At 41.4% G+C, this 72,089-nt stretch overlaps 1 protein-coding gene and 1 long non-coding RNA gene across 2 annotated transcripts; one reads left to right on the top strand and one right to left on the bottom strand.

Annotated features, from left to right (window-relative positions):
• Positions 1-27,198: 27,198 nt before the first annotated feature.
• On the bottom strand, positions 27,199-37,124 carry LOC142848917 (uncharacterized). The gene is made up of 3 exons (XR_012910489.1): positions 36,926-37,124; positions 28,677-28,882; positions 27,199-27,286 (listed from the first exon to the last, which is right to left on the bottom strand). It is a non-coding gene; the product is annotated as an uncharacterized LOC142848917 (long non-coding RNA).
• Positions 37,125-41,150: 4,026 nt separating this feature from the next.
• On the top strand, positions 41,151-47,519 carry Klf6 (KLF transcription factor 6). Its single transcript, XM_075970273.1, has 4 exons — positions 41,151-41,500; positions 44,375-44,948; positions 46,288-46,411; positions 46,905-47,519. Exons 1-4 carry the CDS (start codon positions 41,297-41,299, stop codon positions 46,954-46,956), a joined length of 954 nt encoding a protein of 317 aa, XP_075826388.1. The 5' UTR covers positions 41,151-41,296; the 3' UTR covers positions 46,957-47,519.
• Positions 47,520-72,089: the final 24,570 nt, after the last annotated feature.

Raw genomic sequence — 72,089 nt, 5'->3', positions numbered from 1 at the left:
GCACTGACTTTCAAAAGCACAGAAAAAACTTAAAAGTATTTCAGTTGCATTTTTTTCCAAAAGCCTATACTCAATTCAGGTTAAGCTAGACATAAGAGTAAATTTCGTACTCAAGCTTTAATACCCATGCAATTTTAAGCCTCTTCATAAAAGCAGGATGTATGATTAAGCTAACAATACAAGCATGCAGACTGCATATTCTGAAAAGGAAGAGACCAGATTTCACTCAGAATGAAAGCATGATTTCCTATGTTCCTGCTATGTCATGAGTCTAGAGAAACAGGTCCCTAACAGACAGTGTCCTTTATCCATAAAAAGGCAGTGTCCTTTATCCATAAAAACAATCTGCTGGATGTATTTTGTTAATACGATACACAATAGCTCTCAGAAAATGTTGACACAGATGCAGTAACAATAGAAAATGGGAACTTATCTTCCTCCCATTGTCCCAGTCTGCTGCCACGTTCCCAGACTGTTTTCCATGTGTTTCCCCGTTAAAGCTAAATCATGTCAGCATGAATATAACAGAATTATAATTAACTTCCCGAAAGAACGCTGATCTCAGACAGAAGGATTCCATTGCCAATACCGAGACGATCTTTGTGTGTAAATAGGGGGAAAATGCAACTCCATATTCCCCAATGCTGTTTTTCTTCCTGCACCTCTTAACCTAAAAACTCAGCAAAGGACATTAAAATCAGTCAATGTTCTATGTGCAGCGTACTATAAATAGCCAGTCATCAAGTCCGTATTCAGGATGCAAATAAGATCTCTAGAGATACCATGTGAATAGGAATGCCTTTTACACTCTGGCCACATTTTGCAGGAGATTTCTTTGTTAAGGACAAGGATGCTTCAGCTGTAAATATTCAGACACTCTTCTGCCTTTCCCAAAGTGATTAAAATCTAGTCTCTAACGGCGAAAAACGGATGTCCTGGTTTGCACATTCCTCCATCTCTGGATTTAGCTCACACACAAGTACCAGTCTTGTTTTTTAAAATCCTTCAGAGCTCAGTGCAAACTGTGGCATTTCCAATGACTGTGTTGCTTCCTCTTAGAGTGGCCTGGGGTCTGTTTTCTGGGACCATGTTGTCTAGCATGCTTATTCGAGTCAGCAAGAGACAACCAAATAGGTTTCATGGAGCTGATATTAGCTTAGTAATCATTGAGATTCTGGGGTACTATTTGGATAGGCAATTTGTTTTCTCTTTAAGATTCATTTATTTGTTTTAGGTGTATGTGTGCATGCTTGAGTGTATATAGATGTACCACATGCAAGTAAGAGCCCATGAAGGGCAGAAGTGGAGGCCAGAGGAGAGTATAGGGTCCCTAGAGCTGGAGTTACAGTCAGTTGTGAACTGTCCACTGTGGGTGCTAGGAACAGAACCCCAGACCCAGCAAGCACTCTTAACCACTGGGTCATGTCTTTAGCCCTGTAACAGTCCATCTGAGTGCCTGAAAATAATGAAATACATTTTACAATGACTTACCTTCTTCACAAGTTTGGTATTTCATCTCTTTTGTTTTAGCTTTTGCTTTTGGTTGCTTTGCTTTGTTTTGTTGTAGCTTTCCTTTCTGGTTTATATTTTATTAAATGATCACTGTGCTCCAGAAATTGTGATAAAATTTTACATATATAGTTTCTGTAAATTTATCTAACTTTTACTCAAAGAAAAGAAGCTCTGGGAAGTTACAAGATAAGACTTTCCTAATGCTACCCCATGTGCAGAGGCCTTAGGTTCAGAAATCACAGAATGTCTGCATGTGGTTGGTCCTTTTGGGGTGGCTGTAAGATAACACCTGAGGCTAAAAACTTTGTGAATAAAAGGGGGGTTAGCTCACTGTTCTGGAAATCCAGGAGAATAATCCTGTCATCAGCTTCTTGTGAGGACCTCTTGGTAGAAGGCACAACATGGCAGGAACACATGATGGAGAGAGGACAGAGTTCAAATATCACACACTTAAAGCTTACCTCATCCCTCCCTCCTAGCAACCAGCTCTCAAGAGAACAAAGCTAGTCCTTTCAGAACTGTGTCCATTCCTCTGAAAGGTGTTGTGCTCCATCATCTCATCGCCTCTTAAAGGCCCCATCGTCCTGGTGCCACTCTATTGGAGACTAAGCTTCATCCACACCTACCCCAAAGCGAGGTCGGGCAAAGTCCTCTTGGAGGATTGGCACGATGGCTTGCTCTTCTGCAGAAGCATACAGAACTGAGCTCAGAACCCCAGAACTCACACAAAAGCCCGGAGTGGCAGCCTGCGCCTGCAATTCTCTGCAGCTCTCAAGCAAGCTCGTAGAGCTGAATTCAAAAACTCCAGGTTCCGTAGCTCACCCTGCCTCCAAAATTAAGGTGGATAGTACTGAGGAAGATACACAATGTCAACCTTCAGCCTTCATATGCGTGCACACATACGCACATACACACAAACACACACACACAAACACACACACACACACACAAAACAATTGCTCCATGCACTCTTAGATGATGTCATGATGTCATTTCTTATTACTTCCTTGAAAGGTAATTCCAAGAGATAGTATAAAACTACATTTAAGATTTAAGAGCAATAAAAGTAGGCATGCATGGTCACTTAAATCTAGTTCTAACTAAAACAATGATTGCCTAGCAGACGTTCATAGCAAACAGAATTTCTTAGAACCACAAAGCATGTTAAAATTGTGAATTTCTTTAAGAGAAAAGTAAAATAGAGTGTCTTCCCCGTTTTTTTTCTTTTCTTTTCTTTTCTCCTTCCCCACAGTCAAGATTCATTTTGTGGAAGGCCTGGGTATGATATTCTTTCTAAAAGTTTAATGTCTCCAAGGAGCATTAACCAGCAGCCCAGTGGGTCTCACCATCTCCACCACTAAACACCTTTGATTTGGTTAAACTGCAATCACTCACTGATAGGCCTTCCACTTTAAATATTTACCAGGAAGGCTTCCTTTGTGTCTGAGCCTATTTTAGGCATTGGGCACCAAGAGATAAAAAATCAGGTCCTCTGCCTGATATTGTTGACTTCCTCACTCCCAATTTTGCAAGCCCAGGATTAGAGGTAAATCCAAGGATTGCGATGCCTCATCTGGGAACATGGAAGCTTTTAGGGTCTAAATCCCCAAATCCTAGGATGGAAAAAAATTGATACTACACCCTAAAGGAAAACCTGCCCTTGAACATTCAAGCATATAAAACATTGATTGACCCTAGTACTGCTATAGTAAATAGCATCTCCAACCATATCAGTTCACAAAAGCTTAGAATATTGTCCAGGAAGCTATGAGAAGTAGGAGTGCAACAGAACAGACCCTTCCAGAAACTTCTGTGTGTTCTGTACACTCAGGCGTCAAGACCAGATAGTGAAGTCTGACTTCTCAGGAAGCCTCCTCCCTGATTTTGCTTCAGTGAGTGGAGGCTTTTCTGTTTTGTTTGTCCATCTTTCAGATTCCTCAATGAGAAGTAGCAGCTTTGTATGCCTGGGATTCAGGGGTGAAAACATGACGTTCTTGAGTTGCTGGCTTTCTTTCCAAGCATATTCACCTTCTTTAGGCCTCTCCTGATTATAAAGCAATGCCTCTTCTCTCTTTCAAAACCTACACAGATCAATTCTTTAGACTCTATAATAAATAGAAACCAAAAGCTTGACAGCATGTCCTACGAATAGAATCTATTCATGAGATCCTAGTTGCATTTCTTAACGGTAGTGGTCAGAATTTGGTTTTCATTTCAGCTGAGCAGGCTACTATTGATGTCACTTAGCTTTACTTTCAATTCTTGTTATAATTTAAAGTAAAATGAATGTGTGGTTAAGTAAAATTCCCAAAGGTTCAGTAGCAAATCAAACAAAAAGAGGGTGGGATTTCCACACCCTGAATTTCCTAGAGTGTGCCTGCTGCTTTAACTGTTTCCCACAGCTCAAAGAACACCCTGTACAGCTTTGTTTAAAGCCTTTGTCATTTGTTTACTATTGACTTTGTGAATGTGCAAGAATTTCATTCACGCAATGACATACAGTTACAGCAAGTCTATCTGTGGAGGTTCTGAGCAGGAGTTATCCCATTGCTCTATCCACATGTACAGCAGAATTACTCCAACCCAGAATACCAGGGATGTCAACAGGCAAACACTTGATGTCGCCTCTTGCATTCCCAGTGCAGCTTTCTTTTTCTGCCTTCTCCTCTACCACATATATGCCCACAGGGACAACAGACATACATTTAGCCACATGTACATTGACTAACACATGAACACATAGATATATGTACACATATGTGCAGTCATACACAAATACATAGATGCACAGACACTTATAGTCCTATAAATAAAAATTCATACACAGACAGATTGCATGCATTTAGTTGACATGTGTGCAAACCAATATACACACACAGTTACACACTTATCCATACACTTGTGAACAAAAATATACCTACCTAATACATATATATCAACATACATGGATACACACATTCCCACATTTGTGACATAAACATAGTATGCATGCAGACATACACACAGATAATTGCAGACACATGCTCACCCAAAGATGCATGATCCCCTACGTATGCATCAACACTATCGCGCACACTTATCTGTATATGTCTATATGCAGAGACACAAATATATACACACACTCAACGACATAAAGTCAGGTGCATATATATACTCTTATATGCATATTCATGAGCAAAATGCACTCCCACATGCTCATATACATCAGAGGCAGATACATGTGCATATATTCACATGTGCATGTACTCAGAGATACACATAGACATATACATACAGAAAATTGCAAAGGCACACACAGATACACACAGGCACACATACACACTTGTAAACACAGGCACGTATGCACATTTTTTTTTTTATTTTTTTGAGGGCCATGTTTAGGCTGTTTCACTTCCTAAGAGTCCAGCTGAGGCTTCTTGATGTCTTTCCTCCCTGGAGATCCCTGCCAGATGCTGAGTCTGGTTTCTCAACAAGGTCACTGTGGCTATAGTTTTGCAACAGAAGGAACAGACTTAAGATAAGCCTGCTCAGGAATGAGGAACAGGGGGTCTGGAAAGAGATAAAGGAAGGAGCTGACCTACCTGACCTCTGGCCTCCCCCTCCCTCAGACTCACCACCTCTGATGCGCGGAGACTAGCCTTAGGTTTTGTGAGCAGCTGTGTGGTAAGTAAATAAAAGGCAAGGTGTGTGAGGGGAACAAGTCTGTGACCTGTGACCCTGAAGCATGACTACAGAACAGTCTTGGAGATCTAGGCTGAAGTTTCCATCCCGCCATGGTCTCCCCCCTAAAACTCCCTGAGCTGAGTCTGTCTCCTCATCCACTGTTCGACCCTCTTCCCCTTCCATCCACAAGTGTGTTTCCAACGGCTTGGGCTCCTCTGTTCACTGTCAGTGCCGGATTCCTTCTAACCCGTCAGCCTTTGCTTCTGTTTTTCTCATTTTTACTGAACCTTCACCTATGGAGAGCTTAGGTTGAATTTAAAGGTGTGTGTGTGTGTGTGTGTGTGTGTGTGTGTGTGTGTGTGTGCGCACGTATCTGTCTGTGTTTGTGAATGTATGATATGGTGTGTTTGGAGAAAGGTTGTTTATGACTTAAAAACAAACAGGCACCCTGTGTTTTCTAAAGAAAATCAAAGCGATGCTCTCCAACATTTGGAGAAAGCTGGGGTCACTTTTCAAATGTTTAAAAACAAAACCAAACCCAAACCCTCTTCTTCCACACGGGTGCTCACACCATTCTCTTTCTCCTCTGCCTGTTGTCACTAGAGCAGCGGCGGCGAGTTGAAAGCATGCTTAAATTTATTTTTTTCAGGGTCCTGGTGGGCAGAAGGTGTTGGCATGCAGCCTAGGGGCTTACCCTAATTTTTAACAGGTTTTGAGACACTGCAGTCTCCAGAGAAGTACTGTGTGGAGCCAAAACGGGCCAGGTCCAGAGCGAAGGCAAACTTACTGCAACAGCTAACCTTGGATTCTGTCCTTCAAAAGACTTGGAAAAGAGAATGTATTATAATATATATTATAATCAACCACTAGGACTCTCCAGTAGAAATTAGCTGGACTCTGAAATATAATGGTTTCATTGGTACTCTTTAGAACAGTGCTAAACTATTAGAGATTGACAAATCTTAATCGAATCTTCCAAAACTTAGATATTGAAATTGTCACTTCATATTACCAGACAGGTAGACTTCTGCCTTCATGTTCCATATTTCCCTCATTCACATTGATAGTCTGCATTGTAGCTTTAAGGCTGAAGGGGCTGGCAAAGCAGTAAATGTGGGAACCTCCATTAGTTTATTTATAACCTGCACCAAAGTTGGGAGTCAGCCACGGTGATCAACATTATGGCCACCAAGTTAACGAAGTGGTGGAAGCAGCTAAGACCCAGACTCAGTACTATGGTGTTACAGGTCCCTGTGGGTTACCTCCAGCCTGGGTTGTGTCACATAGGGTATCTGTTGCCTGAATGATACAGATTTTTAATGTCCTGCTTCTGAATATATATGTCTGTATTGCAGAACATTAACCGTGGCATACATAAGCACACCTCTGGACTTTATAACAAATGACGTCTTCAACACCAGGCTAACATTCGGTGAAAATCTGGGAGTTCAGCTCACTCTTAACTCCCTAATAATTTGCAAGGCTCTTCAGGTAAATCCATACACTGTGGGTATCATTGATTTGATGATTTTCTTATCATTAGATTTTCCCATTCTGCACCTTTAAGTTTCCCTTAAAGTGTTCCCCCTTCTACCCGAACTTAAGGAGTTTCCTCATTCTGCTCCACGGGCTGGTTTCTGTTGCCCCCTTCACGTGACATCTTCTCCGCATTCTTCTAATGCCTTGTTTAGGGCAAATTGGATTTTTCCAATGCAGCCTCGGGTTAAAGGTCTGCAGAAGTCAAACATTCAGTCTAAATTCCAAGGGTTTTCATAATCCTGCGCACACGGTCTGCAACTCTACCTCCCCCTCAAGCAACCCACGCCCCTCCTCCCTAAGGTTTCCTAATGATCTCATGGCCCAGGCATTTGGCCCCAGAGGTTTGGCCAAACCATTTCAGATAGGGAAATCAGGAGAGGAGTAGCTGAGGATCTCTGCTGGGAGGGAGTGGCGCTTGCCTGTGAATCTTAATTAGAGAGCTATCAGAGACAAGATAGTAAGAGGATCTAGCCGCAGACACAAAGGATGAAGTAAGAATAGTAGAAATATAGTATATTTTAATTAGTTTACAATTTACTAGTATCTATAGCTCATGCTCAACACTATTTTAACTGAAGTTTACTGTTATTGCCTTTTTGGTAAGTCATACTGGCCGCCATTTCTATTCGATTTCTGGTTTGAAAATAAAATATTCATCTTTCACCTAAACAAAAGCCATAAAATAAAATTATTAACTTGTTAATCAAAAAGTTTTCCTAAAGATTGGAGAGCATAGCGGGAATAAGGAGGATTTAAAGGGAACATTGCCTGCCAACTTTTATTTATTTTTTTTGAATCTAAGTGAGAGCAGTTGTTAACTGAACAACAATAAAAAAATCTAAATACAAAGGTGCAAATATCTCCAGATAAGAATACATAAATGCAAAGAAGATGACCAATTTAGATATTGTTTTTATATTTAATATTTAAATAATGGAAGAGTATTGCCGATCTCCAAAATCGCCAGAGAGTTTCATGGTCATATGAAGACCACTATGTGAAACACAATAAAGTGGTTTCAAAGATTCTTTTCTCAAATAACTAAATAAGCAATGAAATCTCCTTTTTTTTAGACAGTGACAGATAAGTAGAATATATTTTTTAAAATATTAGAAAAGAGTACATAGCAAACAAAACGTCCAGTTCTAGATACCGTACCTCACCAGTGAAGCGGCCTGAAGGAGGCAATCACATTTTTCTAAGCCTCTGACTTTCCTCACATCTTGCAGGTACGTGGTCTGTGTCAACATGCATGCTGTTCTGAGGAGTGTCCTCAAGATAAGAAGCCGGAGTAAATCTTGAAGAGAGGCCAGTAATAAAGCATTCTCTACTCTCTCCTAAAATCGCTGTGTCCTACTTAGAAAAATAAAATCTAAATTGAAACAATGAACCAAAGGTTTTCTTCCCCTCTTTGAGATAGGCGGGGTACCCATGGGAACGGCCACGGCTTGCAGACCAGAGGCAATTCTTGCTATCTATTAAGACTCTCCATTGTGACACAATCCCTCCTCCCGTTACAATGGGAGGGTTTGTGACCAGGACACCTTTCTTTTCATCTAGACCTTTCTTTTTGAAGATCACAGGGCTTTAGGTTTTGCTTAATCCCCCTGCACATTTGGCCAACTATCTAATCAGGGTAGCTATTAGCTTCCTACCTCACTTTGTAAAGAGGAGAAAAGAATAGCTGAATTTCTCAGAAACCAAGCTTGATTAGAATAATAATATGTAACAGTCCTCTTTAAACAGAGACCCACACAGAAGAAATGGAATTGTGACCCAGCGACAATTGTGTCCTCATATCCAGCCACCAAGAGAAGGATTCCAGATCACCTGACCTGTATGTAGGTGACCACCACAACAGGATATGCCTCTTACTTGAAAGTGCTGTTTCGTTTTTTTGGTCCCTTTGCTTCCCCTTAACGGTGGAAACACTAAGAGTCTTATAATTCATGTCAAACACTATGTTTAATGGACCGAATGTCAATATCAAGAAGCAAAGTTTTACTCAGAGGAGAGAAGTGAACAAGAAATTAAAGAATAAAGTTATAACAAAAGCATAGACTCCCAAGGAAGAAATTCACATAACGTCCGAGAAGACAGAGGGAGGGAGGAGAGAGGAAGGGAGGAGGGGGAGAGAGGGAGGGGAAGACAACAAGGTATTTTCAGAGACAGCAGTTTTAGCATTGTTTTGTTATTATTTATTTTTTTTTATTTTGACGCAGAGGAGAAGAGGATGAATGCTCACTCAAGGTCAGCTGTTCGAACCTCCTCGGAGCAGTCGGACGCACTTTCTGAACTCAAATAGGAGCCTTGAAAGCTGACAACCAGACGACACGTACAGATTCCACAGGAGCAGATGTCATCTTTAGGTGCTTTCAATGGAATTTGAAAGACAGCACAAAAGTTGCTGAAGACATCACAGAAAAACCACAGCTGTCTGTCTTCCAGAAAATCTTGGGGTAACACCATGAGCTAGAATAATACACTCATCATTTATTTGCATATAACTGTAGACTCATTGGTCATATTTCTAAATATACCACTGATCTGTAAGCCTTCTTTAGAAATATTTACATGTTTTACTGTGACCCTTCAAAAAGGAAGTCTGTTTACAAATTTATGACATTGACATCTGTATATCACAGGATCTAAATGGATTGCTGGGACGTGCCCCAAAAATACCTCATGAACGGGCGGTGGTGGCACACGCCTTTAATCCCAGCACTCGGGAGGCAGAGGCAGGCGGATCTCTGTGAGTTCGAGACCAGCCTGGTCTACAGAGCTAGTTCCAGGACAGGCTCCAAAACCACAGAGAAACCCTGTCTCGAAAAACCAAAAAAAAAAAAAAAAAAAAAAATACCTCATGAAAATTTTTTTATTTGTATTTATTTATAAGACATATAAGATAACAAAAATAAATAAATTTAAGAAAGATAGGATTGACTGATCTGAACTTCAACAGCAGAAGAGAAATAGGATTACATTTTAGGAGGTAGAGACATTCGGTCCTTGCATCCCAGAACTTTTGAAGGCTGTAGTCTGTTTGTTGTTGTTTCTTGGCTTTGTTTTGTTTTGTTTTTATCATAACAACTTCATTGCTTGAAAGCCTTTCTAGCTGACTACGACCTCCACCACAACTGGACCGCAGTCCTTCACAAAGGGAAAATTAGCAATGTCTGTTGCATTTAACTCACTCCAACACTGGGCTTCCCTGATGAATGATGTGGTAAAAACCTAACATGAGCCTGAGAATATTTATAGAATCTTGGCATGTCCTGGGAAGTACCTGAGTCATACACAAACACACAGAGACCCCCAGAGCTCTCTATGTAATTGAGCAAGATGTCTCTTGAAGGTGCATGCAACTACTAAAAGAGGTGATATGTCCTTACTGTAGGCTTCAGAGGCAGGAAAAGCACAGGCATGGGACCGATGGGGTTTGGAGATGGATTTGAAGGAGTGGATTACAAAAGGAATCACACTGTAGTGTGTGCCTCGCCTCCCAGCTCCTTATGGGACTGGCAATTCCTCCTGCATTATATTTGATATCTTCTCATTCAAACACCTCTTATCTAGTCTGATTGTTTGTCTTAACCCAAGCTCAGCAAATTATTTCTTTTGCTGCCAATTACTCTAGACTAAGCTGTATGGCCAAGTAACAAAATTCATTCCCCAGTCAAAATGTTATATTCAAACATACTGTGCTTATTTTTGGTGTTGTCCTTTGGCAAAAGAACTCTGTGCAGAAGTGCTGGGGCTCCAGGGTTCTCAAGCACTATAACACTTCCTCCAGTTCCCTTTGCTTCCTTACTTTTTTTTTTTTCAGAAAGTTGCTAATGCTCGGGGCTGAGATTTAGTGCTTGAAATGGTAGCTTCTGAAGCTGGACTGTGACCATCTGAACAAGTCAGATGTGGCAACGCCAGAAAAAAAAAAAACACAGCATCACGGGACCATCAGCAGAAAAAGTAACAAAGGTTAGGGGCTACTCTCGGTCAAAAGAAGTGCTTAAGGGTACTCAAGTTGTAAAGTCGCTCACTCAACTCAAATCAGCTTTGAATGCTTAGCATCACTATTTTCCAGCTGGTTACCTCTCCCACTGCGCTTAACCTCATTGATCACTATGATGTTGCTCTTACACACTTCACTACAAGGGAACTTGGATTTTCAAGGTGATATCATATAACAATAACTTAACTTGTCTTGGGGTCGTCGTCAGAGCAGTGGTAACCCCCACCCCCAGCTCACAGAAAAACTGAAAGGCCTTTCCCAGATGTAGGCTGCTATGATTAGTAACATGTCTCTGTGCGCTGTCACCAAGGCTGCAACAGCAGGAGATTCCCCAAACCGGAATCCAGTAGATTCGGACAACCTTGGGTTAGGGCAACAAGTTAACCAAAACAAAAGAAATTAACTCCACACTATCAGCCCTAAATTGGCTGGAAGATATGGCTGATTACATTCCATCATGTGCTCAGCTGCTAGAGCTATAGAACTCAACCTGGTGAATTCCTTGGGACTGTCTACCAATGGAACTTTGGAGTATGAAGTAACTATTGCCAAGGAATGGTCGTGAGCTGTAAATCATATTTACCCTAAAGACAAACTGATTTTTAAAAAGGAAGGAAGGAAGGAAGGAAGGAAGGAAGGAAGGAAGGAAGGAAGGAAGGAAGGAAGGAAGAAGCTACATTTCAAAAGAAACATTGGGATGGACTGGGATGTTTACAAGGGTTTATGTAAAGAAAGATGCACAATATTCTCTCTGCTCTAGAAGGCTTCTTTCTGTACTGGCGCAGTTTGGAGTAAGATGTGTCCTGTCTGAAATTTCAGGGAAGTGTGATCTGCAATGGTTATTTTCTTTTCTAACTGAAACGCCCATGAATTCCTATCTTCTAGGGAACAATGGAGGCTTTCTTTGGCCCGTGTTTACTGAAGGCATCCCTTAATCACTTTGAGGAATAGTTCCCTCTTTTTCTACAAACCTTGAGGTCACAGGCATGTGGGGGTAGGGATAAAAAAATCTCTTGTGTAGTAATAAGGCCCTAATTGGATTAGTGGTATCACACTGCAGACCTGAGCTTCATTTTGCTATGTGGATGCAGGGAGTTTCCAGAGTGGGAAGCAATACCATAATGTCTATGACCACCTCGCTGAAGACCAGGCTGTACATAATACAAAATAAATAAGTCAGTAAGTCAATCAGTCAATCGACCAATCAATCAATAATCTCTTCCCAGAGTTCAAAGTCTGCACTCTGGCTTACTTTAACTCTCCCACTCCCCTTCCTTCTCCTTTATGTCTTTCTTGAAAACAAGATTCTTCGGACAGAGACAGGGATTTTCTTCTCAAACAAAGCAAACTGATAAAATTACGCTGCCAGAGGACAAAGAACAGGTCTGCCTCACAACGCTTTCTTCTTCTTTCAACTGAGAAGGTGTGGTGACAAACTTGTCATTCCAACGCTTGGGAGACCGAGGCAGGATGATCAGATCAAAGCCAGTCTAAGCTACACAGCAAACTCGAGGTTACATAAAACCCTGTATCAAAAAACAAGAAGCGAAACACCTCTCAAGTCTGTTGAATGAAGAGGAGAAATGGGAGTCAAAGTCTCCCGTTGGTAGACATGTCTAATGGTATACCGCCTCAGAAAACAATATGAAAATTCAGCATCAGAACATGAAAGGTAGTATCACCATATGACACAGGTTTTCTGATGCTGCAGTAGCCTGAAGGTGAAAAGAACCTAGTGCCTGTTAATTGAGGAAAGCACACGCAGCGCTCAACGTAAACACCTGGTGGACTATGGCTCAGATTTTAAAAGGACAGAGATTCTAAAGTGCCCTGAGTAGACCTCAGAGAAACATGAGACGTGAAATGAACCCCTCCCAAAAATGGTGGGTCCTGCAGGAGTCTCTTCATATGAATTACTAAGGGAGGTCCAAGCACAAATATAGAAAGACAAACAGTCATTGCTCAGGACTGCATAGAGGGGAAACTTGCTGATTAATACGCAAGGATTCACTTCCTCAAGACGGCACCTCTTCTCTTTGACCTTAGTTGAATGTGACTGCTTCAGCCACCAGCTTATGCTGGATGTAACGCAACAGGACTTCTAAGTTAGCTATTAAAGGGCTGTCCAGACTGTATACAATGTGCCTAAGACTCTTTCGGAGCAGAGAGAGTTGCATGTGGTCAACCAAGCTGCCTGGACTGTAGATGCTGAAAGTCACCATTTGTGTTTCACTAGATAAATCCAGCTGAACTCTTTACTTGTGCTTCCTCGAGCAATTACATGAAGCGTCCGTGTGAGAACCGGACAAGCGAATCGACCCCATGTTCTCTCTCTCTTTCTCTCTCTCTGTCACACACGTACATACACATACACACACAACCATAAGGAAAATTTTGATTAATATCACAAAATTTGGGAAGGGAGTGTAAGATGTTACATAGTGTGTTCATACCTTCAGACTACTATAACAAAATACCCCAAACAAAGTAGTTTACTACCAACAAAATTTATTTCTCATAGTTTGAAGACTTAAAATACAGCATTTGATATTAACAAATTTGATGTATGGTAATAACTCACTTACTGATTCCTAAATGTCCTAAAGCATCTGTCACACAAAGCAGGGTGGGATAAGTTTCTATCTATGTGGATATAAGTACACACACACACACACACACACACACACACACACACACACGTGAGTATATGTATATATTTTGTGCATGTGATTGGAGTGCACATTCTATATGTACACATACAGGCCCCAAGACAACCATTTCCTAGGCACTATCCACCTTTATTTTGATACACTCTCTTTCACTAGTCCAGAGCTTTCCAAGTATACAAATTCGTTGACCTATCAGATCCAGGGATGTGCCTGTCTCTGCCTCTTGAGTGCCAGGGTTGTCAGCAAATGGCCCTTTACTCTTTTTGTTTTTTAAGCATGGATGTACAGATTGGAATTCAGGTCCTCATACTTTAAGACAAGCATGTCACCAGAAGAGCCATCTTCCCCACTGCTCAACAAGCCTATTTTGGAGAGCCACAAACATTGAGGCTATTGTTCACTTTATCTATACCTACAGTGACATAGAAATAGTCACTCAGAGAATAGAAGGGTAACAGCAAATAGAAGATTTCAATGCCAGTGGGAAAGGGGAGTTGACAACATCCAACTTCCTGGGTTTTCTGAAGAAAGCTGGGAATCTGAAAAGAAAAGCATTTAATATGTAAAGAAGCTGTTTCTGGGAATCAGTGCCTTAACCCTGGTGCTAATTCTATAAGCACACGTCACAAGGCATCATTGTCACAGTGATCTGCCTTAGGGGTGGCTCTCCTCCTTACCCCAGCCTGACAGTTGAGGGCTGCATCCTAATAAAGACAGGATAACATGGAGTCACTTAAGCTGTCGAAGTGTGTTAGCTGGCAGATGCTCACCTAGCTCACACAGATGTGCTCTGTCACCATGTGACTCACGCTCCACGGAAATGAGAATCAAGTGTTAAAAATTCAGAGTAGTAGAGTCTTTTGAATAGCTTCATATTTTTGTTCTCATCATTTTCTTCCCCCCCCCAAAAAAAAAATAAAAGCTGTCACACATGTGATTATCTCACAAGGGTAGAGAAAAAAAACTAGTTATCAGAGACTTCTTTTTCACAGCACATTCAAGTCTATAAATGATATGCTAGGAGCTAGGGATATAGCAGAGCTGAGAGACTACTAGCCTAACACTGTATCCGAAGGCCCTTGGGTCACTTCCCAGCTCCCTGTAGAACTAGGAAATAATGGCACATTCTTGCAATCCTGACACTCATGAAGTGGAAACAGGAGGATCAGAGGTTTGAAGTCACCCTCTATTACATAAAGAGATTAAACTTAGCCTGGATTGCATGAGACCCTGTCTCAAAACAAAAACAAAGTCTAACCACAAATTGCATTAGGAAATGTGATAGGGATTTGACCGCCTCCATAATATTAAAAATGATTTGTATTAGAAACTGTAGTGTTCTGTGTATTAGAATATATTTATATATCTGAGTGATCATACTTCTTAACTTTTTACTTCAATTTATCATTAGCATATAATTCTATAATAAATTGTATCAGTGACATTTTGGCACAAGCATACACTGGGCAGTGATCAAGTCACGATTAGTCTATCCATCACCAAAAACATTTATCACCTTTCTAAGGCTACAGAAGAGAAGGTTCTCTTCCAGGGCACCTTGACCAAACCTTAGATCATATATGTGCATCTGTAACTGGTTAATTTTAACACTAAGTTCATCTTCTCCTTTGCCACTTTATTCAGAGATGTTATAAGCACGCAGCCATCATCACTGTTTTTCTTATTTTGCCACAAAAAGTCAGAAGTTGTATGTATAGAGTCACTAAATAGAGGAAACTCACAATCATCAAATGTACTTTCCTCAGTATGTTCTTTAATTATTTTACACTATCAACTTCCAACACTCTCCATGCTACCAGAGGAGTTTTTAGAAACTCTGGGTCTCATTGAGTTTGGAGAGCCAGCTCCGGATGCCACTACACCCACTAGAGAAATTCCGCCTTACATTTCTGTTTCTCTAGAACCCCTCTTGATACTACAGTCTGTATTAGTCAGGGACATAGTTGAGAAAAAGGGATATATAAATAAAATGTCATTTAATAGGTGAGCTTTCTCGATATGGTCTGGGAATTCCAACCATGGCTGCCTTGCACTAGAAATGTCCGGAATCCCAGGGTAGTTCAATCTATGTGGCTTGCTGTCTCAGCATTCCCAGTCTGGCACTGAAGGCCTGGGAGATGCCTAGAGAGCCTCTGGTCTTCAGTTTGTGTTGAAAACCAAAAGAATCTGGTTCTAAGATCAGGAAATGAACAATCAGGAACAGGATATCAGCAGTTAGCAAGAGTGAAGGCGAGTAGGCAAAAAGCCAATGTTCTTTTTCCTTGGTCCATTTATCTAGGCTGGCACGAGAAAGTGCTGACTGCATACGTCTTTCAGTTTCAAATAATCTGGTCACGGAAGTCCCTCACAAGAGTGTCTAGAAATTACATTTTAGTGGATTCTAGATCAAGTCAAGTTGACAACTAAGAAGAATAGCCCTCACCATTGGTATGTCCCATAATCCAAAGGTGTATATATTTATGTATATATTTATTGTATGGGGTCTCATTGTGTAGTCCGGAATGTCATAGAACTCATGAGTGCCCCCCCCCAGTCTCCCAAGTGCTGGGATGATAGGTATGTTCACTCAGATCAATCTCAGTCTTCTTAGGATCTCTCCTACCCAAGTACTAACTAGGCCCGACCCTGCTTAGCTTCCGAGATCAGACAAGATCGGGGGTGTTCAGGGTGGTATGGCCGTAGACTCTTAGGCTCTCTCTATTTGCAACGGGGATATTAATTTTAACCTATATACATTTCTATACAATGGTTGCTTATATAATCTTAATATACAAATACACATTTATTTATCAAGATTAGATATAAACATATAGTATATTCTTAAAAGAAATGAGTTTAACTAGTTGCAAAACAAGTTGAAAGCTCAAGCTAGGTCTGTTGACCCGAAAAACTTACCGAAACTTTGTATCAAAACAAAATATACTGAAAGACCTGGGGCTGCATCTAAGTGATAGAGCACTTGCCTCCGTGAGTGAAATGAGGGAGGCATAGAGCTCAATAATCAGTATTAAAAAAAAAAAGTTAAGGTGGGGACCTAGGTTTCATGCACTGTAATCTTGACAGTGCCAAAGCAACCCCTTGATCAATACATCCTGTTGTCCAGTAGAGAAAGATACAATGTTCCTCTCTCCCCAGGAACTCCAACTCCACAGAAAAACAAGCAGCCCACCTGTCCTGTTTCCACTCACCTCCAGGTTGGGTGACTTAAGGTAACTTGTTTTTCCTTTGCTCATCTATATTTTGTAGGTTTTTTTTCTTTTTAGAGCAAGAATCATCACCTAATTTTCAATTAGATACAATGACATTTAGCATTACCCAGGACTCTTCACGAATTCCCTGTTCTGGATCCAGTACACATTCTGAGCTGTTAGCTTTGGGGTTGAAGGAACTTGGCAGAATACCACATCATTTGGGGCTAATTTGAGATCTGTCTGGTACTTGGTTACCATCTGTTAAAATAATCTAAACAATATAGGATTAGAAGCTGGATGAGAATCACTGAAGGGTGGCTTGAAGCAGTGAGAAAAACAAGTCAAGAATTTATAGACACTTTTATTTCTTAGTCAACAGATGTATTTGACTCATTTGTATTTTAAAATGTTGGCTTCTCTCTTCCTCTAAATTCTTTCACACAAAGATACAAGCGCTCTATGAATATCATCTCAGTAAAAATGTGCTCCTCCTATTAGCAATGTGAGCATGGAAGTCAATATGATGAGACTCTACCACAACAGAAGAGGTAGGATGTCAACCTGACAAACAGCCCATACTTAAAAAAATAAAAAAGAATAGTTAGCCTTAGGCAGCATAAGAAAACCATGTCATAATCCTTCAAAATATCCAAACATGTATTGTCAAATGAGAGAAATTTCTCAAGATTCCTATCTAAAGTTCTAGACTGTAATAACATCAGCCAGTTCTGTATACTGTTGTGTAAGAAAACACCCCAAAACAGAGTGGCCTAAGCGATGTTTTATTGTCTCACTGTTCCTTACATTCAGGAGGCCCAGAGCAGCTAAACTGGGTGGAATGTTACAGGAAGTCTTAGGAGGTTATGTAGAAGATGTTAGACGTAGTCCACAAAAGGACTGAAGCATCCACAGGCACTGTGACTCACTCCTGAACTGCGCAGCAGGGCTTCATGCCTCAGGGGGCTTGAGAGTCCCAAAAACACATCTGCTGGCTGGTGAGTCATCTTGAGTGACTGACCAGGAAGAAACCACGTTCCTCTACTGACCAGGTCTTACAATAGTATATCATCACATTATCATATTCCATTTGGTGGAAGTGAGTCCTGCAGAGTCCAGTTCACACACAGGTAAAGAGGTATTAGGATCCACAGTTAGGGAAAAGACAGTCAAAGAATGTACACTCCCTACATCTAAAAGAGGATTATGTCAAAAAAAGAGAGAAAAATCTCGCTTTCTTTAGTGAAGGGAATAAAGATTCAGCCCAGTTGTCTAAGCGACTCAAGTGTATTAAAAGGCTCCTTGGGACTGGAATTGAAGCACAGTTGGTAGAGTGCCTGTCTAGCATCCACAAAGTCCTGGGATGTGTCCCCAGAAAGCATGAAATGATTGCAAAAGTACCAACCTGGAATCCCAGCATCTAGGAGGCAGAGGCAGGAGAATTAGAAATTAAAGGTTATTCTCGGTGTCTTTGCTTGACTTCCTGGTGCTGTGATGAAATATCCTGACAAAATCCTCTAGGGGGGTGGGTTTATTTCAGTTCATAGTTGCAGATTACAGTCTGTCACCGCAGGAAAGTCACAACTGCAGTGGCCGGGGGCCAATGATAGGTCACACTGAGTCTGTAGCTAAGTAGGAGAAAGATGAAGGCTTGGGTTTAGTTTCCTCTCTCCTTTTCTTGCAGCCCAGAATTCAGGCCATGGAGTGGTGCCACCCATAGTGGGAGGGTCTTGTGACCTCAAAGCAATCAAGACAATTTACCACAGGCTTGCCTAAAGGCCCATTTCCCAGGTAATTCTAGATTCTGCCTCATTGGCAAGTAACACTACCTACCACAGTAGGATCTGCAGCTGAGAGAGGTGAGACTCTAGCTCAAACCTGAAAATAAAATGAAGTACTAATCAAAGAAAATAAACTGAGCTTCTGAGATTTTGGGAAGGTAAATGAACTTTAAACTGTTCCAGAAAGCACTGAACTAAGAGTCAGGTCATAATGTCAAACCTTCGTCATGGTGGCGTATATTATCTCCATTACAGGAAGTCCACATCTGCCATCTGGGGTTTCCATACTTTCCAGACAGCTCAGCAAGGATGGAGGGTAGCGCAGAAGATGAAAATATGCAAAGACCCATAAGAAAACAGTGGCTAAGTCCAAAGGCAAACTTGAACTCATTACATTGCTGCCATTCACCTTTCCTCCCTGCCATTGTTTTAGACGGCTGAGAGCCTACAAACACAATAATATAAACTGACCCCTCATGCAAAGCAGGCTTGTACAGTCCATGACATGAACTCTTGGAAGATCAGCCAGACAATAGACTCAAAAATATGCTCTCAATATGCGTGCTAAGCGATTCTTCAACACAGTTTATTCTCTTTAGCCACCTACACACAGACACAGGATTACTCCCAGGGGTTGCTTTGGTGTACAAAGGACGCAGCGGATGATAGTTGTCTCTGGGAACACTTATTGCAGAATGAGGATGGATGGTTAAGTGGAATGGAAAGGAGTTTAGCACATTGGGTTTTAAGAGCTACAATAAAAAAAAAAGCAAGGAACAGAGTCATTGTGCAATGACTACTATTATAGTAGCTGCTATTAAAGGAAGAAGAGAACTGAGCATGGAATTTAGGGTCCCCAAAGACAGGAAGCATATACAAGCTTCCCCATAAAAGACAAACCCATATTGGGCCCTACGCTGATAGGTTTAAGTGACCTAGAATTTAATTAATTGAACATGACCTAGAATTACCTGGGAAGAGAGTCATAATGAGGAATTGGCTATGACTGATCAGATTATCATACAGGTATGTCTATGGAGTAATGCCTTGGTTGTGAATTGAAAGACCTAGTTTATTGTGGCACCACTCCCTAAACAGGGGGCTCTGAACAGCTGAAGGGTAAAGGCAGCTTATTGAGCAAAAGTAACAAGCAGGCAGCATGGATGCATTCATTTCTCCCTGTTCTTGTCCATGAATATAATGTGACTAGCTACTTATGTACCTTCCTTGAATTCTTCTCAATGATGGACCACAATCTAGAATTACAAGTTAAATAAATACTTTATTTTCTTAAACAGCTTTTGATCAGGATATTTTATGCTAGCAATTGAAGTAAAACTAAGAAAGCCCTTTTGTCAATGAAGAGAACTTATGAGAATTAGAAAAAAAAAATATATATATATATATATATATATATATATATATGGAGAGAGAATCAGTTTCTGCAAGGGAATTTAACATAATATACAAAGCTACCTTGCATTTGAGGAATCTAAATATAATTTGCAAGATGGGATTTTACTAGGTCAGAGTTTGAGGGAGAAGTCATGTTATGACATCACAAACCTATTCAGATGTTGCCTAGCCCTCCTGAGGTGGTATGACACCTTGATTAAAAAAAATCCTGCGGACATGAGACATGTTACTAGCAGCGATATGTAGTATGTTTTAATGATATAGACATAGCAGCAATGGTCTGGATAATTTTATGGAAAACTTTCTTGACTGTAATCTATATTATGGTAAAACAATAATGCAGAGAAATCAGAATGTCACCAGCAGAGTCGCACACCAACTGCGCATATGTCCTTCAGGACCCAGGGTGGTAACATTACCTTAGTTTGCCCATCTAGGAGAGCCTGAGTCCTATTTCATTTATAGTAACAGCATTTATCAAAATACCATGCACGCTTATTCCTCTAAAACATCAGTGTCCTGCTCATGTTATTTCTCAGACTCCCCAAATTTTTATGACTTTTACTTACTCAGAAATGCTTAGTGTGTCCTTGAAAATAAATCAGAGAAACTTACTTTTTCTTTCCTATATAGCAAGAAAAATTAGTAGGCTTATACTACATGTTTCTCATTATCGTCATAATGAAGTAAATCTTGCATTTCAATATATATAGAATGTGTCTACTAAGAATGTCCAAATGGTTCAGCCTATGGCTTAAATTTGAATTATTCTTGAATGTACATTAAAGCAGATAACGCCAACATTCAGGGAAATTTTAAGGTACGTCTCTTCTGTGGACTTAAAGAGCATGCTGGAGAGTTAGGAATGTGGCTCATTGACAGAGCATTTGCGTGGCATGCACAAGGCTCTACTTTCTGTCTCCTTCTCTGAAAATAAATAGATAAAGAAACCACAGAAGAACCATTGCTTCTTGTGCAATGCATTTATTGGTCTCTGTGCTATATACTTCCCACTAAAACTTAGTCTAGTCAGTGTACATGTCGATACCTTCAACCTGGGCTAGAGACATAATTTAGGACAGAAGTGCATGGTAACCTTAGGAGTCTCCCGGAGAATTAGAGGTAGAATCGCCCCTGGAAAGAGTTAGATCACAGAGGACAAGATGGCCACAATGTTAGTAGAGGAGATGAAACAGGGATTAGGGAGCAATCCGTTTGGGCCATTAAATAAAAGCTGCAGGTTCATATAGCTAGGCACATCTTCAGACTTGACAAAGACAGGGGTTGGAGTGGGCATGGTAAGCTACTCACAGGCTAAGATCCCAAAACTTATCTCTTTCTCTTCAATATAGTTATCTGAAAAAATACATTTTTAAGATAAAATGGGTGTGTATGGGCATGACATGTTCCAAGAGCCTGCATGCACATGGCATAGCATAAATGTGTGTGGGGGGGGGGTAAGAGGTTAACAATAATCTTAGCTGTCTTTCTTTACCTAGTACAAGACAGAGTTTTGTTGTTGTTCTCTGCTGTGGATGACAGACTATTTGCCCTGTGAGCTTCTGAGGGTTCTCTGGTCTCTGTGTCCCAAAGATTTTCCTGATTCTTTACTGTAGAAGCACTGGGGTTTTGGGGATGAGAACTGGGGTTCCCATGCTTATACAGCATATGCTTTATCCAACAAGCTATCCCCAACTCGAATTTTTACTCTTTAAAAGAAAATGCATTTGTTTATTTGTTTGTTTAATGTATATGGGTGTTTTTCTTGCATGGTGTGTATACCATGTGAGCGCCTAGGGCCTGTGGAGGTCAGAGGCAGCATTGAATCCCCTGGTACTGGAGTTATGGATGGTTGTGAGAGATCATGCAGACAAGAAACTGAACCTGCATCCTCTTCAAGAGCAGTAAGTATGAAAAAGAGATAGTCATTGGCTGTTGAATGATGTAGTTTGCTCTACACCTAAAACACCATAATAGATATAAGCCCATACATTTTTACATTTGTATGCGTGTGTGTGCGTGTGCGTGTGTGTGTGTGTGTAACAAAGAGGGGAGTTCACCAGTACATTTTATGTCCCTTACATAATTAGCCCTTTGATAATAGTTTTTTACTATAGCCCCTGTGAAGTAGGTATCTGTCTAGATACTAACCCTAAAATAGCTTTAGTAATAATAATGGTAACAATGATGTCATGGGCTGTCCTTTGCATTGGACAGTATGGTGAGTTTTCTTAATTTAGGGTTTGCCTCTATGGCTTGTTTCTGGGTGTCAGTGCTTTCTTAAGGCTCTGGTATTCTTTAAAAAGGGTAGTTTTTTTGGAGTGTGTTGCTCTTGGCTATCCTTCCACAGTAGAATCTTCTCTTGAAATTGAAAATTCAGAGATGATCAATAAGTGTTAGAGGACCCTATGAGCCCTTCAAAATCAAATTGGAGTTCTCTCTGGGCTCTCATCAGGGTCTGAATTGATCATCATGGTTGTCAGCTGACAGTTTCTATGATGAGGCCAACCTCAAGGATCTGCTCTTAAAATGCTGTAATTCAGAAGTTTAGTTCAGTGCTCTCCCCAGAGCTGCGAGGAAGGCTATATGTGTTATGTACCAAGATGCACTTATCAATTAGCACTGACATATTATCAGCGGAGTGAGATTATCTCCTGTACATTTATTGACATATCTGTGTTTATACTATTAGAGAAAAGCCACTTTACATTAGTAAGAACTTAATTTACTCCATGAGCAAAGTTATGTAACTAGGTATAGGAAATGCGAAAGCAATTTGCAAGTATGAAATTACTTTAAGGAGCAAATGTAGAGAATGATGCTATTAAGATTATCATCAAAATTCAATTAAATGTTCACCAGCTTTTAGTTATGAAAAGGGGAGACATGCAAGCCTGAAATGCTAGCCAACTGTTAAATATTAATTAATGGAAGCAATGTTTCCTAATTTAGCCCTGAAAGTTGGTAAAGCATCTCAAATAAATGTTGACTGAAAGCAGATTTAAAAATTACCTAGAGTTTCATTTGGCAAGTTTTAGGAACTTGAACTCTCACACATATTTAGTGTTTAAACTTTTTTTTTCCTGCCATGTGCAAAGAGTTTCCTTTTATTTCCTCCTGTTGAAAGAGTTCCTTTCACCCATATATGGCTCTAAAAATACAAACCCTTTTAGAGTGGCTGTTGAAATTATTCACTCTTAGCCTAGAGCTAATTTTGGATTTTTGTCCCTAACAATACCGTCTGGGAAAGTTTCAAGTGAAAATAGGACTGTAGCACACATGTAAAAAACTTTCTGGTGTTTTCTAAGGGAAACCTCATATATCAGGGGTTGTTATTTTCTTTTTCTGTTTGGCCAAATGTTGCCTATCAGTGTTCACTTTTTAACTCCAAGTGTGGGTCCCGGAGAACTTTGAACACAGTTACTGATTTCAGCGTAGAGCCATATCTGTGCGATGACATCACCTTCCACTCCCTTGCTGGGAACTCACCGTTCTCTGAACTGAAAGTCTGGAGCTAGTGCCAAGGGTTGTCTCACCTGTGAGCACATTTCCCATAAGCCTGGTCAAACCTGCCTGGGCAGCTGATGGGTTTGGGTGGTTATGTCCACCTTTCTGGTTTTGACCTGTTCTAGACTGAGTCTTTGGTCTTCAGACTACGGCCAATGCGGCAGCAAATGACAGTCACACCTTTGGAAGGCTGCCCATCGTTCTCACTTGATTGACCTGTCTGCTGGCAGGGAGGAAAGTACTATCACTGCTTAGCAATAACCTGGAATGGCCAATAAAAGAGACTCTGACCCATGAGAGCCGGAAATTAGACAATTTATTCTGAGCTTGAGGACTCAGTCAAAGGTCCTTATGTTGGTCTCTCGTCTGCTCCATGATCCTAGGCTGAGCTTCCTAGGGACAGAGACACAGACGATTCTAGAACTTCTGTAGAGACCTCTGCAGTAAAGTGACAAACTATCTTTTTGTCTGGTTTACACTGTTGACTTAGTTTGATAAGCAAAGCAAAAAATGTAAAGAAAATGCAGCGTGGCTCTCCCTGTAACAGGATAGTAGGGCCTGCTGCCGCTTGACAGGGACGCTCACACTGGAGAACAATAGCTGATAAAAATAACATCAAACATTTCAAAGACATTAATCCTCACATTTGCATTGTGGTTTCCCCTTCTTGACAGAATTCTTCAGCAAGTAGGAGACACTCTTTCGTGGGATTCAAAAAATAAAAAATAAAAAGGAGAGGAAAAGAAGGAAAGAACTCAACCCACACAGAAAACAGATGGACACATGAAAAAAACCAATCACATGCCATACACATGATCACTCCCACACACAAGCATGCCTTATACACAAACACACATGTGTACAGGGACACACAGAAGCATCGACACAGGCATAGACAGCTGTCTATGGATGTTTACAACAAATACATAGGTAAGTAGTGACTTCACAGACACCCATAGACACATCCAGACATATAGACCAACATAGATACATCATACACAGCAACACACACATACATACAAATAAAAACATATAGACATAAGAGGATATATATATATAGTGTGTGTGTGTGTGTGTGTGTGTGTGTGTGTATGTATATACACTGAGAGCTCCATGAACATCTAAAGATGGATTTTTACTCTAATAATGCACACTATTAGACATCTGGGACTTTCTTTAATTTCACAAGTAAAAAGAAAAAGCATTTCCTACGATAGCATGCCGTTTTGTTTAAAAAGTGTTTTTAAGATTCTGAATGGAGGATGAGATCTTTTTCAAGATCTTTCAGTCTTTTATTTTCTCATTGGTGGTATCTTTCCCTTAGTAAAGCCGGACAAAGACAGTGGGAGAGCCACTGGCCTGACACGCCATGTGGAGCCTGCCCTCTTAGAGCAAGTCAACGCCAAAATAGACAGCAAAGGAAAACTAAATCCAGCTTGAACAATACTGGCCCTAAAATAGCCATGGGGTTTATGACCACAGCAGCAGGAAAGGCTGTTGATCATCTGCCAGGATCTTTTTCTTTTGGTTTGTCACTATTGAGTGACACAGAGGACATGAAGCCTCTGTCAAACATATGAGTTCAGAACCCCAAATCAGAGATACTAATAATAGTGCCTGGTGTAAGGCTGTCTCCTCTGAGAGACCTAACGAGCCCTTTGCCTCTGTGATCTTGAGGGGTTTCGAAGAGGTCTCTCCAGCAGACCTGCTCGTAGAAGCGCCCCACAAGGGTTTCTTCGTGTGCTTGCTCCTTCATCCTTCGCAATTCTGTCAGGTAGGCTGGAGCTCTCAGGTCACACATAAAGCAAAGGAGGCTCAGCAAGGAGCTGGCTCGCTTATCCACAGCACCATAGCTAGAAAGTTCCTTCCGGTTTTATGTGCGTATCTGTGTGCCGGGCAGGAGAAAAATTGTCACGTTTGACTGTCAGACACATTACTAAAAAATATAGATCCAATTGTCATTTTCAAGCTGATAGCGGAATCATGGGTGCAGAGGAGAAAGAGATCAATTGAGTCCAGGATGGCTGCAAAGTAGTTGAGAGAGGCAGAGTAGAATTGGAGTTGAGGGAAGAACACAGAGCAGTAACCAGAAGACAAGCAGAGGCCACGGGAAGTAGAGGCAAGGGAAGAGCTGCGTGAAACTCTTTGCAGTGGTCTACGCTGGCAGGGAGACATGCCATGAGTTCTAGGTTACCATGGATAAGCAGACTTAAGACTGAAGTTAATAGAGTTTTGAAGCTCAGGATTTAAAAAGTCTTTGGACTCCCTTATCTTAACGCACAGGCAACAATCAATGTATGGCAGAGGTCAGTTCTCTGGCTGCAGAACTCTGACCACCAAGCTGAGGGCCTGGAGGGCTAGGACAAAGTGAAGATAATTACAGGATTGAACTGGTTCTGTGTGAGGCAAAGCAGGAAATGAGTAGCCTGGCTGATACTCAGCCCATAAACTTTTGGTAAATCAAAGTATATTCATGGTAAAGTTTGTATTTTTTTTTCTATTCTTCATGGGACCCAGAGATACAAACTGTTTTTGATTGCTGGAGAGGGACCACACCATCTCTAAATGGACTGAAATCACGACACTAATTCAAACCTATTTCTCCATTCCAAGTAGAGGGAGCATGATTGGAACTGATCTGACTATGACAGATCATGGACACATGGTAGGCCATCTCCTGAGGAGGAACTTTTCCCAATAGGGCCATCTCTCTGCCCTAGGATCTTGAGGCTTCCAGTAGCATACAGAACATATCCAAGGGTGTTGAAAGTTACATAGCAACAAATTCTTCAGTGGTGTTTATGGAACTGAAGCCTAGCAACTCATGAAGGAGTCATAGGTACACAGGATCTCAGTGCATGAGACTGACAGTTACGGTTGTAACTGATTCAGAAGTGGTCACATGCTACTCACCCAGAATATAACCCTGGACTGAAAGTACAGGAAAGCAGCCATGCCTGTTTTATTCATATTTTATAACCTATGGCAAACATTTACTTAGCAATTCCACACTGCCTATCACCGTCTTAGACACTTATGTAGAACTTAGAGTCATGCTGAATGCAAATAAGATGTTAATTATTGCAACCCAACGATGCCTGTATCGTTAGATTGTGATGAATTTTTAAGATACACTGGAGGGAGAGATAGAGTCATAATACAATTCTCTATGAGGATTTTGAAAGACTGATCATTAAGATCCGTATGCTTCTGTGTTACAGGCAATAAGGTTTCTAAACTGGGAGAAAAGCATAAGTCTTTTGGTTTAAGGTTCCCTTTGCAGCAGGAAAGTCCCTCTTCTGTCTAATAGGATACTTTTTCATTCTGACTCTAGGGGAATATCCCTTGAGTCACCAGGATAGCTTCTTTCAGGTAAGACCTAGCAGATCCCTGAAATGCCTCCCCAGCTACTGAGAATCTAACCCAAGCCTGCTGAGGATGACATTAAACAGGTCTGATTAGAAGGCTAAATCCTGCCAGTTCCACTCTCTGCAGGGATGTTGTCTGAGCCCTGAACAACGTTTCCTGGATGGTAGAAACAGGGACGTGGTTTGGAATCTCCAACAGCTCAACAACAGCTTGGAAAAATAGTAGCGGTGAGAAGACAATAGATAGCCATCTTGGCTTGAAGACGATGACTCATGCCGATGAATCATTTACAGTCAGCTTGGTGGGTCTCAGGAGGACCACGTTCTCAGCTCGGAGAACTCTGTGCACCCTGAGCCTCTGACCAAGTCAACAATGCCAACTCCCTTTTGTGATTCTAGGAAAAGAATCTCAGAACCTTTCGATGAAGAAATCAGAGAGGAGTGTGGCTGCTGTGTGCAAGTGGGGTGGAAGCAGGAGAGGTTAAATAGTCACTCGGGCAAAACCAGGCAGCTTCCAGGCCTTTCCTGTCTCAATTCCGATGTTCTCCTGCACTGGGGCACAGAGCTCAGCACATGGGAAAACACTCTGCACTGGCGTGAACACCTTGGTGACCTGAGTAAATTATGAATTCCCAAGGCAGAATTAGTGTCATGAGTGTGACTGGGCAAACATTCGTCCTCCCTCCTATTAGTTATAGCATAAATAATACACAAGCAGCAGGCAGAGCCAAAGCTGTTCGCTGTAAGTTTCCTTTTTGGTATTAAAACGATGAGTGTATTTTCCTTAAGAACCTTCTAGCAACATGTACAAATAAAGCCACACACAGTGACAAACTGTGCTGCTTGGAGTTTAGCTGATGACATTCTTGTTATTGAAACAGGAAATGACTCAGCCTCAGGCAGACCAGAGAGGATCATATATTTTATTCTTTTTTTGTTGGCTCATTTAGAAAAGAAAGAAAGAAAGAAAGAGAGAGAGAGAGAGAGAGAGAGAGAGAGAGAGAGAGAGAGAGAGAGAGAGAAAGAAAGGTCATCACAAGACAACTATGTTCGTTTCCCAAATAATACATTTTCTTTGGAGAGGAAAAAAGAAAGCAATATGAAGGTTAATGTTTTCAGATTTTGAATTTACCCATTCTACCAAATAAGAAAGAATTTCTTGATAAGCTATTTTTAAAATATTGCAAAATATTTTAGGCTTTTCCCAAGTGTTAGGGTCAAATGACTCTTTTAAGCTACAGAAGATATGTTTAACATTTTTAAAGGGTGTGGGTTCTGGTGTTGGAGTCCAGCTATAAACCTCTCAGCACGGAATGCTAATGCCCCTGCAGTTAACTGAAACAGCTTCTTGGTTTAGATAAACTTAAAAAAAATGTAATTAAAATATATTACATCTCTCTTTTCATTTCCTCCCTTAAATCTTTTTGTGCTCCGCAAAGCCCTTTCGAATTAATAACCTCTTTTCCTTATTGTTGCTGTTGTTACATATATGTGTGTGCACAATGCGTAAATGCAATATTAAGTAAACTTTTCAGCAATTTACAAAGTTTGATTTACATCCTGCTTTTTGATTTTTTTTCTTTTTTAATTATAAACAGGGCTAATCTGAAGTTCATCTTTGTCTACTAAAACTTTGGGGCTGTGATAATTGCTAATCAAAATCAATTAAACAAACAAACAAAATAAGTGAACATAAATTAAGCACTTTATAAATTTCTATATACATCACTGAAATATTTCAGCTATTGAACACTAATAGTAGTAATAACTAAGATAATGGTTATAGAACAATGCTTTTAACTCTGAAATATTAACTACTCTGCATTCAATAATTGGCAGAGAGTAACTAATTCACCCACTCCGAGCTCAGATGACTCAAACAGAAAGGCTTTCCGGTCTGTGAATCTAGATGTGTGACATCTCTTGCCAATCATTGGCTTTCTTGGTCAGATCAATCTCCACCCAATACATCATTTGGGGGGGAGGGGCATGGTGACTGTTACCGTTGGATGCTGTCTTAGAACATGAAACCGCAGCATGTCATGGCTTTGGCCTCTTTGTACATACAGATAAAGCCGGCTTCTGAAGGCAGCAAATGGGGAAGACTCAAGCTCAGACTCAGACAGTTGGCTCCTGCCTTGTTCTTTGTGAATGCACCCACCTCCTTTTAACAGCCAGCTGAAGTGCAGTCTGCTCAGAGATTAGAAAGCTATGGGGAAGAAAAAAAAAGATTTTCCATCCCTATATCTCAGAATGAAGTTTCCATCTGTAATTGTTAGTTTTTAATTTTTAAATAGTGAACAACGAAACAGAATGTCTCATTATCTGTGAAGTGATTCAGGCGTTCACTGTGTACAGCTCTGTCACTAGAAACACAACAGTCATTTTTCTCTGGGGGGAGGGGCAGAACTTAGAAAGACAGTTCCTTTTTTTTCTTCTTCCTTTCAGCTAACTCCGTATTGCCAGCTATCTGCTGTGTCCATGCTCCGCATAGATCTAATTTAGGTATTTAAAAAAAAATGCTCTAGACATATTCCTGGATTGCCAGCTATGCAAACATGTGGTTGCAACACTCCCTTTTAAATCTGAAGCTGATTATTTCTATATATGTGTAAAGATTTTCCTAACGTGTGGTTTGTGATGCCTGTGAGACTATTCAGGAAAACCACAGTGCCTAACGTGTCCTCCGTGTTATTTTCCCTAGGACACGAAAAGGCCTTTGCAATTTTCGATTTTTGAGATGACAGCTTTTCAGAGCCCTGTGCTTTCTTGTGCTCTGCCATGAAATGTTTTACCTTAGTGATTTAAGAAAGGATCTCTCTACTCCTCCACCTGGTGAGGCTTTCTGACTCTTGAGACTGACTTGTGATATCTTACCACAGACACTGAAGTCATTGTGGTGAGGTGCGCAGTTCCGCAGAGGCTCAGTCACACCTTAACATTTTCACGCTGCCATGACAACAGGCTAGTTTTGAGAAGTATCCTTTTGGGTTGAAGGCATCAGACAGTTCTAGGTTTTAACTCCTAATGAGACCAAGCATTTGAACAAGATAACCTTTGTAAGCAGTGAAAAATATCACACCAACAAGAGGATTTTTCTCTCAATTGCACAGTATCTGAGCGATTTTAACAAAAATATTTCTTAGTTTGTCAGTTCCTAAAAGTAATGCCTAGAAGCAGTATTAGGACATAGCCTGTGTTTATGAACCTGCTAATCACAAAAACATAAGGCCTTATTTGGAAAGTAAATCCGAAGACTTTCCTTCAGTCCATAATTTGCCTTTACTCAGCTACAAATTCCAGCATCCCACAGAACACATTGCAATAGCCAGCAGTCCCCGCAATGTGTGTATGTCTCCATTTGTGTGTCTCTGTGTGCATGTCTAAACTTGCGAATGTGTCTTTGTGTGCATCCCTACTCCCATCCAAAGCTTTTCATGCTGAGAAACCAAGAACTCATCGAGGGAAATTTGTATCTGTGATCAGGTGGGATAAACAAGTTCTAGATTCAATGGAGATCTGGGGGAACTGCAGCAAGTAGAACCACGCAACAAGAGTTCCAGTCAACTGGGACCAGTGCAAAGAGGGACACATCAATATTCCTATGTCTGTTAGTTGTTTGAAAGACAAGAGATTATCTGGTATATTTATAACAAAGAAGACACAGAAATGTAAAACAAAAAAAAAAACCAAAAACCAAAAAAAACCCAGTACCCAGCCTTTAACAACTGCCCCTGCTTTCTTTCTCCCATGCCCCTTACTGCCACTTGTCATCAAAGTAGGAAAAACATATCTCAGAGATCTTCCAGTAGGATAATTCAGCATTTATCACTGTCCTTTTTTATCTTTTGCGTTTTCCTCCAATCTCTACCCTCCCCCACCTGTGTTTCTCCCTCTCATCCTTAGATCATACTCTTCTCTTTCTGTCTCTTTGTGTCTCTGTCTCTGCCTGCCTCTCTCTCTTTCTGTCTCTCTCTCCTTCCCCCCTCTCTCAGTGTGTGTGTGTATGCATGCATGTGCTGTGTGTGAGTGTGTCATGTCAGTGTGCAGGTGCAGCAGCCAGAGGAAGGTACTAGATGATTTCTTCTATTATCTTTTCACCTTGTCACCTTGATACAACGTCTCTTATTGAACTGAAAAGCTCCTTTTTGGGTCTAAGTTGGCTGGCCAGTAAGTGTTCCGGATCCACCTGTCTTCACCTACTGATGCTAAGGTCATAGGCACAAGCAGTCATACTTGGCTTTAATATATGTGCAAGAGATTCAAAGTAAAATCCTGGTGCTTGCAGAGAAAGCTCTTAGCCACGGAGCTATCTCTGTAGCCTGTCCTGTCCCCCTACCCTACAAAAGATTCGTATTTGGTAGAATGATAATGATTAGCTAAGTCATCTTATTATCCCATTTAATCCTCATGAATTCCTATCAGGTAAGTAAGTCTCTATCAGAAATTCAGAAATGTGAAAAACTGGGTCTGTGTTGAGGGAGGTGGTTAAATCAGAGACCAGTCCCCCAAACCACGTTTATTTCCTTTTAATGACACCAAATGACAATAAATAATGACACCAGTTTAAAATCTTGTGTTTAAGCTCCATATACAAATGGTGAAGACAGGCGTGTGCTCAATGCCGGACCACATATACTAGCCTTGAATTCTTTAACAATAAATAGGAAACGATAAAGTCACTCCGTCTGCTCCTGTGAAACTCCTTCTGGGAAATGAGCCTAAATCTTTCATCTCAGTCATGCCAAGGAATCCTGGGACAATGAAGCAGAGCCAAAACTCACTATCAGATTAACTCCTGGAATGCAAACTTTGCCTCTGATTTGGAAATGACCAGGCAACTTCAGACCGACTGCATTTTTATGCCATGGAGGACAGAGGACTGCAAAGGTGTCCTGTTTGTGCTCAGTGACAAGGGAGCAGCAGGAACATTTAGTAAAAACAGAACAGACTGAAGTGTACATTTCATCAGTGTAGACAAAGGGCCCAGCTTGTGGTTGGTCCATTCACCCAAACTTACACAGGAAGTGAATCTTGGAGGATATTCTAGGAAGAATACGTCAGTCCTTCTGGGAAGGTGAATCTTCTACAGGAGTCCCTGTGTGGATTGGAATGTTTTGTGCACTTTATTAGATCAGCAAAATGGCAAACAAGAGTAGGGTAGAAATACATAGGAGACAAGGGGACTTTGAAGTTCTTTGAACTCTCCAGGAGATCTTGACAGGGGATATCTCTTACTTCAGACCCATGGACAACTGCAACACATTAAAACAAAAGATTCTTCCAAATGCACACTTTTGACATATTTTAGAGAATTTATTTTTTCTAAGAAGTCTCATTGATGTCTTCATGACCTCTTTAAAGCTTGTAGCTGAAGTTGCTATCAATCAATCAATGTAACATACCGATTGTATGTACATACTTGATGGGTATGAAATCCATAACAATCTTTTAAAGTAAAGGGCAAAAGAGGAACTTTTTATCACTTGGTGTTACATCCTGCACATACTTCCTGCCAGATAATAACATGCTTCGATTTTATCTGACACCTCACATTTTGTTTTACACAAATGTCACCTCAATGAAGAGAACTTTTATATTGCTCTGTCTAAGGTGGTTTTCTTCAAGATCTCTGCCCATCATTCCCCATCCTGTGACCCTTGACATGTCCTCATCTAAGACAGTGTTGGCTTGCCCACACCACTCCTCACATATATGTAGCTTTGGTCATTGTTATTTCCCAAAGATACAAGTAGATATTTATCTTACAATAAAAAATATGCTTTTCTTTAAACATTCCTGATGATTTTGAATAAGAGGAATGGACATATTTACAGGTAGAAATGTGTTGCTAGATAGACGGTGCAAACTTCTGAGTCATTTGATTTTATGCTTATATGTTGTAGAAATGAGAAACTTGATCTTTTGAACTGAGCAAGGTTGACTAGCTCTTTTATTCAGGTGCAAACATTTTTGTTCCAAGAAAAGGATCACAAAAATTTGGTTCATGTATGTTCATGAGGAATCATTAATGTAACATCATTGGGTCCAGGAAGTTCATTTCAGGTCCCTCTTAAAATACTAACCATAGTTAAAAGTAATTCTTTTCATTCTGTCTACTTCTTGTTATTTCTCTCATATTCCATCTTGTCATCTTCTGTTTGGTGTTTCTTTCTTTCACCTTAAACAGACCTTCTTATCCCAACAACAATAAAACAGATGTCCAAGAAGAAAATCTGTCTATCATTTGCACAATAAAACTAAAACCACAAACAAATACATTTCTGGGGGCTTTGAATTTATTTCTAAGTGAAACTCATTTTATCGTATTTAATCTGAAAGACAAGAATGGTGATTTTTGTGTCACTCTTCTCTAAATTCCATTACAATAAAAACACATCATTCCAGAAGGAAGACATAACAGGGATAAAAAAATAAGGACTCTTCAACAAACACCAGCTTTCAGCAAGTTCTAGAAAACAGAATATGAACTATAATGGATCACACAAGATGAGCAGGCAGGGAGGGAAGTCTGTCACCTGGATGCCCCTGGAAGTGAACACCCTGGGGACAGCAAAATAGTTCAGTTACTAAAGGTGCTTATAGACAAACAACACATGCTGAATTGCACACCTGAGGATCAGCTCCTGCAAGTTGTCCTTTGACCTCAAAGGACAAGTGCTGTTGCATATATGTGCTCTTCCTCCACTAAATAGATACTATAAAACTTCAAAAACATAAATTCTGTGTGGAAGAAAGGAAGGGGAGCAAATGAAGTAAAATCACAAATGGATTGAAAAATGCAGTTTTATCCTACCTGAGTCTTAATGACAGACAAAACTCTGAAGTCTTGTATTAACCTACAAATGAACTCACTGTCCACGTGTACACACAGTCATTTATGGTTTCATTCATTCAAGAAGAACGAATACAGAAGCTAGAAGAGCCCAGGCATAATTGAAAACATAGATTCTGATAAGAATATATGGGACAGACAACAGATGTATGCAACACCTACCCAGCAGCACAGTACAGTACAATGTGATACAAGTCTTTACATGTTCTAGGCATTGTCAGAATATATACATATGTTTGCTTATCTTCTGTTTATTTTTAAAATTTTAAAGTTATGTGTATGAGCGTGTGCCTAAGTGTGAGTGTGTGCACATAAGGGAAGATGCCAACAGACACTGAAAGAGAGAGGATCAGTTACCCTGGAGCTGGAGTCAGATACATTTATAGAATGCCTGTAACGTGAGTACCGAGAATGTAAGTGGTCCACTGCAGAAGCAATAGTGCTCTCAATCACTGAACCATCTCTTCTCAAGTCCTGATTTTTTTTAAAGTATATTGAGCATGTGTACCTGTTTAACACCCAGAGACAATTTGCTCTATCTATTTTATAGAATTTAATTTCTTTGGAAAATTCCCAGTGTTTGCTAACTTTTTAGAAGGCATTATTGATACTTCATTTTTTAAAACATATAAAACATGTTAAAACAAGACTAAAAGTACTTACCAGCAAACAGAGCTATAACTTAGTCATTTACAAGTATATGCCAATGTGTAGCAATACTCTTATTGCTACCTCTTAAAATCACCATGCCTGGCAAATGTTGAATTCTTTCTCAAAAATGTGTGTGTGTCGGGGAGGCATACATGCTTATTGTCTTTGTGTGTTTACATATATATGAAAATTAAAAGTCAACTTTTAACGCCTTCCTCAAGCACACTCAATGTTATTATTTGAGACAGGGTCTCTTGCCAAATCTGGAGCTCACCTGTTATGTTAGACTAGTTGGTCAGCAAGCCCCAATGAGCCTCCTATTCAACCTCCCTAAAGGTGAGATTACAGGCATGAGTCACAGCAGTTAGTCTTTATACATGTATGCTTAGGATTTGAACTCAGGTCCTCGCGTTTGCACAGCAAGCACTTACTGACTAAGGCATCTTCCCAGTCCTTCTTTCTGAATGTCAAAGCATGTCCCCTTTAAACACAGCAGTTCTCGCTTCATCAGCCAGGATTCAGCCTATGTTCATTATTCTGCGGGGGCAAGTGGGCATTTGTAGGAAGTTAAATGCACAGGCTTTCAGTGTGCCAGTCATCTGATGGGGACACTGGCTACTCTCAGTGCAAACGAATCTCCATCCAGACACAGAACATGCTGAACCCTTGGAGAGGTCCCTCGGGCCCCTTCCAAGTCAGTTGGCAGCCTGACCACCATAAGGAGCAGGCCCGGTAGTTCAGTTCACCAAATATGAGCTGTGTCTCTTGTAGACTTGGGCTTTGAGTTTTGTAGGAAGTAATCAGGCATGAAAAGCTCCCTTTTCTGATGTTTCTGAAACACTCTCAGAACCCTTTCAGAACATGGTTGCTTGTGTTTGCTGGAATAGTCAGCCTATCTTATGGGACATGGAATTACCATGACTCCTCTTTATTTTTGTATTAAAAATATGAGCAATATTATCCTCTTTGGGGACATATTCATTCAATTCTTTTGGTTAAGTTTTTGAAAGATGAAAACACAGAATGAGAAACTAAGCGCATGTTCCATTTGACCTAAAATGGCCAGACCTTTTCCAAAGAGACTGTAGCGTATTTTTTGTACCCTCAGCAAGAGCACTAGAAAGGGCTGGCCACTCACAAGACACTTTCTCCAACTTTGGTGTTGGTGTTAGTCTTCTTTAAACCAATTCGGTTGATTTTGCTTCATAATTCCCTGGTCAGGAAAGCTGTTGACCATTTTTTAAATATACTTCATTGAAGTATATTTGCAAATGTTTTGACTACTTTTTATATATAATCTATTTTTGACTGGCACATGTCATGTGTATATCTTGGACACTTGTTCAACTTTAAATGCACATTTTAAGAATAGTTTCCTCTCGGTAGACTATTCTCTATTTATTTACTATTGTCTTCAGATAAAGTTTCAATTTTTGATGAAATTTAAATCCATTAAAATTAATTTTCTTGGTGTTCTTGCTTTCTGTTTCCACCCAAGGAGGTGCTGCTCATGCTCCAAATCATTGATTATTTCCATTTGCCATCCGTTTTGGGAAGATTCTGATTTAATTACTTTCCTTTAATTCTGTAATGTATCTGCAATGTGCCTATGGCCTGAGGTAGGCCGTGTCTCTTTTTTCCCCCCTTTTCTCTCTCTCTCACTTCTCTTACTGTTTGCTTTCGCAGCCTGGTACGTGTTTTCAGGAGTCCAGCCATAACTGCTTGGTGGCTTTCCTCCCGTGTCGGACTTCTGGAGTCCCACTCTTAACAACCGAGGAAAATCACAAAGCAAAGTTGTTCCCACCCTGATAACAAGACAAAGTCAGGTAGTTTGTAACTTTTCTTTAACTTGCTCCAGCACGCCGGTCAGAAAGCCCTTACATGACTTGAATCGGGCAGGGAAGGTGGCTTTGATAAAGTTAGGAGAAGTTAGCCACTACAGACAGAAACAGTGTATACCGTAAGAACTCCTTAATGGCTGTGTTTGGGCTAGCAGGGATAAACAGGATTCCATTCTGACATTCCGGCTCTTCTCCACCTGCCACCACCAGGTGCTCAAAGGAGGGGAAGGGTAAGAAAGGTGGCAGACCAAAGGGCTCCAGCCCCAAGCCCACATGCACAGAGATGACCTAAAGCCAGATGGACGCTCCTGCCCCTAGGAGTCTGCTCCCTTTTCTGCTCCCCACCCTGTCTCCAGCCATGGTAGGAATGCAGGAGTTGGGCAATGTGAGCTAGACATACCCTAGAAAAGGAGCGCAAACAAACCCAGGCGCCCACAACCCTCTAATAAACATAGGCAGCCACAGGCTCTTGTGAAGTGAGCAGTTTTAATGTTTCATCTCATTATTGTTTTTACAAATAGGGCTACTAAAACAAATATTATGTTTACATATGTATACAAATACATACACACATACAGACAATTGTATGTAGACAGATATACAAACAAGTAATCACAAACACATACAGACACGCAGACATACACAGATATACACAGACATACACACATTTGCATATATAAAGATATAAACACACAAACACTAGACATAAATGCACGCACGCTCCCCTGCTAATCCTGGAGCCCTTCCAGTCCTTGTACGCAGCACACTCATATGGCGACAAAGCTGAACATTGACTAAAAACCACCAGGAAGACACTTTCCTTCATTAGCTGTCTCAGTACTAACAGTTATTTTCAAGAGTGAAAGTTTAAATTTCAACAAATAAAACATTTGCAAGGCCTTACCTATCACATCATGTAGTAACTGAACTTCAGTTTTTCAGTTTCAATGGAAAATTCATTGCTTTTTGAGAGAGAAATGCATGAAGAAGAGGCAACTCATCCTTTTGAACAGAACTGTCTGCACGCGAAATCGTAGATGAAGATGAACATCTGAACTCAAAGCACCTATCAGGCAACAACTCACTCGTACTTTTCAAAAAGTGGCATTTTACAGAGTAACTCGAGGAAACAATGAAAGGAAATGTGAATTCGTTTTCTGTGGGGGAGGTGATACATTGTTAAAGACGCCCAAACAAACAAAACAGGCTCTTTGGCTGTGCGTGAGAATATTCTTTGCCCATATAATTAGAAGGCGGTATTGCAATTACTGTTGACTAGATTTGTCAGACTCCGTTTGAATTCTCTAGAAAAACCAGAAGGTCAAAACCTAGTTACCATCTCCTGATCTCCAAGCTGAAAGCCCTGTCTAATTACAAACTTCACTTTAAACCATTGGTTTCGCCGCTAAACGCAACGAAGGGAACTCCATGGCGAGAAATGAAGGAGTGTGGCTTGAAAGCATAGGAGACAGAAGTAGAAAAGGAGGTGGAGACGGTGGGCGTGTGAGGAAATAGCCCAGAGTGCCAGGGAGGCTGAGCCCCTAGCATTCGGGAACAGGCCCCCCACACAGACTGGTTTGTGGGAGACATGGGCAGATGAGGGTGGCTGAGAAGAGGTTCACCCTCCAGTAGTCCATCACTTATGAGGATGGGGGTGAGAGGGGAGAGCAGAGCTCTTCAGCTGTGACATAATAAGCTCCTACTAGAGGAACTGCACAGCCCCGGGCCCAAATTGGCTTCTTATCTGCCATTGGATCGGCAGAGTGCGTTTCTTTTTACTGCTTCATCTGCCGTAAGTATCAAGAGCAAAGTTGACAATGGAGCACGTGAAGTCGCCTTCGACTTAGAGCATTTACAGACTGAGGGTTAATACCACATGAATTTGGACATGCTGACTTTTTTTTTTCCACCACACCCCCACTCCAGCCCCCTACTCAGTGCTCCCGAGATTGGTATGCATGACAGTAGACCACGGCAAGGGTCCCCACTCATGCTACCAGAACCTTCTCTCAATAGAAACAAAAGTTGCTGAAAGTCAGGATCCCCCCACTTAATCCCAAACCCTATAGCTAGCAATCAGTTTTCATGCCTAGCCAAAAGAGAAGGAACTCACTTCTGATGACCACCTTTTCTTTAGTACATACCAGGAAGTTCAGCTATTGGGGGAAGGGACAGGAAGGCTTAGAAGGCCCAGAGCTCTCATGCTTAGTGGCCATGAAATCAGATCTGAGTTCATACCCTCCTGCCCCTAAGAGCCTCCTCTCTTCCCTGCTTTCCACCTTGCCTCCAGCCACAGCAGGAATGCAGGAATTGGGAGATGTGTACACTAGAAAAGAAGCACAAAACTAGGCACTGGGGATCCCCTAATAGATACAGACAGTCACAGTTAAGAAGCCCCTGTTCAGTGTTTGGGGAGCGCACTCTCGGCACTATGATTGCCCGGTAAGCCCTCTACCACTGCGGTATCCTCAACCCTTTTCTTACTTTTCTTTTTTAACGTTGTTTAAGGTTTTTGAAATGGCCTCATCAAGATTCCCAGACCACCCTTGAATTCACACTGTGGAGCAGGCAAGCCCTGCTCTAGTAATCCTTTTGTCTCCGTCTCTCAAACAGCTGATATTCTACGGATATTTCCATCAGGTCAGACTGATTTTTTTTCTCTTCAGATATAGTGACCAAACCTACAGCACAAATATGGAGAGTTTCAAGTCATGCTTTTCTTCCCTTCCCTACTTCCCCATCTGAAGGTCTCTGACCTCTGTCACTCTGTTCATCTTTTTAAAAAAATCAAACAGTATCTGTATTATTCCGATCTCATGGATAGTCCGTCTTACATACAAAGCCGAGACAATTTTTCCCATCAGTACATGCTCAGGAGTGCAAATGCCTTTCATTCACAACATCTTTGGAGCCCTGCCCCTTCCCCAGCTATGATACGGACTTTTGCCTGCTTTGTAAACGTACGTGCGTCTGGCCCGGCACAGGATGGGAATGATATGTCCTGATGGCCTCATGGGAGAAGCAGGAAGTCACAGAGTTTACTCTACTTGGAATTCAGTCTCTGAATGCACTACTTTACTTTTACACTAATTAATGTTTCTGAAAGTCACAGTTTTGATTGTATCTCCATTATGCCCAATTAAATTCACTCTTGCAAAAATAAACTATGAAAATATTCTATTTAACCGGTCATGCTTGTAAGAGACAGGGAGAAATTTTTACATTCTATAGGAATGTAAGGGAATGTGTTAAAATGATGACTAATTCTCTACCCAACAAGGGAAGTTTCAGTATCTTCATGAGGACACCCCTAAGGAATTACAGTCTCCTCCAGGCTTTACTGAGGCCTTCACTTTGTCAGTGTCTGGTACTTTCCCCTAATCCTTTACCGTGTGTACTGTCACGTTGCCTTTCATTCATAGATTTGATCTGATTCTTGCTTCCTTTGTTAATTCCAAAGGCACCCACTTGCTGCTAGGTATAAAGCTCTAGCCCCGTATAAGGACTTGGCTGGGAAGTTAGTTCAACCTATGCACATGTGTCCTAAAGCCATTTCCATTTCCTTCCTGGAAACAAAATATAAGCACATAACACAGAGAGGGACAGGCTGTCACTAGGGTAAACGGGAGGAATGAAGGTCAGTGGTCACCTTCATGTTGTTCATACAATAGGCATTTTTTGGAAAAGATGACTTTTCCCAATTTAGCAATCGTAAGTATGGCCGTCTAAGCCCCTTCAAGCAAGCATCTGTTCTAGACTTCTAAAATTAAATATAAAAATGTAAAAAATCTTCTAAAATTATTTACATATTTTACAACGTTTAAAAGGGTATTATTCATTAAATAGTACTTTTTAAGTTGTCATAATTAGTTTTTTACTCAAAAATTTTAGTTGCTCAGTCTTCAATTTTTTTTTAATGAACATCATGGTGTGCTTTAGGAGACAATTTATTTGAAAAAAATTAATGTCAGCTTCAGCCTCATTTAAATTGTTTACACATCCGCGGGAAAGTCTGTTAACCATGGTGAGGCATCTTGGAGACTGCCTTCTACAAGATAAACAGATTTCTACCCCATTAGCAGTAGAATCTGCATCTTCTTAGAGTGAGAGTTGTGTGTCAAGCAAAAGGGCATTTTTAAGCTGGAGATGCCCAGCTCTCCACCTTGGGGTGGTGCCAGATCATCTATGTGAGCTTGCTAAAACACTACCGGGCTGTTTGGATGCTAAGAGCAGCGCTCGCAACTTCCAATAGGTAAAATTCATTCCAGAAAATCTGAGTGTATGTATCTAACCCACGGGTCAGGTAGAGCAATTTCAGGGTGCTCCGGCGTTTTCCCCTCTACCTGAGTAGGAAGTGGGAGTACTTTGGAGAACGTGTGGGTCTCAGGCTCCCTTCATCCTCCGTCCCAGGGATTCGGACAGAAATTAACATACAGTGACTCTAGGGCACCAAGTGCCACTGCGGTTGGGACCTTTGCTACACAGGGATCCGCGGGTCTGTTTGTGCCCACTCCGGGTCATCTCAGCATCTCTGAGTACGGAGAGGATTCGAGACAAAGAGAGAAATCAGTGGACGAAGGAGAATGGAGGCTCAGGGAAAGATCCGGGGATACGGATACAAGAGAACAAGGGACCGAGAAAAGTGGAAGGAGGGGACCGGGCGGATATCAGCTTCCTTGTTTTGCTGGGTCCCGGTCCGGGTGATGGGAACAGAAGGTAGAACCGGGCGGCCGGGCGGCGGGGACAGGTGCTGGATTGCCCCGGCTAGGTTCCCCTAGCTCCGGCCACAGATTTGCGGCGCTCTGCCGTACACCTCCCAGCACCGACTCCTTCGGCGCGCCGTAGCCTCGCCATATATACCCTGCTAAAAATAGCTTGCGAGACGTCTTTCCAATCAGCGCAGGCCGAGTTCGAATTGCACCAATAGAGAGATCTGTAATGGAGAGGCTCGGTCACGCCAGGCGGGGCCGCTCTGTGTCCGCACCGGCGATTGGTACGAGCTGACATCATCGTCGCGCAGCCCCCGGGACAGGCGCGGCCGGATTGGGTATCACTGGGGGCGGAGCTCCAAGCTGGTCACGTGGGGGGAGGAGGAGTGGGGGGAGCCAAGCGGGGGAGGAGGGGGGAGGCTGGCAGCGGAGCTTTGAATAGGGAAGTTTTGCAGGGGTTACGCTTGCAGTCAGTCCGCTGTTTGCAAATATTGCGTGGGCTCGGCGCGCTGCGGGCTGCGGGAGGGTCCGGACCCGGCGTCCGATTGCAGCGCCATCCAGTTTGCATGAAACTTTCACCTGCGCTCCCGGGGACAGTTTCTGCTCCGACTGCTGATCGCTCTCCTCCCTGTTTTCCCGACAGCGGGGACTGTCTTTTCCAACCCGACATGGATGTGCTCCCAATGTGTAGCATCTTCCAGGAACTACAGATTGTGCACGAAACGGGCTACTTCTCGGCTCTGCCGTCCCTGGAGGAATATTGGCAACAGGTAAATACGGATTTTTTTTTTTCACGTGCCCGGTGCGCCGAGGAGGGAGTCTCGCGGAGGCGCAGGCAAGATGGTGTGTGCTTGGAAGTGCATCTTTTTAATGATGATTAGCGTTTGCCTAATTAAAAAATAAAATAATGATCTTAAGATGTCCTTCTGCTGCCTGGAATGATGAAGGCACTCTAAAGCGAGCCTTCGGCAGCTAGGACTAGAGTTGTCATTTGTGTGGAGGCGAGCTCCTGTTCCCGGAACGGTTTTTTTCTTTTATTTCTTTATTTTTTTTTCTTTTTTGCTAATTCCAAGCTTCCGAGAAGCATCCACCTGAGGGGAGGGAACCCCAAATTCCACTGCCCGATCCAAACCGGAGCCGCTGGCACAAGTTTGGGGCTTGTACCAGCTCCAAACTCCACAGCTGGACTTTGTCATATGAACGAGCTTGCCTTTACTGCCAAAAGATTTGATTTAAGAATTTTGTTTTTGTTTTGATGTTTGAACATTCAGTTTTTTTAATCTAATATTTTGCCTGCGGAACACAGCAGCAGCTTTTTTTTTTTAATCCTTTTTTTTTAAACTCAAGGCCATTTTCAGTTTCTTTTCCTTCTGGATAATTTCTTAGCATTCGGCAATGTCTGCCTTGTTTTTCTTACCTGCTTTTCTTGTTGACTGCGCGGCGGGTGTGTGTGTGGCGGGGGGAGCTGTTTGCACACAAGTGACTTGTCATATGACAATGAGTCCATTCCTAGTTGCTTCGGGTCTTACTTTGGGGAAGAAAAAAAAATCTCGATTTCCGGCATTTTAATGGAACTAGAATTTGGGGCAACGGAAATATAAGGAACGTCCCCCCACCCCACCCCCCGATTCTAAGTCTTAGAATTCCCTTAGTGGCGAGACTCTCTCAAACACTTTTACCATTGTCTTTAAAACGATGGCTCGGTGAATGTCTGTCTACCCTTCTCTACTGGCTTTTTTTTTTCCTCCAAGTGAATTAGCAGATGAAATATATTCTGTGGTTTTCACAACCTCCCGGGCTTTAAAACGCACGAAAAAGCGAAGTGTTGGCTGAAACCTCTTCGTGCCGGCTTAATTGTTCACAATCCTCTCCTGCCTTCCTCTTCCCCTCCCCATTTTTCCTCCTCAAAGAAGCTGCTCCCTGGGACGTGATTGAAATTGATCTTAGTAGTTTCCTTTAGGCATTTGGGATTTGGGCAACCAGCCAGACTTGGCTCCTGGTCCCCTTCAGAGCCTTTTAAACTCCCAGAGAGCTGCGATCAGGTCCCCACTGCTCATCAGTATAATGGAGATTTTAAATTAGCCCGTTGATTAAAGTTTAACAAGATCTTCATAAATGTGCTCGCCTTTTCTTTGGGAACATCAATAATATGTATGGCGACCTCAATTCAGAATACTGTATACACTGTAACAGACATCTAGTTTTTGGGGGAAGAGAAAACCAGCACCCCCCCCCCCCTTTTCCTTGGCTGCTCCTGCTTGTGGCGTGAAGCGTCTACACGAGGGATTAGGATATGTGTATGCTGTGATAGAAGGCACATTGTTAAGTAAGCATTAGCCCTTTTGCTGGTAGCCTGTGCTCAAGATGGTCTGTACCCTCATAACAATTTGTTGCAGTTTGGTGTCGAAATTTCTATCTGTAGAATGGACTAGTCAGTGGCACAGACAACCTTATATGGGCATGCAGGCAAACCTAGTGAAAAATCAGGGCCGACATAATTTAATCCTAAAATGTTTCCTACCATTTTTCTTTTCCAGTGGCTAGAAAGTTTGAAATGGTGGGGAGAGGGGATGCTGATCTCTGCAGTTGTGTAGCTCCTTGAAAGGTTGGTTGCGGGGCTGGGGAAGGGGCACCCTGTCCATGGCACACTGCATGTATATTTGAGCCGGGTCCTTATTTGGCAGCTGGTCAGAATTTCAAAAGGAAGTCTCCTTTGGCATTGCGTGAAAGAAATAGGAGTGATGACTCATACTGTTGTACTCTTGGCCAGGAGATAAAGTCCTTGTTCATTGTGGGACTCCCAGAAGGGCCAGGGAGTAATTTCCCCTTTCCATCCTCTACAATAGCAGATGGCCATTCTGGAAGAATTCCTCCACTTGTGTTGTTGAGGTTTCTTGTTTCCCTCTGACCACTGTGAAGAAATCATTAAAGTTTGGTGGTATCCACAGCACTGTACTTGGGAACTAACATTAAAAAAATATAAATGTGTATGTGTGTGTGTTTTAGCTACACAGGAAATGGGAGGTTTCTCTTCCAATCTATTGATGTCCCTGAATACAGACAGATATCTGCTGTCTGCTCTCTGACTACAGCCAGCTCTATGTTGTCATCTGTGTCCCCAAGAAGGTCTTCAGACCACACTGTGTGCCGTGCAATCTTTCTGCCCTGTTGTGTGAATACTTGTGGATGGCTGGGGCTTTCATTGATGCTCCTGGTTTTAGAGAATGTCAGCCGGTCTGGTTAAACCTGTTAGGTTGGTGGGAGGGGGTGTGATGTGTGTAAGGCTGAGTTTCTTTGTGTGGTTTACCGGGATCCTCATTAGAAATGTCAACACTTGTAACTATAACAACCAAACAGGCCTAGTGATCATCATCACTCCTTGTGGCCATTGGTCCAACACTGAAGAAACCAAGAGAGGTTTTACCTCTGCCTTTCCTTCGTGTTCCTAGAAGCAGCTTTCCTCTAGCGTTCATGAGGAAATAGATTCCCATTTCAGAAGACTTTATGACCCATAGTACATGGCACAGAAATAATTTATTTGTCCTTTGTTGCATGTTTTCTTTCTTTTTTTTTTCTATGTGCTCTCAGTTCCACTTTCAGTAGTCGTAACAATCACGTGTCCTTTTGTGGTTCCTTTTGCACAGACCTGCCTGGAGTTGGAACGCTATCTTCAGAGTGAGCCCTGCTATGTGTCAGCCTCTGAGATAAAATTTGACAGCCAGGAAGATCTGTGGACCAAAATCATTCTAGCTCGGGAGAAGAAGGAGGACTCAGAACTGAAGATTTCTTCCAGTCCCCCAGAAGACTCTCTGATCAGCCCCAGCTTTAATTATAACTTAGAGACCAACAGCCTGAACTCTGACGTCAGCAGCGAGTCTTCAGACAGTTCTGAGGAACTTTCACCCACGACCAAATTTACCTCTGATCCCATCGGTGAAGTCTTAGTCAGTTCAGGAAACCTGAGCTCCTCCGTCATTTCCACACCTCCTTCTTCTCCAGAAGTGAACAGGGAATCTTCTCAACTATGGGGCTGTGGACCAGGAGACCTACCCTCACCAGGGAAGGTTCGCAGTGGGACTTCAGGGAAGTCTGGTGACAAGGGTAGTGGCGACGCCTCCCCGGATGGCAGGAGGAGGGTACATCGATGCCACTTTAACGGCTGCAGGAAAGTTTACACTAAAAGCTCCCACTTGAAAGCACATCAGCGTACTCACACAGGTCAGTCCCCTCATGGGGCCTGGGAGGTCAGCCGCTGGTGGGCGCCAGTGAATTCTACCAGCCCTGGGAGGGAGCCAGGGCTCCTCAGGATGTGGTCACAAACAAGGAAATCCTCACTTCCTAAATTCCTGTCACCAAGGAAGTGGGTCTTTTTGGAGTTCAGAGTAGAATCTTAAAAGACTGGACATTTGAATCAGATGAATGGTTCATGCTTTCAGATTAAACAAGAGGCCAGATCACATTCTCCATCGCCACCCAAACCTTCACCCACTTGGTGCTCATTTCCCCATTGTACATGCATCGTGCTATGTTGGGTTGCTCCTCAGTCTTTGTCATGTAAGTCCAGGGTCAGGACAGAGGGTCCTGGGGCAGCAGAGAGATTGCTAGTGTTGACATGGATATTGTAAGGCCTGGTTGCAAGCTACTAATCTTGGCCGGTGGACATTTGTTGTGAATGTTCTGTCCCAGAGTCACTTTAATCAAGGACATTTTTAACTAATACCTCCACTTAAATGGAAGTTCTGTTTGTTTGAAACTACCAGGATATAAATGATATACTGGGTATAAGTGAGAGAGGGGAAGGATAGAGGAAAGCTCCGCATTGTGAATTCTTACCGTATGGAGATGGTAGTCAAATTCTGGAGAGATGAAGTCAGGGTCCTGAAAAGGCCCATGCTCGGAGAGGACATGAGTGTTTGCAAAAAAAAAAAAAAAGAGAGACAGGTTTTGACTCAGGTTGACTTTAGCAATTTTTTTTTTTTTTACTCATAGGTAACGTTTATTCAATTCATACTTAGAATTTAGCTAGGGAGTGATGTCAGTTTGGTTGTTTGCCATTTAGAAACTGATCTGAAAGTCTGAAAGAGATTTCTCAGAAACTCGTGATTTCACTTTTGCAGAAATGTAGAAGGTCCCAGCATTCCACAGGGGAATGAGTAAGGAACCAGGAAGTGCTGGGGTGGGGGATGTCTCCATGGAGAAAGCAATAAATCTCAACCCTCAGCAAGGCTGTGGGTCCTGTGGACTGACACCTCACCCAGCAAGTATGTCAGCAGTCTGAGTAATTGTCATTGTTGTGAGTTAGCGTTGACTTTGGTAGCATGACTTTGTCAAACCTGAATTCCCTGGAACAATAACCTGAGTGAAGGAAACTTCAAGCTAGGTTAGGAAGGAACCTATGCTTGTGACCTTTAGCTTGCCAATGGTGCTATCCTTGTGTTAAAGCACATGGCAAGGTCTTTAGGCTACAGGGATCCAGTGGTCTATATTCTTGGGTCTTCTCCTTGCCCGCATCAAGTCAGTGAAATCACGATGCCCTTGTCATGTGCTCTCTTCCCAGGAGAAAAGCCTTACAGATGCTCATGGGAAGGTTGTGAGTGGCGTTTTGCAAGAAGTGATGAATTAACCAGACACTTCCGGAAGCATACCGGTGCCAAGCCTTTTAAATGCTCTCACTGTGACAGGTAGGCCAGTGAGGGCTTCCTGGAGAAAACGTGTGGGATCATGGGAAACAACCGGGGCAGAGAAGGCATGTGGCATAGAGTTTGGAAAGAAGGCCTACAGTTTCTTGTTATTTGTTGGCCTTTCTTTTTACATCTGGGACTTTTTCAAAAAATCTCTGACACATTGACTGTCTCTCTTGGGAAGCAGTGTGCCAGGTTTGTAAAAGAAAAAAAAAGTCTAGGGGAAGGTTTTCAAAATGGGCTCCAACCGTTTTCAAATTCAAAAGCTGAGAGATGACTTACTTCAGTTTAGGCTCTGCCATGGGACTTCTGGGACTTCTAGCTGTTTCTCAATGACCTCTTGAATTTGTATTCATCTCCCTTAGGGTTCCCCATGCCTAAAAGTTTTGGCAAGGGCTCAGAGGAGTTGCTCAGGGAAGTGTGGTATCTGGTGGCTCACACAATCCAGGAGGCCCAACCTAATGTCTTCTTCGTTTCTGATTTACCCTTGCAGGTGTTTCTCCAGGTCTGACCACCTGGCCCTGCACATGAAGAGGCACCTCTGAGGGAGCAGAGGATGAATCCTGTAGGCTAAAAGAGGCTTCCAGGCTGAGAGGCGGCCATGGAAGGAGGGATGCCTGTTCCAGCCAAAGCATGCCATTTTGCTTCCTGCCCAGTTACCTCCAGGGGCCTCTCTTTGGAAGGTCTTTTGAGGGCTACAAAAGTCGTGTCAGAAGCGGCATAGCACCCACGCACGGTGCATGGTGTTTGGGTGACCCTGGACTCGCCTCGCCACTGGTTCCTAACCTTCTGAGAGGCTCCCGAGCCTTCTGCCGTGAGCATGCGCACTGAGAATGTTAATGGGTGGGATGACTGTATGTTGAGGATCTATTACTGACTGTATGGTGAGGCAGACTTTTTTTTTTCCCCCTTGTGGTAGCAAATAACTGCAAGAGACAGAAAAAAAGCAGTTTGAATGTTTTGTGTGTGAGGAGTATACCAAGGAATGAGTTTACCACCAATCATTTCCTGAAGGGTGTCTGCACCTTAAAAAATAAATAAATAAATAAATAAAAACAAAAATAAAAAAAATTTAAAAAGTAAAAAAAAAAGAAAAAAAAAGGAAAAACTTGGAGGGTGGGAGTGGGAACTCAGGACCCTATAGTGGTGAGTGTGAAGGGCAAGGGTAGCACCTTTGCCCTTGCCTGTGTGAAAGGGCCTTCTGGTGTCTGGTGCAGCTCTGGAATGTGCAGTGTGTCAAGTAGCTTGTTGTACTGGCTACACGGAGCTCATTTGTAACCCATTGTATAAGCTGTATTTACAAATAACAGTGGTCATTTCCCCTTAAAATACAAAAAAGTCGTGCATGGTCTGGGGGAGCTATATATGTTTCCATGTTTAAATTGGGTCTCCAATCTTGATTCCAACTAATAAGCAGCTATATCAGATTCAGTTTGTTTAAAAATAATGATTCCTTAAGCCATTTAGGCCTGGCAAGATACGACCCCCGGATCCTTCTGTTTTGTAACACTCCCTGTACAACCTGGTATTGTGCAGTGTAGGGTCGTATTTTCAGTGACTCAGAGTTTGAATTTCCTTTTTGGAGAATCTTAAGGTGCCCTTTGAAGAAATTGGACATGTGTCAAATGTCTAAATGCCTGGGCCTGGAAATTACTGGTCTAATGTCACATTAGGCTAAGAACATACACTTTTTTTCTCAGTCGGGTGGATCAAACCACTAAGCTTAGAAACCGTTTTTCTCATGCAGCTATGTCTCTCTTATTTATGCCTTGAGGACTAATTCTGGTTTTCTAGCTGTTAATGCACTGTTGACCTTCATAATGGTGCCTTATGCAACTGGCCCTTCTGTGGGGTCAAATACAGGGGAATGGGTGATGCATGCTTAATTAAGGCTCTTTTTTCACCTGGCATTGTACTGTATCCATGTATAATACGGAAAACAGAAAAAAAAAAACAAAAACAAAACAAAACGAAAAACAACAACAAAAAACCACCTCTTTAAGATCCTCCACAATGACAAATAGGTGAAAACTCCTTGGACATGTCAACATGTGTTCCTTTCCAACAACTTGACTGTCAGTGTTAACATGGGAAAAAAAATAGACATGATAATTGAAAACTAATTCTGCTACCATGAGACTCTTTTAGAGACCTTGCACAATTGTACAGATCACACACACCGGCTGTATTTATTATGTAACACTTTCACACATATTAAAGATACAGAAGTATAAAAAAAATGTCAATATTTTGCTCAAAAGGCACAAGTTTTGAGTACCTGTCTAGCTCTCTGTTGGTAATACTGAAAGTGTACTGCTTTTTTTCTTTTTTTGAAAAAAAAGTGGATGAAATTTCTTGTGTATGTATATTTGTGTGTACAGTATGTGTATGTATGTGTGTATATATATATTATATATAGATAATATATAAATATTTTTTTAAGAAGAAACTAGAATGTTTAGCTAGAAAATTCTACAGCCTGTGAAGAAGTATTTCAAAATGGCCATAAAGGAGGTTAAAAAAAATTTGAAAACTATAACCTAACTTTTATAGAGGCTTTATGTTTAATTTAATGATTTGCTGAAGACATTTTCGACGTTGAGTCTATTCCACACTGTTGATTTTGCTAGTCATTATCGGCAAGCCTGGAATAGGGTACCTTTGGCCGTTCGGAAGGGACATAAACAAAGTGCTGGCCAGCCAGCTGGACTCAGACACACAAAGGTTTGGATTTTACTTTCAGCCTTACTAGAAGATCTCACCTAAGAGCAAGCTGATCACAGGGATTGTTTTTTAGAATACTTTTTATGCAGATGAAACTATTTTTTCCAGCATGTAGATTCTCCCAGCTTTTTCAAGGAGTACTTTCCCGGAATTGGCATATTGCAGCGTAGACAGCTGATATTTCTGATATTTCATCCAGCTGCTGGCTTTTTGGGTGTGGATCTTTATATATATATATATATATATATATATATATATATATATATATATGGATATGAGAATGAGTCTGACTGGGCTGGTATTTTGTTTGATCTTCCTGGAAATGAGCAACGATTAAAGCTCACGTTAACTGTTTTTTGTTTGTTTTGTTTTTTTTGTATCTGGCCTGATGAATACATTTCTCTACAGAACTGATTTCATTTTGCTTAAGGGGAAAATGCACTTTTGTTTGGCAATTCAAAATCCAAGCACTTGATATGCTGGGTTTTGGAAAACTCCTTTTTTGGCCCTGCTGTGTGCTTATCCATAACAATTCCATTAAGTAAGAAGGTAAACAGAAGAGAAAGAAAACTTGTGCTGGCTCGTCTCACTTATGAAACATCATGGATGTTGTTTGACTGGGTGGGGCTGGGTGCCGTGTATGTCAATGCCTGTAATTTTCATAATAAGCAAGTACATTCTGTTCAGGTGATAACTGAGCCTCAATCAAGCAGAACTTTTGCTTGAAATTAAAAAAAAATTTCTATTAGTGAAATTTCTTTATTTCTTTTTTTTTGAAGCACCCTGTTATCTAAAAAATCTTTGTAAGATTTTTGTAAAATTTTGTTTTACAAGATTTTATTTGAAATTGTTTTTTGCGAGATTGTTATATTTCTGTATGAATGTATTTTTTATTCGAATAACATAAAAAGAATTCTTATCAGCATCTGGAGCCTGGTTGTTTTTCTGGGGTGCAGTGGGGGGAAGGGGGCTGTTAACAAATTCCTGTTGTGTTACTCAGCCTGGCTTCCTCCCCGGGAAATCACCATTGTGCAATTCTCAGGGCCCTTTGCCTAGCTCAGTCCCTGCCTTTCTTGTCTTTCCACTTAGCACAGCTGTCCCTGGAGCTAGAGGGAAGCTTTTGACATTGCTCACCCCACCCCTCAAATGTACTGAATTTGTTCCAAACCCTGGCAAAAACAGCCCCAGGCTTTTGGGGGCACAATAGGAAGAAACTTGTTGCATTTTTTTTCCCTTCCTGTCACTCAACCCAAGGAGAATATTACAGTGCAGAGGCCTCTGCGCCGTGACTAACTGCTGGCTCGTTTTCACTTCAGAAATCCAGCAAATTTTGTTCACTTAGCTGGGAGAACTAGGCTTGTCTTTTTGGATGGAGCTGGCCTTACACCTGTGAGACTCCTGCCTGGAAAGGATAGGAGAGGTCAGATGACAAAGGGAAGTCAGGCCAGAAAGCCATCCCCATGGACACAACTGAAACCACTTTTTTTCTGCTCCCAGAGTTCCCTGGTTAGTTCCCTGAAGTAAGGCAGAAAGTCAAGATTGCCTTCTCACGTGATTTTATGACCTATGAAAAAGGCCTGTAAAACACATTAGATATAGGGTGATTTAAGTAAGATACAACAAACAACTTACTGTTTCAGACAAATGCCTTCAGTAGCTTGAGATGTTGGCCCCAGCTTCATTGTGCGGATCAGTGTGAGATGCATCTTGGAACTATTTTCAGATTCTGTAAGCCAATCAGTAGTCACAGTACAGTGAGTCTCTGTGCGGCCAGCTTCAATGCTTTGTCCTCAATTCCACAGAAAGCGTGGTCTCCATTTTAGGTGTGGTATAGTCATTTACGTCACAGTAGGGCTTCACTGTGCTAAATGTGTGATGTTCATGGGAATTGCCTTTCATTTTATAATGGGGCTGGAATTTAAATGTGTACCCAGTTTAGGAGTTGTTTGGGAGTTGATTTTTTTTTCTGCAATTGCAAAAATATTGGCAAGTTAGACGGGATTTGCGGTGGGGCAGGGCATAAAGAGCTGGGGACATTTTTTTTTTTTGCCAGAATTCATGGGTGTGTGGCATTCTGAAGCACATATCAGGGTGACTAACAGTCCGATCACTTTGACTGTACAGTCTAAATAAAGGCTCAATAATGCCTTCCCTCTCGGCTCCTATTAAAACTGGACCACGTCGTCATGCAAAGTCTGTGCTGAACAGCTAAATTATGTTCAAATAAGGCTGTTAGAACTGCTGAGCAGGGAACCGGCCACAGACTTAGGATATTTATGGAAGTATAAAGCATTATTTTCAGTCTGCTAAGCCAATTTTTTGAAACCTAGCTGAAAGGAAGGGAGCACTTTTGCTCTCCTGAGCGGTGCACGTTGGAGACAATTTGCTCAGCGACAAGGGGCCTCCCTTTGCTCCTTGCTAAAATAGTTCAGGTTAGGTCACATGAATCTAGCCATTCTGTGGTCTATGAGTGTAGGGTGGACTTCAAATTACATGTTCACTATCCTCAGAGTTCTTGGCTCAGACCTAGGAAAGTTTCCCTTCTGCTACAGGAGAAAGTATTGTCGAAGAAAATTGCTTTGAAAATGGAAAACAGAATGTTCTCAAACTGCCCATTGCTCCTTTAATTAAAGTTAAGTTGTTCAGGCATTTGATGCTCGACAACATATAATTTTATTTAATTAAAAAAAGACTTCTTTGAGAAGTGCTATTGTAGCCATAAAGGAACCGCACATCACTTCAGTTCCCATTATTTCTCAATTCCTTATCTAATAGGACCTCTATTAGATACGGACAGCAGAAGTGACTAAAGTCTCTTACTTATATATTATATTGCCATAAAGAATAGAGCTTCTATATACAACTCCTTTCTTATGGGTTATGTCATCTAGAGTTATTTCTTAATATTTGTTTATTATTACTTATTTACTTGTGTGTTTATATTAATATATGCTTTCTATCTTATGGTTTCTATGCAAATTTACACATCCGTGTGTGTGTGTGTGTGTGTGTGTGTGTGTGTGTGTGTGTGTGTGTGTGTAGTTTAGAGAGGGTATCCAATTTCCTCCTCCATTATAGCCCCCCTATGCCTTGGAGGCAGGGACTTTTCTGACTAGGTTGGAAGGCCAGACCTGGGGTTGGAGATAGTTCCATGGATGCTGAGATCTGAATTCTTGTCTTCATGACTGTGAAACTGGTGCTCTTAATGCCTGAGCCCTCCACCCAGCCCCTAAGTTTTTATTTTTTAACAACTCCCTTTGCAAGCTGAATTATTATCATTTCAAAATTTGATGATGACAACGATGATGGCATTTCCCACCTTCTTATGCCTTAGTCAGGAATCAGGATTTATAATTATACATGCATTGCCTATGCATGTATATACCTGTATATATGTGGCACTCCATACAGTAGGTAGTGATATGCCCATTTCACTGTTGAGGAAAACTGAGGCTTCAAGATAGTATGTCACTTGACTATCTAAGGTGCTGTGTTCCAGAAACACCAATCTCACTGTTCTGGTCCAGCTGCCTTGGATGCCAAAGACCACATTTTTGAGCATCAGTCCACCCTGTTCCCTGTCTTTCCCAACCTCTCCTGAGAGTCTTCTGTTCAGGTTACAAGATTCACCTAAAAGTGCTGGTACATTTATGAAATAGAGACGAGCGTCTTCACGATTGAGAGTCACTAAAGCTTTAATTCTTGCAACCTTAAATAAACAGAAGTCACCGTTTCAAATTGCTTTCGAGATATGAGACAGATGGCATGTATTTATTTTTAATGCTGAAGAATAGAGAGAGCACCATCAGGGATGTGACATCCTATACTCATTGGCAGGAATCACCTAATGCACACAGTGAAGGTACAGAGAGAAGAAAATGAGGCTCGCACATCATGCAAACGAGGCGATCCAGCAAAGTGTATTTAAAACTAGATTTATTTTATGACAGGGGCTTTCCATTTCACTCTAACTAATTTTAATGAGGATTCTCCAAATGTCTGTGAATGAAAACAGACAAAAAGGAGAACAAATTTTGGTCCCTTGTGTCCTTTCAGTAGTCCCTTTGAGCTAAACAGTCATCAAGGAATCTTCATTGAAAGACAGATTGAATCATAATCCATAATGTCAATAGGAGACCCTTGCAAACTCCAGCTCAATCCCTATATACCTTATTTAGTCCATGCAAGGAGCAAACTGTCACATAAACTTTGGAATTGTTCCTTAAATTAAGACCTCCCGAGTAAAATGTGCCACACACAATTAACCTCAAAAGAAGTCTCTGAAATCCACAAATGATAAATGGAAACACATTATACTACCAAAGATTGCTTCTCCAAAATGTACCCTTTGTCATGACAAAGCACGTTTGTAACAGTCATGAGTCAACTAAGCTGAGCTCTGTTCCGTGGATTTCTTAAGTTTCACATTACCACACTTCTTGGTGGTGTGCAAGACTTGGTTCCAGTTGGGTAGGATAGTTAATGGCACGTACTGGCATTACCACTTAACGCCCTCAAACCAGGCACCTTACCCAAATGTCATTTTTTTTGTTTGTGTTGGCGAGGAGAGAAAACAGGATGGTTGTGCCAACGATGGCACGCAGTGTGGCAAATCTCTTGTAGCCACGAGTTTGAAAAATTCAGATCTGCTCTCCCTTTCTTTAAATGAATGTATAGAACAATCCACAGTAGGATAGCTTACGTATTGATGAGTCCAAAGGCTCTCTCATGAGTTTGTGTAAATTTCCATTTCACAAATCTAATGCCTCATAGTAAGATTGCTTTTGGGCAAAATCCTTCCTTGAAAAAAATACGTTTTTATTAATTCTTTGAGAATTTCATACAAGGTATTTTGATCGTAAACCCCTTCCTCCAACTCCTTTCAGATTCTCCCACTCAATTTTAGGTTCTCTCTCTCTCTCTCTCTCTCTCTCTCTCTCTCTCTGTCTCTCTCTCATATAACTAGTTTATTTATTGGAAATTAAAGAGAATAATTTATGGAAGATATTATTGATAGCTAACTGAATATTGATCCCTAATGTTCCATATTTAAATATTTATTTGTCACCATATGTAGACATAACTCAGAGAGTAGGTTGCAGGAGCAAAAAGTCCTATTTTCTCAAGTACTCCTGACAATATGACAATATTCCTTAAACATTCGGAGAAATTAACAAACAGTTGAATGTACAATTACTGTACTATGCTTTGACACCTGAACTTGGTCTCAGAAGTTATGGCTCATCTTCTGGACTTCTCTAACGTATAGGAACTTCCTGTTCCAGCCAGGTTCAAGTGTGGTAGAAGTAAGGAACCATGGAACTTTCTTTACCTTCCAAAGAGATTCACAGTGTTTTAAAAAGGAGCCCTGTTCATAGCTTCTGATAGTAATGATAATCATGAACCAGACACTGAGCTTCCAGCACATAGGTAATGAAGGACACTGCTTTAAAGACTTGTGTGTTTTCATTGTCAAGGTGGGCAGAACCCAATAGTCAGACTGTACAAGGAAGTGTAAAAGGCGGCACCTAAGCACCTCACAGTCCCTTCTTTAGTTGAGAATTACCTTGGAGACTTGGAACAGTAAGACAACCAGAGAGCCACTGTTCATGAAGGGAATTGTAGATATATCTGCCAAGAATGGGCACTTGTCTCAAGACTGTCATAATCACTGTTCCTGTACTGAACCTATAAGAAAACACTTCACTCACTTCTAGACCTATGTTGTTTTTAACCCCTTTCCAGCCGGTTTTTCTCATCTCTAAAACAGATACAGCGCAAGGCCATTCAGACACTTGGGGTCTTAGAGATAAGGTAGATAGAGAGCTATGTCCAGAATATGACGAAGAGTTGACAATTGAACATCATTACTGCTATAGTATAGGAGATACCTATTTCCTAGGAAGGAGAACAATTTTCATTCTTCCCACTAAATTTCATTATACATGAATATCCTCCTCCCCCGACCCCCAAGTATCGACAATAGACGTCATTTACTCAAAGTTACTTTTGACAAGCGTAATTTCCTTCTACATTCGTGGACAAGCATAGACTGTTATATTATTTCTTAATGACCTCCAAAGTAGTTCCTTTTGAAAAGTCTTACCGCACTGCTGAAATCTTTCAGGAAGGAAGTGCTACAAGTCTCTGAGTAAAATGCTTTCGGGTCGAAAGCCAGGAACATAAGGTTCAATTGCAGAAGGGAATTGGCCAATAGATCTCAGAAGGAGCTAAATTCACTATTGTTTTGACAAAGGACAAAGGGCCCAGAAGTCCCCATTGTTCCTACCATTTTCATAAGCACCTGCGAGCAGGGAAGAAGGGAACAGTTTTGACTCAGGTGACTCAAGCAGATGCTGTGTCAAGGTCAACCAGAATTATTGCATTATTTATTACATTCTTTCCAGCGAAATGAATAATCAGTGCCAGCTTCTCATACACTGCCTTGTATGCTGTGTGGGAGATGCCAATTTCATTTGGCATGGATCCTGTCCAATTACAACTGGCATGCTTGCACTTCTATACACTTGCTTCATTTCTTTTATTTCACTCTGTATTAATTGACTGGTTTTGTTTCCTTGCTTGTTGGTTATTTTTACTGACCATCTTCCTATGAGTATCACTCCCATGGTTGTCCAGCCAGAGCCCGTGCCTTTGTTACCCTTGGTTCACAGAAAATATCATAATTTTTTTGTATATGTGTATCATTCCTCACATATTTGTAGACCATTTTTGTAGTCTTATGGGAAGCTCTCTGTTTCCAGGAATACGGGATCAGGCTGTCCATGTGAAAAACAGTGGACTGCTGGCCACCTAATGGTCACTCTCATCTCATGAATAGTGAGTCAGAAGCAAGACACCATCAGCATTTTGCAGGAACAAACAAGACAGTGAACTCATCTAGTCAATGTGTGCAGAGACAGACGGAGACCAGTCCATCGTTTTCTACTATATTACTACACTATTTTAAAGTCTTTTGTTAATTTTTCAAATTAGGTAATACAGAAGGGGCAATGTACCAAACCAAAATGGACGACAGAGCTATGGCTTTGTTCTATTGTCTTCTGATCGGGCTCTACCCTTACTTCTCACTACCTACAAGTGAGTTTCATGCAAGCCAGCAATGGATAATGATAAAACTAACACTCTTATTCAGCAAATAGTGATCATCTATTAAATTTTCATTTAAACTAAGTATGTATATGCATATACATCATGCTGGGAGTCTTTTTTCCATACATGTCTAACAGAGCATACGTGCTTAACCTGTGGGTTTCAATATGTGAGGGGAAAGTCATGTAACTGAATGTGAGGGTTGTTCAAGATTTGGCAATAATAAAAGATTTCTGGACATACCATAATAAAAACTTCAAAGCCAAGTGTATAATGAATGGGAGGTGTTTCTGTAGCCTTCATCGAGGTTACAGCCTGTGAGTTCACTTAAGTCTTGGTGCTGAGCTCACAGTTCTTGTGCTTTGTGTTTTGAGTGTCACCATACTTCAGCTACATAACTCCGCTGAACTCTGCTTGGAATATCTTAGTTCATAGTCAAGACTGGGCATATTATGAATGACAGAAACTTCCCTGCATGCACCAGACTTTCTACAATCATAGAATCACAATGGTTTAATTACAAAGAGTATAGACTTTAATAACTTCCTATGGTCATTCCTTAGCATGTAGAAGTAAATATATATATATATATATATATATATATATATATATATATATATATATATATATATATTATCATTGGAGTCTATTGTGCTGAAATGTCATGTTTTGAAAATTTCTATTTGAATCACTGACCTGAGTTTTATGAAAATCTTCCATCTAATTTTGGTTTGGGATTAGGATTGAACTTCCAAAAATTGCTTAAATGGCTCTAAATGTATGTCTCTTGTTTTGTGAGACACACTTGTGCAATGCAACATTCCCGGCACTGATGATTATAAAATCAAAATATTGATCAATATTAGAAAACATCAAAAATATCAAAGATTTAGCAAAGATTTAACTCTTTATGTTAAAATAGACGTAATTAGTGTACCATTTTGATTTCATCTTTAATAAATGATAAAATCACAAGGATCTAAAGAATTGTTTCTAAATGAATTACCTCATTATTTACTATCAATAAATATTTGATTTGTATACTAACTTTATAAGCCTATATATCTAGGGTGGCATAGACGTTTCTCAGAAGAAAAAGAAGTGGAGTCATGAGTGGGAAAAGCCCAAGAAACTGTGCATGACAGAAGTAGAGGGTGAAGGCGACTGTGATGTTTTCTCTTCTCCTTCAGCTTCTTTTATGTCCTGGCCTCTCTTGCCAAGCTTTCAGACCCTCTCTCTGTATGTCTGCCCTTTGCCTCTTATTTGCATCCTATTTGTTACTTAGCATGAGATAACCTGGTTTCCTTTATCATTGGCAATGAATGGGCACAAAGCTCACCCTGTCCTACCTAAGGGAAGGTAGTGTGTGTAGCAGGAGCCCACATTCACAGTATTCATGAGACTCAGTGTTCAGCAAATATCCTCTGCTTTGGATGATGATGATGATGATGATGATGATGATGATGATGATGATGATGGTGATGCAGCAAGTGCATCACCCACGGCTTCCTCAGCATTATGCCCACAGTCTCTTCTGACTTACATGATTGGGCTGGCTAACATCACTGTAGCTATTTATTCTGGGCCCACACTATACTCTACAGCTCAGGAGTTATGCCTGCAAGAATAAGGGACAGAGAATGTTCCCACTCCTGGACATGAAGTTCTTCTCAACAAATACTCAGTGCAGAACCGTAAAAGGCAGAGACAGACTTATTTTCATTCCTGCTATGCGAAGTTGAATCATGAGGATGTTCTGGCACATCTGTGCAGAGATGCGGTACCTTTCCAGAAATGTACACAAAAATGCTTGAATCTGTTCAGCGATTCCTTCCCTGAGCTTTGATCCAAAGCATTAGCCCTCCTTCTGGTAGATGTTTTACCTAGAGGGTCTCTGCATTTGTCATTTGTCTTCGCGCTGTGACAGAGCAATTTAAGGAAAGAAGAGGTCATTTGTTTCCCAGTTCATGGCGGGAGGGACTGGTGGCTGTAGGAGTTTAAGTTGTGGCAGCAGGAGTTTGAGTTGGCTGGTCATGTTGTATGTAGGGTTAAAAAACAGAGAGGGAGGAACAATGGGGCTCAACTCACTTTCTCCTTTTTATTCATCCAGAACCCCAGGCCATGAAGACATGTCCCTTACATTTAAAGTGGGAACTCCAACCTAAGCCAACACAATATAAACGGGGCTTCAAAGCATGCCCAGAGGCTTGCCTTTCCAGTGACTGCTGATTCTCTCAAGTTGGTAATCAGTGTTCAGTCACCACAGGCTCCAGTAGATCAACTCCTCCTTGGGGGATCTTATATTCTCCCCCTCTTTCAGCTTTAATGGGAAGGTTATGGGGAAATAAAGCAGCTAGAGATCAGAGGGAAATGATCCGGTAGGTCCACAGAACTTCGCTTTGGCTCTGAGTAATACAGTGTTAATAAGAACTATTTCCATCCGGCAATGTCATCTACATGAGCTCTCTCTGCTTCGGCTGTGTATTAATTAAAAAGACGTATCCTCCAGACCAAGAACTCATTCAGGGATGTGGGAAGAGGACTATGCTTACAGAAGGAGCTACTTGGGGAAACAAAAGCAAAACCTTATGAAAGCAAGTTCTATGCTCGTCATTAAAATTTAAATCACCAAGTGTTTTGATGACCTCTCTTCTGCACCTAAAGCGAACCCTTTTTAATTCTAAATATGTTCTTCCACACATGAGGAATAAATCGACTTCTTCCAGATGACTCGTCAAATGTCGTCACTGCTATTTTCATAAGCCGCCGCCTTTTCCCGCTTTTCATCTGCTAGTCACGTGATGCCGATCTTACTCCATGAAAACAGAAAAGTTGCCTTTCTTCCTCCCTTCCTTCTTTCATTTTATTTTAAGCCAGGGTCACCTGGATGTTTAACCTGTCATTCCTTATCATATATTCTTTTAAGTCAAAACATTGCAAAGTACCTGGAGTCTTTTTCCATGATACAGTGAGTTGTTTGAGCCGGAAAAACAGAGCTCTATTTCCTTCTTAGACATGCTTGTCCTGGGGCATATCTGAAAGCTCTGCATCTGCTTGTGTGGATGGAATCCACTCAGGGGTTTGTTGTGTGGATTAAGGGGAAAAACCGCTGTACAGGTACCTGCTACATATCCCGAGTTCCTGACACCCGAGAACATGTCCACCCTCTGTCTTCACTTGAGCAGCTAATAAGAGTAGTGTTCCTTCAATAAGGACTTTCACATATGCCCCATTCCTTTTGGAGACCTTTTTCTCCTCCATCAACTTTTGTGACTGATCGCAGGGAAATATCTACTTCAGGAGATCTCAGCTCATATGCTAGAGACTGGGGAACTGAGCTGTATATAATATTGTAATTGTGCAGACTTTAGTAGATTATTATTATAATAATTCTACTTTTTGTGAACAAAAAATATTTTTTCAAAAAAGTCTTCTAGATTTGGTACATGAATCTGGAAGAGTTATGTTGGTCAAGCTACAAGCAGTACCTAGGGATGTACTGTCATTCTCAGTATGACTAGAACCCCAAAGAGTAAACTCTTCTTACACAAGAAATACTTTCTGTCCTTGTGCCTGCCTCCTCATCCCAGCTAGCTGCCCTGAAAAATGAAGGACAGATTGGTGTGCCTACAATCCACTCTGAAAATATTCGTATGCTTTCAGTCTCCTAGGATACAGAGTATCCTTTGTTGTGCATATACATCACAGAAATGATCTTCATCCTCCCAGATGATCAGTCTCAGTCTTTAGGACCTGCCGGCTCCTTAGGTTCTTTCCTTATAGGGGAGGTAGGTATCTCTGGAAGAGGAGGACTCAGCCATGATAATTACGTCACTAAGCACTAGCATGTTTTAGTGCTGGTCACTCTGTTTTGAAGGCTTGCTCGACCTTGGAGAACACCGCAAATTAATTGCATATGTTACTTTTCTGTTGCTGCAATAAAACACTCTGAGCAAAAGCGACATAAAAAAAAAGAGTTTATTTGGGGGCTTATGTGTCCACAGGGATAAGAGGCCATCATGGAAGAGAAGCACGGCTTTGTGCAGCAAGCTTTGTAGCCAAAGCAAGAAGGTGAGAGCTCACATCCTCAACTGCAATCAGGAAGCAGAGATAGTGAACTGCTGTAAGGGTGAGCCTTTAAACTCTCAAAGCTACAATGACGTACTCACCCTACACCTTCTAAACGTCCCAAACAACAAGTGGTCAATAGGGCACCAAGTATTCAAATTCCTGAGCTAGGAGGGCCATTTCTAATTTAAAGGATCCTCATAGTTATATTCTGAGTTGCCATTCTGAAAGGTAGAGTTCTCTGGGGTTGAGGGCTGGAACAAACTTAAGATGGTAGTTGACCTTCAGGTCCTATAACAAAGGAAACGGCACTAAGATGCCATCATTTTCTTCTTTTGCTGAAACGCTGAAAGTAACAACCACAAAATAAATACAGAAATGGTCTGAGCTCAGATCACATCTGCACTTGCAGACGAACAGGACAGATGTCTTGGTAAAATTTCCCCATTTGCCTCTCATCTTTAATTTCTGTGTCCTTTCCAGCTTGTCCTTTCTGCCACAGCAGCAGTTGCCCGTTCCTTACTGTTCTTATGACTACAGGGACATTTACAGGAACAAAGTCTCACAGGCAAGCCTTGGGGAAGCATAAGATGGATGTGTTTTAGAAGCAAACACTTCTGTATTCTAATGCCATTTCCAAAAGCTTCTAGCCAGAGGAGCATACATTTTTTTTGAAAATGTATTTTCTGTGTTTGTGAATGTGTGTGTGTGTATGTGTGTGTGTGTGTGTGTGTGTGTGTGCGCGTGTGAATGTAGGAACGTGTTTGCCACAGCATGTGTGAAGCTCAGAATGCTACTTTTATGAACCATGTCTTGCATCTACCTTCTTAAGCCAGAGTCCCTTGCTTCTGCATTTGTGCTGTATTTTCCAGGCTATTTGACACTCCCTGACCCAAGTTTCTAGGAGACTCCCCTGTTTCTACTTATCAGCTCATTTTAGGAGTGTTGGGATTAAAGCTGCCCTCTACCATATCTCATTTTTAATATGGTTTAGGATCGAAATGGTGTCACCAGGCTTGCGAGGATAATGGTTTTACCTACTGAACCATCTTCCCTGTTCCTCCTAGCCCCTCTTGTTTTTTGAGACAAAGTATCCATATAAAACAGGCTGGACTTGAACTCCAATTCCCTGATTCAACCTCCTAAGTGCTGGGATTGTAGGGATTACTATCATCTCTATTATTTCCCATGGACCTAACTTCTAACTCCAAATGTTAATCTTATGTAATAAGACTAATGCTAATGTCAGGGCTCCGACAGGAATGTAGGCCTTCTGGCTGCTGGTCCTGCTTGATTCTTATGGGATCCTTTCTCTCACAGCTGTGACCTTGGAAGCATCACGTAAGTCTTATGTGGGAAGTGAGTAATCAGCATCGATAATGCAAACTCTCATCTTACCTGCCAACATCTGCAAACATCACAATTCTTCTTTGGCTTTCCACACTTTCATTTCCGCATATCCCCAGGAACTCAGGGACCTTACCTTGTGTTTTGTGTAATCCCGCAGACCAGCCAGCTCCCATCGCCACTATGCTACTGATGAAGTACGGATGTCAGTGCTGTCTGTGAACAAGAATCATTTGCTCTGCTAATACACTTTTACCTTTAGCATGGAACATTAATGATCCTCAATAAAGGAATACATATGCAAAGGTTACAGATTATAGCTGGATGGTAAGATCAAAGAGGGATAAACTATCACTATGAAATACATACTGTGGTTTGCCGTGCATCTTCAGGTGCCGGAATATACTTGAAAAGAATAAGGGAAGATAGTGTTACTTCTTAAGTTGCTTTTTCTATTTCTGAGTGAGTATGAGCACACATATACACCAAAGATAGAATTCAGAACTTCACACATACTAAGTAAATGCTAGACCACTACCCTTTATGTTTAGAGTTCGGGAATTCGCTGCAGAGCCACTTCTGAACAAAGCTTTCTGTTGCCGAGATAACTTCCAAGCCATTGGTGGCTACCTGAAACCTTGATGAGGAGCCTGACCAGGATCACACTGCTGTGATATCACTGAGAATAGTCGTTATGACTTTTCCTGGAGCCAATCTATAGCATGTGATCCATTGGAAATGATGCTATGCACCTCCCATCTGAAAAGCCCCTAGTCTATCTCTGTGTAGGACAGCAGTCTTCTATTTTTCTTAGACTGCTTATCCAAACCCACATTACCCAAGATGACCTACCATGCTACTGAACTCCACTGTGGTCTGCTGATTACACACTTGCATTTATTTCAGACACTGAGCAAACTAGATTGGGGATGTAGGTCAATTGGCAGAATGCTTACGTAAAATGAAGGAAGCCCTTGGTTGAATGCCCAGGACTGCATACAACGGGGCATAGTGGTCCATACCTGTCACTCCAACACTCAGTAGGTAGAGATAAGAAGATCAGAAATTAAGGATCATCCTCAATTGTAGCACAAAGTTTCTGTCCCGCCTGGTCCCACAACCATTCAGTCTCAAAGAAACACACAGAGACTCATATTAATTATAAACTGTTTGGCTTATTACTACCTAGCTCTTACAACTCAAATTCACCTATAACACTTATCTATGTTTAGCCATGTGGCTTGGTATATTTTCTCAGTAAGGCATTCTTGCTGCCTCTCCTTCTAGAATGATGCCTGTGTCTCTGCCTTTCCTGCTTCCAGAATTCTCCTAGTCTGGTGGCTCTTCCCATACTTCCTGCCTCATTACTTGCCAATCAGGATTTTAGTAAATGAATATGAGTGACAAATCTTTACAGTGCACAAAAGCATTATCCCAGAGCACTCAGTTACAAAGGAAGTTCAAGGTCAGACTGGACAACACCAGACTCTGCCTCAAAGCTGCAATGGCAACCAAAGGAGACAACAACAACCTGGACCAGAAGCTGAGGAAAGAAAATAAATTGGTTTCTTTTCTAACTAAAGTATGGAAAACACAAGTGGGGACCCTGCCTTTTGTTTCTGTTTAACAAATGTAAAGGGCTATTGCTAATGTCCATACATGTGTGTAAAACTGGCTAGTATTTATTGACCTAGGCCATCCAGTTTCGAGCATAGATTACTAACAGTGAATATATGAGATACCAGCAAGGTTTGCATAGTTGACAGTAATAAGCCACTTGCAACATTTCAGCAGTAAAACAAAAGAAACCAAATATAAATGATGTAAGATGATCACATGAAAATTATTTTTCCTTTTCAGCAAGCTGTGAGAAAAGCCCAAAAGGTCAAGGCTTTTGGTACTTTTATTACAATGACTACATACTCTGCCAATTTTGTGAAATCATATTTTGCCTTGCCTTCACCTGGGAAAAATAAAAGTTATTGATTACACTTGAGACTGGATTCTCTCGTGCTCAAATATTCCAATTCTCTTGAATTGTGTGTCAGACTATAATTCTATAACTCAGATCTCTCCATAACTGCTAATGTCCATGACCTTGCTGGACTGCAGAATACCTGGGGTCTTAATGTGTCTCTCCAAGGATAAGTGTTCCTAGACATGCTTCCCAAGCCACAGAGTCCAGTCTGTGGAGAATGACTGAGGAGGAATGTGGTGATTCACCTCACCTCACACCCTACCGTGGTTTGTGAGTCAGAAGAAGGGTACCTGGGTGTGGCCATTTAGTGATCATCTCTACTTTCAATGTTCATTATCCCTGTTCTGGGAAAAGCAGTGAAGCTCTAGCAAGGACAGCCTGACGGGATTCCCTGGGATTTAAACTCCTCGGTAGGGGTACAAGGAGACACCACACCCTTCACCTTTCTGCAAAACAAAGAACCCTGCTAACAATGGTGATAGAAATGCAAGGAGTATCCTTCTAAATATATATTGTTGGGTAATGTCTTATCTCCTAGGAGGCAGTATGTGTGAACTGAGTGATGTGGGGGATGTAGACCTGTGTTCTAATGGATGTGATACCAGCCACTCTTGGCCTATCTGTGTTGTTAATGTATTATATGAGTATAAAAAAATCTTTCTTCCCAAAACATTGTTGCAATTATATGATACATACATTCAGCAAGTATCAGTTCCCTCTCCTTTAATGTTTATAGAATACAATTGCTCTAGAGGCAAAGAAGGATATATTCAGAGAAAAGAATGTCATGGAGGGTTGGAACTAGATAGGGGCAAATATTACGGTAAAGTGCCACTCTCTGCCCTTCTGATATAGGTTTAGTTTAATGTGTTAGAATTCTGAGCCCAGTGAGTTACAAACACAGAAGTTACAACTCTATTGTATTATTTATGCCGATGAACACCAGAGAGATTAATTTATTCCTGGAATAATTTGTTTGGGAGGTAGTTTGATATTGGTGTTCATTGCTTTTATAAATGCTATTTTATCTCATGGTTAATTCAACTCAGAAACTATTAGTGTTTCTATTTCTCAGAAAATTTTTGACTTGCTCAATCATTCTCAGGCCCCCATCTTTCCTACTGCCCTACCTGCTTCTGCTAAGACAAGAACAAGCTTGCCTTCCAATGACCTCCAATCAAAAACAATCAAATCTGCAAAGTTAATTGTAGTATTGCCTAAGCACTCAGAGGCCCAATAAATAATGAATGCTTATTAAAACATATTGACACGATAAATATTTTACATGGTGTGTTTATAACCCTGCAAGCTGGGGCTTGGAAGTTTCTCCTCATCTGCAGTGCCCCAACTTGCAGTGTTCTCGATGGCAAGAAAAATAAATGAACAAACAAAACCTTGATACCAGGAAGAGCAGGTTGGTGGGAGGACCATATGCAAATTACAGGCTTGAACTCTGCTATTGGTTCACAGGCTCCAAGGATCCCCCCCCCCCCCAGTAACTCTTAGCTTTCCAGGAAAGATAGAAAGCCAAGAGTGAGCAGTCTCTTCCACAATTCCGAAATCCCTATGTATTGGAGCCACTGTTTTTCAGAAAGGCTAACAATAAAAAGATGAATGTCCAGGGAGTTGCAAAAAAAAAATGCCTGCATATACATGCATGCTTTCTATTGGGACTGAATTGGCAGATAAGAGTCCCCAAGTAAAAGGCTCAGTCACCTGAAACAGGGTATTTGCATGGATGGGCTGGCTTGAAACTCTGTTGTTCAACTGAGGTAGTCTTCAGTTTCTAATAACTTTGTCAATCCTCACACTTTATTATTTATTTATTTGTGTGTGTGTGTAGTGTGTGTGTGTACATGAGATGCATGGAGTACGGGCACATATACGCCACAATGCATAGTGAAGGGCAGAGGAGAACTTTTGGGCATCGATTCTCAGAAACTTCAGGGTGTTTTTTCTCATCTCTCTGTAGGAGTACTGGGATTACAAATGTATTCCACTTCACCTGGCTTTTTAGGTGGATTCCAGAGATCTATCTCAAGTGGTTAAGCTTCTGCAGCACCACTTTTACCTACTGAGCCATATCTCTGACCCTCAAATTTATTAATTTATTGCCTAGAATTCCTGTTAACAGAGACTCTGTTAAACTTATATTCAACTATTTCTGAGGAACGTCCTAAAATATTTCATTTAAAAAATAACACAAAATGTTGGATTTGAGGGTTTTTTCTTTCCTTTTCTCTTTTAAATACTCAAGAAGACGCTGTGTGTAGTGCTTTATCCTTGTAATCCCAACACTTGGAAGCATTAGACAAGAGGATTATCATGAGTTCAAATTCAGCCTGAGGTACACAGTGAACTTGAGGCTAGTTTGGCCTATATAGCAAGACCCTGTGTCAAACATCCAATTACTGTGTGTGTGTGTGTGTGTGTGTGTGTGTGTGTGTGTGATATGAATGCCAGGGGGTAATCCTGAGCCAAGTAGAAATAGGTTATGTCACATAAATATTCCCTCAGTTGAGAGTTGGATAAACATCTTCACAGTTTGTACATTCCATGCAAAACAGGGGAATATGGAGCAGTTACCATTTTATTGCTCTTGGAGTCAATTCTAAATCAAGAGGCAGAAACCAAGATGACTCAAGAGCTCTTGAAAAAAAAAAGTCTCTTAGAGAACTGCATGCTTTTCTGTGGCCTGAGTAGAGGGAAAGCTATGATTAAGGATCTGTGAATTTTATTTGCAGACTTTCAGTTCTGCCCTAATTTGGTTGAAACCATGGGTTCCGTCTTTCATTTCCTGTAACAAGTTTATTGCTGAGACCAGCTTCTGAGCAATTCTATGTAACTCCAGTGACTTACTGCATCATGACCAGCATGGTCCTCCCAGTGTCTTCCAGCAGGGAGAGAGGGGAGACAACCAAGTCTTGATGGAGGTCTCCATTTCATTTGGAGGCTCTTCTAGGGGGAGGAGTAAGTGCTGTAAGGGGAGATTTTGTGTTAATGGCGTGTGTACTCTCTCTCCCACAATCTCATGCATAAACCAGAGGTCTGAGACCAAATGCAGAAGTCGTGAATAGAAGAAGATGTCACTTCAATTGCATATGGAGCTGAGGCTGGAACACAAGCTGACAACGAAGGTTCAGGGGAAGTCAAAAGTGGTCAGATGTTTGCAGTTCAGATTGAAAGTTGGAGAAAATTGAAAACCAAAAAGAAAGAGAGAAACAGAGAGAGGAAAAGAGAGAGAGACAGACAGAAAGAGAGAGAGAGAGAGAGAGAGAGAGAGAGAGAGAGAGAGAGAGAGGAGAGGAGAGATGGAAAAGAAGGAAGGGATTGAGGAGGAGGAAGAATGAAGGGAAAAGGAGATAGAGAAAAGATAAAAGAGAAAGGAAGGAAAGGCAGAAGGGAGAGAGAAAAGAAGGGAGCGTGTTTCTCTATTTTTTAAGAAAAAAGATATTGGCTGGCACTAGTTTTTGGTGTTCTATGTAATAAGGCCAAATAATTGGTTCCAAAAACAGTTCTTCATTGAGTTCTGAGCTGTGTTTGGTGAAGTGTGATGTTCGCTTAGGATGGAAATCTTGAATGATACCGCACGTCTCTTTCTTTTCTGCAGCTTTTATCATCCATTTTCCAAGATCTTTAACAGACCTAAAAGCCTGTTAAAATCACTGAGAATTGTCTCGAACATATTTAGGAATCAAAACAAAGCATCTTTTAAAAATTACTGCTATCTCAATTAAGTAAACTCGGAGAGTAACCAAGTAAGCAATCTCTCTGATTCTAAGTCCCTTTCTTGCTTGATGCTGGCATCTGAAACTGGTCTGAGGTTACATCTTGAGTTCCAGGTCTCCTCCCAAGGAAAATAACTCACAGGAAAAGGGAAGAAGCAGGGTGTGATATATACAAACTTCTTAGCTCCAGAAACAGTGGAAGACTTGGGGCAAAGTCAGCGCAGAGATAACATGATATGTGTTTTTTTCTCTTTGCCTAAAATTTCTGTCACTAAGGAGCCAGTTCAGGGACCATCATAATAACATGTTTTTTCATCTTTAGTTGTGGCTTCACACTTTCACCACTTTCCCTTTATGCTCTAGCATCTCTTAGTCCTACCTAAGAGATGTCGAAGAGATGTCTGTCAAAGTTCTTTTCTTTATTTTACCAAATGCAGGCTTGAAATAGAGCCTACAGATTCAGGTTCTACTTAGACCATTGGCCATTCTTTTGAAAATATACTCTTAGCTCTGTTATCAGGGGCTTATGAGAGAAAGCTTTGGGAGCACAGTTTACGTCTGTGTATCTGATATCTAAATGTTAATTCGCATTTGGCATGTAACTCAGTAGGTAGAGTACTTGTGTAGCATACCACAGGCCAGGGTTTGATCCCCAGTGTCGCCGTAAAAACCGACGTCATGGTGCACACACCTGAAGATCCAGAGCTCCAGGGGTGAAACAAAAAGATAAGGAGTTCCAGGTCACAATAATCCTTAGCCTCAGCCAGCTTCTGACAAAGCTGGGCTACGTGAGACCTGGTATCTAAACAACGGCAGTGGACTTTGCTAAATAAGCTATCTTCTGTGTTCCCTTTCTTCTCTTTTTGTTTTCTTCTGTACATCTCTCCTCTCCTCACTTGTTTCCCTCCATTCCACCCTTTTTCCCTCTCTTTGTTCCTCCTCATTCCCTCCTTTCTTCTCCTCCTTCTATATTAGAAACTGCAGATTTCTGGAACTTGACACCCGATTGTGAGGTGCTATCTGGGCAAAGATGAGGCAGGTCGCCTGCACGGAGAGGTCGGTTGAGTCATTTTGTTCTCTGGGGTTCTGAGAAATATAAGCCTGGTTAGTGGGTTGTTAGCACAAAGCTTCTCAGAATCACCCTTTCGACTAATGATGACAAACTACAATTTCCTAAGTAATGCTCCCTTCATTTCAAAAGCTAATTTGCTGTTGCCATGGCAAAAGCAAACAAATAAAAAGCTCAAACAACAAAAACAAAACACAACAAAACAAAAAAAAATCAAAACAAAACAGAAGATCGGTAGGGGCAGCAAGAGAACGGTTTTCCTTTGGCGCTGCATGGAAATCCTGACACATCATTAATAAGACGGTATGGGGCCGGGAGACAGCTTATTTCGTAAAGCACTTGTTTTATGAGTGTGAGGACTAGGTTTGATGGCCAGTACTTATGCAAAAAGCCAGGCATGTTCAATGCATTTTTTTAAATCCCAGGGAGGAGGGCAGAGAAAGGGGCATCCCTGGAGCTTGCTGGTTAGCTAGCATTGTGTATTTGGCAAGATCTACGCCAGGGTTAGACTGTCACCAGAAAAAAACAAAAAATGGATGCACCCGAAAACAAAACATAGAGTTGTTCCTGACTTCCATATGTGTGTCAAGAGACTTGCATGCACATCCTCGCCACACCCACAAACTCTTTAAGACCGTATTTTTATTGCCTTCAATCTGAAGCTGGGGTTTTCTTTTAGCCCTGCCATGGAAGACACATAGAGACCCACTAGGACCCTTTCATTCCTCAGCTCCCTTTGTAGTTCGGCCCGTGAAGCACAGTTGTTCACGCAGGGGAACACAGATGCAGAGGTATGGTTAGCTCGGAGAAGGATTGTCTAGGAGACTGCTATTTGCAAAGCTGTAAGCAGATGGCCAAATACAGCCATCACCGGGTGATATTTAGTACTTGAAGAAATCACAACAGAGGAGCAGGGATTCAGGCTGACCTCCCACAATAAAACAAAGCCAACTGACCAACCACTTCTGCAACAGCAGCCCAGGCAGCAGGAGACAGGCAAGCTCTCACAGATGTTGCTGCTCTTGGTTTTTGTTTTTCTGGGTGTTTTGTTTGCTTGTCTAGAAAACCCAGTGTTCCCCGTTTTTCATCTCCCTTCCCATATTTATTGGATTTTTCACATTATTCCATTTGCTTAAAGTTCCAGAGAATAAACATAATAATACCATTGATTGAAATAATTAAAATAGATAGCTTCAATAACAGCAGAACCAAACAGCAGTGAAGCAGCTGACTTTCTTTTTATCATTCTCTAGGGAGGCTGACTTTTAAAAGCCAGTGTTTTCTGCTGTTGGAAATGGCAGTGCCACAATGCAAAAAGCTCCATGGGCAGAGGCAGGACCTGCCTTGCTCCTGAGAGACCCAGGCACCAACATCGGACTCTACTGTGGCCCTTCGTTTGTGACAGGAAGTCTGCTCCTTCTGGGAGAAGCTCATTCTGTGAGTTTAATTACATGGTAGAAGTGATGTGCACAGCATCATGCTGGAAACAGTCTTGGTGTTTGCCTTTTAGTAAATGAGTTAGCTTTAGACATTCATGAAGATGAATAATAGAGAATTCTATTTTCCTTTTATGGGATTCAACCCTGATGGAGAATAGCTTTAGAAAAATCACTTGATCAACCAATCAAGAACATTAACATAATAATGGAAAAACCAAAACAGAAGAATGTGCTCTGTTCCCAGCAGAAATGGCCTCTCTATAGGCACATGTAAAGATACAGAGCTGTGGCTCTCTAACCAAGAAACTTGAAGTAAGATCCTCCTGAGAGATGACCAGAAATCTCAACAAAGGCCATTCTTTTGTAGTTGATCTTTGGTTAATTTGAGTTTTCATCTTCTGCGACTGAATGGGTCTCTGTAAGTAACTCTGTATGTGTGTGTGTGTGTGTGTGTGTGTGTGTGTGTGTGTGTGTGTGTGTGTACATACGTGCGTGCCCAGTATTCTCCAGACACCATTGAGATAGGTTTCTTACTGGACTAGAACTAGGTCTCTTTCTGTCTGCACATTCCAAGCTCTGGATTTACAAGTGTGTGCTACCATGCCCGTCTTTGTTTGTGTGTGTAGCATGCTTCTAGGGATCAAACTCAGAGCCTCAGGTTTGTAATGCAAGCCTTTCACAGCCTGAGCCACCTGCCCAGTCCCTGGTTTTTACTCTTAAGTAAGGGTTTCTCTCCTTTACTACCTCTGGGCCCCATTGTGTTGTACAAGGAGAAAATCTATTCCAGTTGCTCTTTCATCCAACCTTTAGCTGTCCTTGTGGCATCCACTTTTGATGTCATAAGAAACATTTTTCTCTTTCATGCCTTTCTCCCCAAAGACAGTCCTTGTGGGCTAGAATTCCAGCAACTTAAGAACTGCGACAATGGGAGAAATGTGGTTATCTAGGAGCCCAGAAACTCTTCCAGACCTCCAGGGAGTTACTGATAATGGCCTTCAGTGAAGGCTCAAGCTCTAACCAAATCAGCTAATCTCATCTCTGGCTGTCTTAAGATCAGGAACCCCTATGATAAGGCAGACAAACAATCTGAAGGACTTTGGTAGCTAGGACAGCAGAGACTCTTCACAACCTCTTTGAAGTTTGGGGGCTGGTAAACCAGCAAGTCTCCAGGTTTGCTGTTTAATTTGTGCCTTGTGGCTTAGCCTGGAGACAGGTTATTTCTACCCAGATTAATAATAATCGAAGCATGTAGGGTAGAGATGTTGCCTGAAGACGGAAGAAATGAAAATATTTATTGGGATATTGGGATAAGTAAAGATAAGTGTATATGTGGAGAACCCTCACCTCATTCATCTTATGTAGGCCATCTTCTATTTGAACAGTCAGACTTATTTCCTGCTGTACCTGTGAGTCGTCTCCTGGCTGCCGGGTATCTTTATGTACTCAGGGTTTCTGTATAGCTCAGCTGTGTGAGTCACAATGGTCCCATCTCAGACAGACAGCTATTAGGAGGTCTGTGACTCAAACGGCATAATGCATTCCTTTTCGTCTGCACAGGATCGTGCTACCTAATACCACAAGGAACAGATCAACCTGCACAGGCAACCACTTTGATTTTTGTAAAGTTCTTGAATGAATCACACCAGAAAACGACAAGAAAACCATTTTTTTTCAGTATTCAATACCACTAGGAGGACTGTTGAACAGAGAATTCACATCTAAGTAAGCTTGTCTAAGACTCTTCTTAGGCTCATTTTCAAAGTGATGAGGTTTGAAGGATGATGTCATAATATAAGCTCTTCCTTTGATAGTAAATAGGAGCATGGCAGTGACTCAGCAGGAACCAGGAGGTTGGTCTGGCCAGTACAGATTTTGCTGTCTGGCAAAGTGAGCGCTTCTCCTGGAGAGAACGCGTGCTTTCTCCTGCTTTATATCCCCAGCCTCCTCGGGTCAGGGTTCTCTTACCAGCTTGCCCCACTTTACCATCTGTAGAGGAGACACAAAAATATGAGAACTCTGAGGACGCCATAGAACTTTCATTCAACTCAAAAGACCCCATATTTAATACATTTCTCTTGTTGGGAAGTTTGGGTTTTCAATCACTGCCAATCAGGATTCCGGTATGAGGCTCAAACAGAAACTATAGCCAAGATGTAGTCAAGGCTGGTTATGAGTAAGACAACATGTGTTCAGGTTACTTCATACTCTCAGT

The sequence above is a fragment of the Microtus pennsylvanicus genome, chromosome 4 (assembly GCF_037038515.1).
Source record: "Microtus pennsylvanicus isolate mMicPen1 chromosome 4, mMicPen1.hap1, whole genome shotgun sequence".
Taxonomy (NCBI): domain Eukaryota; kingdom Metazoa; phylum Chordata; class Mammalia; order Rodentia; family Cricetidae; genus Microtus; species Microtus pennsylvanicus.
Note: the sequence above shows the minus strand (reverse complement) of the source record. Positions and strands in the feature narration are given on the sequence as shown.

What these genes read in the sequence shown, in the direction of transcription:
- Klf6 (XM_075970273.1), top strand. Translation starts at nt 41,297, where the DNA reads ATGAAACTTTCACCTGCGCTCCCGGGGACAGTTTCTGCTCCGACTGCT. An exon ending in ACATCAGCGTACTCACACAG is followed by an intron (nt 44,949 to 46,287) that starts GTCAGTCCCCTC and finishes CTCTCTTCCCAG; the next exon opens with GAGAAAAGCCTTACAGATGC. An exon ending in AAATGCTCTCACTGTGACAG is followed by an intron (nt 46,412 to 46,904) that starts GTAGGCCAGTGA and finishes TTACCCTTGCAG; the next exon opens with GTGTTTCTCCAGGTCTGACC.